The sequence below is a fragment of the Helianthus annuus genome, chromosome 3 (assembly GCF_002127325.2).
Source record: "Helianthus annuus cultivar XRQ/B chromosome 3, HanXRQr2.0-SUNRISE, whole genome shotgun sequence".
Taxonomy (NCBI): domain Eukaryota; kingdom Viridiplantae; phylum Streptophyta; class Magnoliopsida; order Asterales; family Asteraceae; genus Helianthus; species Helianthus annuus.
In genome coordinates, this window is record NC_035435.2 from 140,692,979 (window position 1) to 140,765,067 (window position 72,089).

The window sequence follows — 72,089 nt, forward strand, 5'->3', positions numbered from 1 at the left end:
AAATCCTCGAGAAACTGAAAAAAAACAGAACTTTAATCAATCAATCAATCACAGTTTAATACCTGATAAAGGGATAAAACCATCTGAATTTTTGCAGATTAGTACCGAAAAATTCTTTTGCGTGATTAGAGGCTTACACTTATTAAAATTTACCAAAAAGTAGACTTTTAATCTAATTTGCAACATAATGCACATGTGCATATGATTTAATACAATATCATTTACAATCAACATAATGCACATGTGCATATAATTTAATACAACATCATTTACAGTAAGTATAATGCACATGTGCATATCATTTAATACAATATCATTTATAAAGTATATACATCATTTACAGTCAACATAATACCTTTAGTCACAAATCGAATGAATTCCAACTCTTGATGTTCTGTATTTGTAGGTGTATTGTGACTGTCAACTGTATTATCATCAGATGGACCAACAATATCACCAACAATGTCCGAATCAGATGTATGAGGAGGATTATTAGAGAATGTATGAGGAGGAACATCAGATGTAAATGGTGATGTAGAGGATGTCGTAAACAGAGGATTATCAGAGAATGTATGAGGAGGAACATCAGATGTAGAGGATGCCGTAAACACCGTTTCCGGCTGCCGCCGCTGTGACATCCGCCGTAAACACCGTGCCAACTGCAACCACTGTGAAATACATGAACACCGACTACCATATGCGGTGAAAACCACCGTGCACGACTCTCCGCCACCGTGAAACCGCCGTGAATACCTCTCAGCCGAGTGTGGAGACCATAAACTGGTGAACTACTTAAACCCTAGAAAAGGAGACAACAGTGACAAGGAAAAAGAAGGAACGCTGGAAAAAAAAGGACCGCGTGTTTTTATATAAACATAATATAATTACAAAAATGCCATGTGTTCACACTGGTTCTCGCGGTTCTCGCAATAAAGGGTGGTTCCTAACGGATCTTTACCCTATATATATATATATATATATATATATATATATAGGACAAAGATCCGTTAGGAACCACCCCTTATTGCGAGAACCGCGAGAACCAATGTGAACACATGGCAAATTTGTAATTAAGTGACCTTTAATAAAAAAACACGCTCTCCTCTTATTTCAGCCCCTGTTCACCATCGTCATTCACAATCTAGGGTTTCGCTGGAGATTTTGCTTAATCGGCGACGGAGATCTACGGCGGTGAGTTTCACGGCGGTGATCTTACAGGGGATTCGATTGGGATACTGATTACGGCGTTGGGATACTGATTTCGGCTACACATGGCTTCGTCTGACTCATCTCGTGTTGGAGTTGAACCTACGGCATCTGAAGGTTTTAGTTTTCGAAACCAATTCAGATGTTTATGCTATGATTTCAATTTATGATTTGCCCTTGATCCGAATCTCATTTTGAAAGATTATTTGGTTGTTCTGGAATCGAAACAAGTTGCAATGACATGACGATGGCTGCTGTAAGTAATTCAATTTTACATATAGCATACTCCAACAGGTTTTATTCTATTCGAATCCCAAATAAGTTAGGCATTATTGTTTGGTGTTTGGTGGTAGTTGCAGGTCAGAAGTGATGGTGATTTTTTAGCCAAGTGGTATCTTCTCAGGTAAAAGGTTTATATATAAATCTTTAATTTGTCAATAGATGGTATAGTTTGTAATTTATGTTTACATTCACTTTTGTTTTTACTTGTAGGTGTTATTTAAGTATGCATTAAGTTGGTATTTTGTTAAAGTTATATGTTAATTGGTCAATTTTAAGGCTTGTTAAATCTATTATTGTTATTAACAATCTAGGGTTTCGCTGGAGATTTTGCTTAATCGGCGACAGAGATCTACGACGGTGATCTTACATGGGATTTGATTGGATACTGATTACGGTGTTGGGATACTGATTTCGGCTACACGTGGCTTCGTCTGAATCATCTCGTGTTGGAGTTGAACCTACGGCATCTGAAGGTTTTAGTTTTCGAAACCAATTCAGATGTTTATGCTATGATTTCAATTTATGATTTGCCCTTGATTCGAATCTCGTTTTGAAAGATTATTTGGTTGTTCTGGAATCGAAACAAGTTGCAATGACATGACGATGGCTGCTGTAAGTAATTCAATTTTACATATAGCATACTCCAACAGGTTTTATTCTATTCGAATCCCAAATAAATTAGGCATTATTGTTTGGTGTTTGGTGGTAGTTGCAGGTCAGAAGTGATGGTGATTTTTTAGCCAAGTGGTATCTTGTCAGGTAAAAGGTTTATATATAAATCTTTAATTTGTCAATAGATGGTATAGTTTGTAATTTATGTTTACATTCACTTTAGTTTTTACTTGTAGTTGTTATTTAAGTATGCATTAAGTTGGTATTTTGTTAAAGTTATATGTTAATTGGTCAATTTTAAGGCTTGCTAAATCTATTATTGTTATAAGTATTAAACTGAAACATAAGCTATCTTACAAGTCAGTTTCAATATCAAAATAGGACTTCAAAAAATAAAAACCTTAGAGCTGGTCACAAAAGGAGAGGTATTACAGTGATGTTGGTATTGGGAATTATCTATGATGGGTTTTCATCTTACCTATATAATTCATTATATTATCTTTATGTAATAGAAATTGATGAGCTAAATCGTTGTCTTGAAAAGCTTGTTTTAGATTGAGAGAATTGTATATGCACATGTGCATGTTGATTGTAAATGATATTGTATTAACTTATATGCACATGTGCATTATGTTGAAAATTATACCATGTCGTTGATGTATGGATTTTGTTTATGTATGGATTCTGAACAGGTGCCTTATGGATGACTATCCAATTATATACAGAATGGCATTAAACAAAGGGTCTTGGGTGGCTGAAAACTACAAAAAAATGGAAGAACAAGCCGACAACCGGGGAGGCATGGGTGGAGTTTATGCATCTTATGGCGTGCTGAGAAACACCAGAGTGAAGACGGGTCAAGATGGGTGGGGTTGGCACTGATGTTGATGTTGAATTCCCCACTCTAAATAGAACGTTTAATCACTAGGAGGACATTGTGATGATGTACAACACTTATTATACAACAACTGGATTTTCCACACGCAACTACTTATATATTGATTATCACTTGTTTTTCTTTACATTCATTGTTTATACTTATTGTTTATCTACTTAACAGTGTAATATTCATTGTTTTATTCATGTCCATTTAACATAAATTACCAATATGTCCACTGTTTCAACACATGCACATGCGCATTACCCAACGCATGCATTTTTAACATTGAAACCGTAGCATCTAAACTTGTCGATTCACTGTTTCTAATGTCATTATGTTTTAAGTGCATGTACTCCATTTTCAATCCACCTATTATACATTGCAACGTATACATTATGCATATGTGCATTACCACCATATACTATGTCAAACACCATTAAACATTACTACCTTTACGTTATGCACATGTGCATTGCCAACATAATTTATGCCACACATTATATCACATCAATATGTGCCTGGGCATTTCCAACATATATTATACCATACACCATACAACATTGTAAACTACATATCCTATACCAAACACCATCATGAATTACCACTATGCATCATAATATATAAATATGCACATGTGCATAGGCAACACAATCATTTACGTTACAATATTACACACCTGTGTATTTCTAACATATACTATATCAACCACCATATAACATTTGAAAACGTTGTAAATTGAATATAATCATTCGGTAACACATCATATATCACCACTGTTCATACTAATTTACCTTATGCACATGTGCATTTCCAACATATACTATACCATATTACATCAAATTATGTAATTAACGATCACATAGTTGTCATCGTCCAATAAACAAATATAAATTATCGTTAAAAGAAAATAACCAACATATAAACCATCATACAAAAAACAACCATGATTTTCAATATAACATCGTTCTATCCAACTTTCTTTCATTAATGTTTTCTACTGTCTTGTCGCCCTTATCATCCATCACATAAGATCCATCACATCGTGCATTCGTCTACTTGTCATATTCCTTGTATTTCTTTATCCTGCCATAACTGCACGTGACATCAAAGAACAACGTTCAACAGAAAGTAACAATTGGCTGCACATGTGCATATATCACCAACTGCATCATCGACTGATAACCAACCTTTTTTGCTTTTCACTTAACACTTTTGTATTCACCTTCCTTATCATCTGGCAGTTTTGTTGCTCCTTTGTCATTCGATCTCAACAAAAGTGTTATTTTCTTCGCTTTTTTCCATTTTTTTTCCTACAATAATAATTGAAACATAATATAATCAAACATGCAATTTCAATTAGTATGTGCATTAAACAACCTTTTTCATCACTGTAACGATATGAATTTGTGCATCTATATGCACATGTGCATCACATATTCTTATAATGATGCTTAAAATCAATCCATATGTAAAGTTTAATGTTATGTGCTCAAATTCAATATGCAAATATGCATTAATTTAAACAACAACATCAACAAAATCTAATTACACGGAATCATATACACATATATTAAAAAAAGCTGCTCATGTTTGCTATGCACATGTGAATCACATGAAACAATAACACCATCATATCCTAATTACACAAAATCACAATAACACCATCATATCCTAATTACACAAAACCACGTATCTTACACAAAACTTCTCAAGTTCACTATGCACATGTGCATTACCTAAAACAACAACACCAGCATTTTCTAATTACCCACAATCATATACACGTATCCTAAACAAATCTGCTCAAACTCACTATGCACATGAATGATATTATTAGCTTTATTTGGTTCACATATACATACTAGGTCGGCTATGGCACTGTATAAGATCTGTGCGATAACATAACAAGCACAGTTAACAGATCAACGAGTTGAATCACATTCATATAAATCATTGATGGAAATCAGAATTACTTCAAAATTACTGATAAAAAACAGATACCTAAATAACAATATATATATACATATATATATATATATATATATATCTACTGGTAATAATCAGATCCTTACCGAGTGTTACTGATAAAAAACAGATACTTAAAGCGTTGCACTTTGCCCTATTTTTAATCCAAAGAAACCCAAGCGTGTTAACTTCCTCCTTCAGACGTGTCATATTCGTTTGCTTCCTATTAAAAACATGTGCATATCTATATATCACATAACACTACCTTATTAACATAATCTAACATTAAGTACAAATGTGCATAACTATACATCACACCAAATACAACTAAATACCTTATCTAATGTCACCTACATCAACATTAACTACCTTATTCACATGTTATTGCACACTATGCACATGTGCATATTGACTTATTATTACAATCTATGCACATGTGCATAACCACATATTACACAAGAATTACCTTAATAGCCAATTCTGTTAAACCTGTGATGTCAAAATATGCACATGTGCATAGCTATATATCACACAATACAAAACGAAGCTTGAATCGACAAATAATCTATCATATAAAAGTACAAACGACAAATTATCTATCATATAACAATATAAACGAATTGTATAAACTTGCAAACGGTGTCTCGATTAATATGGCCATATCTATATTACCAATCCGTCAATGATTTCGTTGGCGGCGGCGATTTCGACGGCGATTAATTCCGGCGATACCGTCTTAGGGACACACTCATTGAATCATCTATTCTTATAATCACTGGACAAATTTTGGGAACTAACCTCAATTATATGACGAAATATGAAATAACTGCTGGTAAAATCTCAAATCTGAGATAAAATCTCAATCCAGATGCTTCGATATGGTGATATGGTGAACTGATGATGGTGAAGTGATGATGTATTCGAGACGATGATGAAATCGATTGTAATCGACGAATTGTTGATAGATTCAGGTTGATAATCGTTGAGAGACCTGGATATACTCAGAATTTTGGAGAGTGGACATGGAAGTTTGTATTAAATGTAGTTTAATTTTGGCTTGAAGTCCGATATAGTAAAGCAGGTAAGCGTGTTTTTTTAAAAGTTATTTGGTATTTATAAAATTGCCACTTGTTCACATTGGTTCTCGCGGTTCTCGCAATAAGGGTGGTTCTCGCATGAACCTTACCCTATATATATATATATATATATATATATATATATATATATAGGGGCAGGTTCTATGCAGAACACTAAATATTGCGAGAACACACAGAACAAAATGAATTACTCATTTTTTCAATCCTAAAAACCTCAAAAGTAAATGAAAATATTACAAATGTAAGATTTATTGTTTCTCACACTAGAATTTAAAATAAAATATGGAAAATTTTTAGTTTTTACATAACCTACACATAGGTAGGTTATGTGTAGGTTAAATTACCTACATGTATGTAGGCTATGTGTAGGTAAAAATATATGGTTTTTTATGTATATGTAATACATATATGAATGTAAGAAACATAAAATTAAAAAAAAATATCAACGTTAAATTCCAAAATTTAGTGATTTAGAGTTGTTCTTTTTATTCTCGCAGTATTTAGTGTTCTGTAATGATCCTCGTCCTATATATATATATATATATATATATATATATATATATATATATATATCACAAAATTAGTGACAACTTTTCCGAATTAACTTTATACCATGAACATTTGATATCATCTATTCTATGAATGCCAGTCTAGACAAGACGTCCCGATTACCGATACTTAACCCTTCCAGTTACTACATGCTCGTCACAAAAACTCAATTTGACGAGAATGAAAATTCAAATTAATAACAAAGCCTAAAAAAAATAATAAAAAAAATCCAAGAGTAAATGAAAATCCATCGAAAATTAACATGATGAAAAATCATAGAAATATGAATAGGGATTTGAATACATAAGAGATTTGAAATTTGTATAACATTGTGTGTGCAAGTGTGACATTAAATTAAATCATATTTTAGCATGGGAGACATATAATAGTATGTAAGCATATAACATTTAGCATGGATAACAACTAAAGGTGTTCTCATGAATATGTGTGTGACATAAATAATTTAAAAGATATAAAATTAAATATATAAACTAGGGCAAAAATACATATAGTTTTAGGTCCCAACGTTATAGTCTAGTAACCTGAATCCATATAGCCATTGAGTCTAATACCAATCTTCATGACAGATTATCAATCGAGGCACGATGATTGTCCAAAGCTTATCACACTATTAAATATTTCATAATTAATCATGTCACTTTATTTAAATTGTCACACCAAACATATAAGTTCAAACATAAAACATAAGTAAAAAAGAAAGTACAAATAAAATACCATTTATTTATTTTAAGGCAATTCTATGTGACTTCTATCCTTGTATCATCAAACTTCATTTTCTGTACCTATGTAAACTATTTTGGTCAACAAAAATGATTTATTTAGAAAATAACATGCAATTCATGTGATAATGGAATAATCACAAATGATGAAAACCAATAATAAATAAAATAAACCAATGCATGTGTGAGTCTCAAGCTCGAAGAGCGAGATTATCTCTAGCCCTAAGTAGCGAGACTGAATGAAGGTGATACTAACATCCTATGGCCATGGGGAAAGGTCAGCCAGTGAATCCACAATATGTTTGCTTGCTTGCTTGAATTGAATAACACAAATACTAACCAAATAAACACATAAATAAATAGCACATAATCTACACAATGAATTTGCATGCTTGATAATTTAAGAAAATGAATATGATATTTGCGGGACACGTTGATACACCCCAAAATGTTTAAAAGTAAAAAGGAGAATGATTTACTCATTGTTTGCGAAGATAAGCACAAATACAACCTAGCACAAGTTGTAGCGTCTTGGAATAAATTCTAAAGATTATCCTAACAACATAATATAATATACAAGTATAAATAGAGCGAATAAACGATTACAATGAATACAATGAAATATGGATTTCTAGGACTAAGACAATTAGGATTGTTAGATTGAATTTAGTGTTTTTGATTTACGAAAATATTAGTATAGTTCATAACATAATTAATAATGATAAAGTATACTTATTATTGTTGTATAAGGTCGAATTTGAGAAAAAAGTTAAAGAGTTATTTAATTATTATCTATAACTAGGTTTTTTTAACCTGACGCGCGTTGCGGCGCCGTTTATTGTAAATTTAAGCATGGCATCTTGCCGTTTAACACTGAAACCAACGCGCACCGTTTATAGTAAATTTAAACATGGCATCTTGCCGTTCAACACTGAAACCGGTTTGGTTAGGTTCGGATCTTCCAAATAACCTTTATACTATGTGACTTTCATGGATTTGATAACAACCAGGGCAAATAAATGAATACTAATAAAGACTAATAGCCTCTAGATGCTTAAAAACTGAGGCTAGCTAAGCTTCATGTGGCATCACAGGATAGCATAGCTATGATTACTCACAAAATGTTATCTAAAACATAATTTCCTTTAAACTCATGTTTCATATTGATTACTTTTAAGTTTTAACCAAATCACAGTACCCATTACAAATGCTCGTAATTGACTTCCCTTCTGGTCCGCTCACGTCCATAGAGAAGGATTTTTCACACTGTGCTCACCACATCCTACCACGCCACATCCTACCAACCCGTTTCTCTACAACAACAACCACGGACCTTCATGTGCGCCACGTTAGAGAAGGTGTTATACTTATTTTCCACTCATGTTTAACATTAACCTGCCACTGCCCTTGCTTCCAATACAGTTCACCATAAATGGCTACCATTTCAAACAAAGATGACCGTAATAACTCTACAAAAATGCGATCGGGCAACCATGATCAACCGTAAGATAAAGAATAACTATACAAATATGATAGCCTGATCGAACTACCTCTCGGCCTCGAGCCACAGACTTCATTAAGTAGACAATCAGATTTAAACAGGTTCTCAAAAGTCTACCCAGAAAGTATTAAAAAGAATCATTTGTAAGCACAAAAACAACACACACAGAATCAGTTCACTTGAAGTACCAATTGTTAAGCAAAGGCTAGCAGAAAGCTTCGTCAAAAGAGACTGTAAGCTATCACATCTGGTCCCAATACTGTAATTTTTTCTCTGGAGCATGGATCTTTGGAAGACGCCACTTATCTGTAACACAAACAACAAAACCGTAACACATCGATCATTTCTTATGTAATATTATGTTTTTGTTACTGTTTTCATTTTGTTTTATTATATTTCGTCAATAACATGCTAGAAATCTCAAATAGATGCATGCTAGAAATCCAGTTATGGGTCAGAATTCCAGTTATGGTTCATATAGTGCTTATCATCATAATCATCGTCACCCCTTTCCTAAATATTCAAATGAGCGAGAGCATAAAAAACTGGAAAAAGTGGCAACACGTAGCAATGGAGAATACGTGTGGCTTTAGCATCAGATTTCATCCCTAAATCAAATTTCACATTTTTATAAATAAATAAGTAAATTATAGATGGTGTATCTTCATTTTTCAACACGTAGCAACGTTGTAATTGTGAACTTACATCACTGGTGAGTAATGAAAACCAAGTTTCGTACTGTCTAAAAGTGTGAACCCAGCTTCTTCATATTCTGACTTCTATAGGGGTCTCCCTGAATGCGAGATTAAGGTGGAATTTCAGGCTCCATTTGTACATACTTCACTTTCCACAATAGTCTGAAATATCACAGAAAGCATAAATTATTTGCACAATTTGGTAAAAAGTTTAGAAAAAGGGCATATTAATTGTCAATATTAAAAGTGTTGTGTTTGGTCTAAAAATTATGGTTGGTTATGGTAGCGTTTATACAGTAAGCAATGATGATATCCCATCACATTTCCCCTACTTCCGTGCATAAACACAAAGGCTCGCGCACTCGCGCATTACTAAAAATAATGTTAAAACAAAGACTTGCGCAGAAACACAAAGAGCTACAGTACTAAACATAATGTTAAACACAAGGTGCATTGTTTTTCAAATAGGCCAAACAACAATATCACAAGTCTATCTAGACCTGACATACATTGTTGTATATGTATCTGATAACACAAATGCAGCTCTTGAATTTGTGGGTATGCACTTGAAAACTTGAATGATTTTCATGTGGTTTTGCTCGACACTAAAGAGGTTTATACAGATTTACCCCTTGCCAACGGAGTCCGAGCTCTACTACGTGGATGCAAAAAGCTTAAGAGGTTTGCCCTCTATCTTCTATTAGACTATGGGCCTACGGGCTCGGTTAGGTTTCTATGGGCCCACGGGCTCGGTTAGTCTAATATCTTCGACTCGGAGGAGTGACTGGTGTGTGTTTGACATATAACGGTCAAAACAGTCAAAATATAAGATGGATGCTGCTTGGTTATCTTGTAGAATCTGAGAGTACACCATAAACTTATATCATCGTTGTCATAGGAAATATTGTAGGGTACACCTCATTAACCTTATCATAAAACATATACTTCCACAAAAGAGCTCAAAAGTAAAAAAGTTAAGCTTTTAAGCAGGTGGCTTGTTCGTTTTGATGAATATGGAGCAAACTCCAATTAGTTCTTGGAGTTTATCTTCAGCAAAATAATATGTAACATTATCAATTTTCTTTTACATACCTAGTTTGAATATATTAATTTCTATTCTGCATCAGTTTTACAAATCCTACACATTCGCAACAACTTTCGAAGAATTATATGAATACATTAAAGTTGCTCCACCCAAATAGGAGTCGAAGAAGAACATTCAAATCTGAAAACATTAACCTAAAAAATATAATGTTTGTGAAGCTGATTACTGAGACAGGGGTGTTTAAAGTTTACCAGAAAGCAACGGGGAAAGGATTCACGGTGTTTGCACCTCCGGTTGGAGCGTTTAAGGCCGCCGATGTACGGATCTAATTCGGTAAATCTCCTGCTTCAGCACCCTCATTTTCACCGGCTTTTGTGCAGGCATCGGATGTTTTATCTCTTAAACCTACAGCGCCACCTTCACCGTTGCTTTCTCCTTCGACTTCAGCTCCTACTGGCGATCTCCGTCAGATGGCCCTACTTCTTTGACGGTGAAACCCTTGCCCTAACAGTCGCCTCTCTCTACTCTATTTCTCTCCTCTCCAGACGTATCTCTCTACCCTATCCGTGACCGGTTTCCACCACGTCCCTACCACCACCACCGTTGTAAACCACAACCATGACCCGATCTGACTATAAAGGGTACATGCATACCTGGTTCAGGTCACCAGGTTCTCACCGGACCTCGTCGGAACCCTAGAAATCCCAGGTCTCTCACCGCCAGAGAACCTGGCACCGGGTTCTCACCCATTCCGACGGTTTAACCACCGTCTCTGCCGCCGGAGACGTGGAAGCACCCCACCCTGCTTCTCTGTCTACTGTGTCGCATATCTTCTCTGATCTCTCTCTGTCTAGCAGAACCCCTCTCTCTCTTCCAGGACTCTCTCCATCAGTGAGTGATTGATACAGTTAGGAGGCTGGAAATTAGGGGAAGCAACACGTGTGTAAGAAGCAACGTGACACATACATCAAATGACACCAGCGAACCACCCATCCTTCATATATGGCTGAATGAACATGTGGTCTTTGGCACTGTTCATTCAGCTTCCCTATTATCATATATTAATATTAATTAATAATAATAATAATAATAATATTAATAATATTAATATTAATACCTTATTAAAAGAACTGAGTTTTCTACTCTTTTCGTAATTTTCCATAGGTACAAATCTTGAAGTACCATGTACAAATGAAGCAAGCCATATTAGAGGGGGAAACTTGGACATTGTCCAAAGTTTTAAGACACTTTAAGGGCAATTTAGATATTTGATCCTTGGAATTCATGAAGGAATTAAATAAAAGTTTTAATAATTGAAGTGTTCTTAAATACAATTAAATTGATAAAATAAATATTCAAAATGGAAAACCTTTTCAACTTTCCAATCAAGACAAAATTCGAAGAACTTCATAGGCACACTTCATTTCGTAACCGGCATGTATTAATCACACAATCAATGACTTGAGTTAATATTTGTTGGTTAGCAACTGACAATCATTTTGATGTTATAAAGGAGATGGGTGTCACTAAATTGATTTTTTGAGGGTGAAATTGTTAATAGCATCACTAAATTGATTTTTTGAGGTTGAAATTGTTAATAGCACCAATAAAGTGAACCAATCAAAACATTTTATTAGGCATCACATGGATCATAATCCTACGATTTTCAATTGCTCTCATCCATTTCAATCAATGGATCAAATCATGCCTCCAAAAACACAACCTTTATACCCACATATATACAGACACAATTTTAAAATCAAAATCTTTTTTAGGGAGAGAAAAATGTGAAGGAGGAGCAAAACATCACCAGAAAGTTTTCCGGAACGGCTTCCACGATATCAAGAAACCGGCGATGTGGCGTAAAGCGTGTCAATGGCCTTATCTACGAAGAGACACAAGATTTTTGAAGATCTTTCTTGATGATTTTATGCGTGATGCCATCAAATACACCGAAGATACTCGCCCGAAAACTATTACGACAATGGACGTCATTTATGCTTTGAAGTGCCAAGGATGTACAATTACACTATTTTGATTTGGTTTGATTGTATGTGTTTAAATTGTTATTTTAGGAAATGGCTTTATAGAAATCATGTTTTTATCTCATTCTTTGTAGCTTCCCATGAACATGTAATTTTATTTCATTATGCTTGTAGAGTTTATACATTTTTTGTTTGTATAGTTTTTTGTTTTATTTGCCTTTATATTAGATCTTGGATGTTTTATAAATAAAATAAAACTAAAAAACATTTGTTCAAATAATGTATATATTTTACGGACCGGTTCATAATCGAAAATCCATCGCCAATAACCTTTTTATATTATATTTTTTAAAAATATAAAGATAACCCAAGTGATGAAGTGAACCAATCAAAGCAGTGCCAAATTTTTTTGATATTCTAGTAGTGGATTAAATGGTGGTAAATGCATATTGACACGTGTTAGAGACTTCTATCATTGATTTTTTGGTGGTCTGTTTAGAGATTTAATGGTGGACTAATTTGGTTTCTATCATTGATTTTTTGGTGAACTGATTTGGTTTCTATTATTGATTTTTTTGTGGTGTGTTTAGCGATTTAATGGTGCTCTTATCGAACAGCACCAACAAATCCCATTATTTGATGATATATTTGTTGGCACCAAAAAACTGTTTTTGTACTGTGAATATTTTTTGATAATAGCATATGTCATACCGTATGGTCCCAGCACTTTATCACCCCCACAATTCATAACTGCCTCTTTAATTTCTTGTTTAGAGGATGGACTCACCGAGGTTTCGGCTTGAACATGTGTTAACCTTTTAAAACCGTCCCCTTGTATGAGAGGTCTCTTTAGTACCGGCTCTATAAACCGCTCCTGAAAAAGCTCCTAAAAGCCTCTTTGACCGCTCTTGGTTCTATGACCCACACACCACCCTCCATAACTCAATCATGTTTTTAATTACGTGGCTCTTCATAACTTTATGAAACACAGCTATATGTATTAGAATTTAAATCAAACAAGAGAAACTAAGCTATTCTAACAAAATTAGAAGTCCAGATATCTTTTCTCCTCTCTCTGAACCGTCGCCGGAGTGCTCGATGGAGATAGCTTTGTCAGAATAGCGTGATAGGTCCCGGTCCCTTCTCCTGGGAAGCTCCGGTTTGTACCTTTCCTTCTATCTTGATTCGGCGATTCTCCCATTCGCAACCAGGTCGGTTTATTTTCTTTGTTCTTGGCTCGCGTCTCCTCTACCCTCATTTCACGCAGTGGTTCCTGGACTTCTTCGGGGCTTAGTGGGTCTGATATTGATCGCGGCTATCTGAGTATAGTTTAGCTAGATCGATTCAAATTCCATTAACACCTTTAGGGTCGGGGCGCTACTGATTCGTTTGTTTTGTTTGGAGGGGCTAGGGGGGATAGCGTATACATATCGGTTCTTTCCATAAGTGTATTCGAAATGGATCTTCGCAGACAATATTACAACGGCTGGGGTCATAAAGTTAGACAGGAAGAAGAATGGCGTGTGGCTAAGTACAAAGGCAAAAGATTAATTAATGAAGACAAAAATCGTAGCAGGTTTCAAGTGAAGGAAACTACTTTCTTTGTCGGAAATCTACCGGATGACTGCTCCAGTTATCTACTATGGGATGTATTCAATGGTTTTGGAAAAATGTCAGATGCGTATGTACCAAAGAAACGAGACAAAAAGGGCAACAGATTTGGCTTTATAAGATTTGAAGATGTTCGAGATGCCCAGTTTATGGCAGGTGAGCTTGGAACTGTCAAAATTGACCTAAGAAGATTATTTGTCAAGCCGGCAAAATTTGTCAAGGAAGAAGATAATCATCATAGGTATCCCCAACATAATAAACCAGTGTTCAACGATAGAAAGTACAGGAATGAAGAAGTAAAAGGTGTCAATGACAAGGAACCAATCCATGCTAAAGATAGTAGAACCTATGTGGAGGTAATCACTGGCATTAAACATGCCACGGCGCCAGAGGAACCAATTAACATAACAACGGTCGAAAGCGAAGCTTCAAAAAGATGGAGGGTGTCGTCATTAGTGGCTGAATTACGGAACCCATACGACTTGAAACGCCACCAGCAGATACTGGAGGAAGATGGTTTGTTTGGCTTCACGTCAAAATACATAGGTGGCATGAGACTATTACTAACGTTCGAAACGCAATCGGCGGCAAAAAACTTTTAGATAATCAAAAAGAAAATTGGGAAAAATGGTTTAAAGATCTCTTCTTTTGGGATGGAAGACATTTACCATATCAACGACTGGCAAGAGTTTATATTAGGGGGGTACCGCTTCAATTTTAGGGTCCAAATATTTTTGATAAAATAGGAAACTTGATTGGGTCAGTGGTAATCCCTTCCGATGCTGACGACGAAGATTTGGATCTATCGGTTAATTCGGTGTGAATCATTACCAGCAAAGTTGGCCGCATAAATAGCATTCTAACTATCGCCTGGCATGGTCGTCCACATGATATTCTAATTACGGAAGATATTTGCGATGGTTCCCTGTTCACTCCGGTTACACCCACGTACCAGAATAACTCAAAAACTCAGGCGGAATCCGGACAGTCATGCTCCAGCAATTATTCTCCGGTAGTTGAAAAGGGTAGTCCAAAAGTCGGAGTTCTTGGGAACAAAAGCAACAATAATAGGGATACTGGAATGTCTTCAGCACAGTCACCAAAGTCGGCTGGTGATATTAATACTCCTTTTTCGAAATCCAATGCATGTAGACATAATGACAATAACACTAAAAGGGCCGTATCATCAAATTCGGTGGGTTCGGAAATGGGCCCGTATGATACCCCTCCACCTCTTCCACATGGTGGGCCTACTTGTCTGGCAGAGACTGAGGAAGGTCTTGGGCTTAACAAGCTTTTTGATGCTGGGCCTATATTGGAGACTCCCCCGCCTGAAAATTCAGATAATAATCATGCAGCCCGGCCCAAGTCTACAAATGAGGAGAATTCAGAGTCTCCAGATCCTTTCAACCTAAGAGCACTACTACAACAGGTTAAGGGGAAAGAGACTCTTGACCTAAATATTCCCCCATACGACATAGCAGAATCATCGAAACAAATCTCTGCAAATTCAAATCGAGCTGGTCCTGGCAAGAAATCCAAATTCAGATTTCCCTCTATGAGAATGAAAGACTCACTCTGGACCCCACGCAATGGAGATTGTCCGAAAAGTAAAGGGAGAAACACTGGATCTAAAGTCGATGATGGTGTATCAAAGGAAAAGGGATCGGTTTCACAACAGGAGGACCTGGAGGTGGAAAAGGAAGTAAGTCTCACAAAAGATGTTGGAGAATATCTGGGTTTTGACATGAATGGCAAAGAAAATGACATCAGGAAGCAAGTGATAGGTGAAAGGGTGTCGATTAATTCCCAATGAATTATCTTTCCGTGAATATTAGGGGAGCTGGTAACCCCATGAAGGCGATGCATATTAAAGAGTTGATCAAGCACAACAGGGTCAATTTCGTTGCAATACAAGAAACCCAGCTTACAGACTTGGAAAAGCTACAGGTGAACTCTTTTTGGGGTAATCCCTATTTTGATTCAGAAGCAGTAGATGCTACTGGGAGATCGGGGGGTTTATTGAATATTTGGGATCCATCTATTTTCATTAAAAAATCATCGGTCGCAAACAGACATTTTTTGGCTACTATGGGTGAATTAACAAACGGGGGTGGGAGTATCAATGTTGTGAATATATATGCCCCCCATGATAATAATAGCAAAAAAGACCTGTGGTTGAATCTGCTTAATCTTTTAAGCTCACACATCGGATCCTGGATTCTTTTGGGCGACTTCAATTGTGTTAGGGAACCTAGAGAAATGAGGAATTCCAGGTTCAATCCTCAAGCGGCAGAAAGCTTCAATCAGTTTATCCGGTCAGCAGGTCTATCCGAATACAATATGCTTGGTTGTTCATATACACACATGTCGGATGACGGCAGAAGTCTTAGTAAAATTGACAGAGTCCTGGTCTGCCATTCTTTCCTGTCAAATTGGGCCTCTGCAACTCTAACTGGGTTGCCCAGATACCGTTCTGATCATCGTCCCCTGCTTCTAAAATGCTAAGCTGAAATATTTGGCACTCCTCCATTCCGTTTTTTCAACTCATGGCTAAATGAAGATAGCCTACGAGACATTGTGCTAAACTCGTATCTTGAATTTCAACAACCAAACCCTTCGGACAAAATGTTGAGTTTACGGTTGAAAGCAGTTAAAACGGCAATCAAACCATGGTGTAAGGAGTTAAAGGCTCGGGATCAAAGATTAATTTGTGAGCTCACAAAGAAAATAGAAAATCTCGACCTGAAAGCCGAATCTATGTCTCTTTCGGATGAGGAAGTTCAAAGTAGAGAAGTATGGGTTAATAAATTGGCGGAACTGGAAGTAAATAATTTGGAGGATCTAAGGCAAAGAGCAAAGGTCAAATGGTTAATCGAGGGAGACGAGAACTCCTCATTCTTTCATGGTATTATCAAAAGTCATCAGAAACACAATAGGATCAACGGTCTTGTTTTCAATGATGTATGGATTTCGCAGCCGGATTCTTTAAAGTTGGAGATAAAAAATTATTTTGAGAAATTATTCAAAGAAGATAACCACTGCAGACCCAAGTTCGCAAACAATAGATTCAAAGCTTTGTCTCTGGATCAATCGGCTCTGCTGGTAAAATGGTTTTCTAGAGAAGAAATTAAAGAGGCAGTGTGGGATTGTGGGGGTGACAAGGCACCAGGACCAGATGGCTTCACTTTCAGCTTTATCAGACAGTTTTGGGAAAGTATGGAAGCTGACTTTGTCAAACTTTTAGATTATTTCTATGTCCTTGGGAAGCTCAATAGGGGGTGTAACTCGAGTTTCATCACTTTAGTGCCTAAAGTGTCCAACCTTCAATTCATAAATGAATTTCGGCCTATCAACCTCATTGGTTGTATCTCGAAATTGGTCTCAAAAATCTTGGCTAAGAGATTGAAGAAAGTAATGGGCTCTCTGGTTAGCAACACCCAAACGGCCTATATCGAGGGTCGTAGCATCTTGGAGGGTCATCTTATTATCAATGAACTGGTCTCATGGAGCAAAAAAGTGAAAAAGAAGCTAATGTTATTCAAAGTGGATTTTGAAAAGGCGTTCGATTCTATAAGTTGGGACTTCCTAGAGTCTATTCTCTCGCAAATGGGGTTTCCAGCCTTATGGCGTAAATGGATCTTTGGCATCTTATCGTCTTCAAGATCCTCAATTTTGGTAAACGGCTCTCCATCACAAGAATTCAATGTCGAACTCGTCAAGGGGATCCTCTATCTCCTTTATTATTCATTCTAGCTATGGAAGCTCTTTATGTTGCAACAATCACGGCTAGGGAAAACGGATGATTCAAGGGGGTTAACATGCCAAATGAGGGCCCAACCATTTCACACCTACTCTATGCGGACGATGTTTTATTTGTGGGGGAATGGTCTGATACAAACCTTCATAATCTCTCAAGATTATTAAGATGCTTCCATTTGTCTTCAGGATTAAAGGTAAACTTCTTCAAAAGTCATCTATTTGGGTTGGGTGTATCAAACGAGGCTATTATGCAAAAGGCGGCAATCCTACAATGCAAAACGGGTGCATTCCCCTTCATTTATCTCGGTCTTTCGGTTGGTGCAAACATGAATCGTGTGAAGTTTTGGAAGCCTATAATTGAAAGATTTGAGGAAAAGCTTACATTATGGAAGGCTCGAACGTTATCATTCGGCGGTAGGGTGACACTAATCCAAGCGGTGTTAGGTAATGATCTTCCTACCTACTACCTCTCACTTTTTTGTGCCCCAATTCAAGTTGTTAAACATTTGGAAAGAATTCGTCGTAAATTCCTGTGGGCCAGGTGCATGGATAAAAACAAAGTCAGCTGGGTCCCGTGGTTTAAAGTGGCAGCTCCAAAAAATAAGGGTGGGTTGGGTATAGGTAGTATTGCATCAATGAACAAGGCTATCATGATCAAATGGTGTGTGCATTATAAAAACGAACCATCCTCCTTTTGGGCAAGGGTGATCACGGCTCTTCATAGTGGGGCTCAAATTAAATCCTCAATCCCACTAAAAAACTCTATTGGTGGTGTTTGGAAAGCAATAGTTAATATGGGTCGGTTAAATGCAAATTAGCCAATTGTTGTATGCGATAGAATGCTTCCGAATATGGGAAAAGGAGACAAAATCCCGTTTTGGTTGGATTTATGGGCTGGAAATAGAACTTTAAGCGATACTTTTCCGAATCTTTATAATCATGAAAGTGACAAAAGATGCTATGTCTCGGATCGTTATAGAACAAACCAAGGAGGTATCCAGTGGTTCTGGGGAAGTAGAAACAATCTGTCATCTAATGCATTGTTAAAAGAATGGGATGAATGTTTGGCAGTCATAAACGAGGTCACAATTAGTCAAAGATCAGATGCGTGGCTATGGAGGATGGGTGAGAAACAAGTGGAATTTCAGGCAAGATTGGTAAGGGCGGAACTTGATGAAATCAGTTTAATAAACGAAACAACAGTGCTGATCTGGCTGCATTGGATTCCCAAAAAGGTTAACTGCTTCCTTTGGAGAGTCGTTTTGGACCGGATCGCTACGAAAGAGGCACTTCAGATTCTGCGAATTCATCTTCCCTCGGTTAACTGTGTCCTATGCAATGAAGAGATTGAATCGGTTAACCACCTTCTCGTTACATGCGGCTTGGCTCAACAAATCTGGGCTGTAATCTTTCAATGGATGAAGATTCCTCTTCCTAGATATATCCTAAGTGTGGTGCAATTATTGGAGTTCACGGACTCGTATCAAGGGATAAAGAAATACAAAAGGGCGGTGTATACGGCGGTAGCAACAACCTGCTGGATCATTTGGAAAACGAGAAATGATGTCATTTTCAAAAGCAAACCTCCAGTCCTTGCGAAGATAATTGGAGACATCAAAGTAGTTTCGTTCTCATGGGTTTGTAATCGTTCAGAACTCAAGGATTTTCCATGGGAAAAATGGAGAAGTTTTCGTATGAGAGAGTAATTGTATTGTACCTTCGTTACTTTTTTATCTTCCTGTAATTTGTACTTGCTTGAGCATCTTGCTTAAGTCTTTTTAATACATCGCCTTCTTTTCAAAAAAAAAATGTATTAGAATTTAGTGTGTATATAATTTGACCATAATGCTTTTCCTCTAAATTCCACATGTTTATATGTGTCGTCTCTAAAAGCTTTTCTATGTTCAAAGGCCACTCACCAATAACCGATACATATACATATACATATACATATACATATACATATACATATACATATACATATACATATACATATATGTAGTGTTAGGATCAAATAACAAAATTAATTAAGCTGGTTCATTTTGTTAAGCTGGTTCATTTTGAAGTGTAGGAAATAGTAGAGTAATTATGCTAGTCATTATTATTACGCTACATTTCATTTTGTTGTATCCAAGTAAATTTAAATAGCATAATAAATATTACGCAACTTTAAAATTGTGACGTAATAATAATTACTCTAGTTTGTATACTTGTATCGAAAATTAAAATCTGTTTCTATCGGATCACATCTATTCATCCTTCCATCCATCCATACATAGTACATGCTTAGGGGGAGGGGGTGGTCCGTTATGGACTCCCCATAACGAGTGATAGTATCACTAACACCACCGCCTCCACTTTGGTAACGAGTAATAGGAATAACTCGTTATATATATAACGCGTTGAATATTGAGGAATGAATGTGTATGACTTGCTAGTGCGTGACATAATTAGGAGATTTAAAAACGGTGTCACCTCACCTTGGCTATGCCCCTCACACACAAAAAAAAAAAAAACAAGCTTTAAAAATGGCCCTTCTCTTTTGCCTCACATATTTCGTTTTTATACTTTTTTAGCAAAAAAGTAATCAAGTCCGTTTATTCTCATATCAGCTTAACACCCATCCACTCTCATCACATGAGCTCAAAAACACCTAAAAAACAACTATATTTGAACGAGGCTTCCACTAATATGAAAGAAGATGACCCTACTACAACCCATCCTATAATCAAAATCATAAATCCAATATTAATTTAAACTATAGAATCAATAAGGGGGGAGGGAGTGGTCACTAGTGATAGATTTCTATCACTCCCAATATCCAATCAAATCATGCCATGTCATCATCCAATATTCTATCACTAGTGTTAGAAATGTAGTGGGGGTGGTCATCACTAGTGATGGGATTTCAATGTACAAGTATTAATACATAATGTACAATTTATTATATATAGCATGGGTCCTGTATCTTATCTCTTTGATGTTTGTATGGGTATGCATTCGTAAATTGATAATACAAATAGTCATGAACTAGATATTATACATTTGGAAGTACATACTATGCAGATAGACTATGCATGTATATATATAAATGCAAAGGGTGACCCTTCAATTATTCTAACAAGTGGACTCCAATTATCAGGATAAGGTAAATTAATAGAAATACTCATGAACTAGATGACTATATGTGTACATATATGCAAAGGGACAAGGGTGGCCCTTCAATATTATTCATGCAAGCGGACTGCAATTATCAAGAAGCTTGATTGATGTTGATAGGGAAGAGCCTGACCTTCAAACCATATTTCATCTGTAGTAAGATGGAATCACTTGCACGAACATTGTGACCCTCCACCAACCCCACATGGTAATGGTGAATGATTGCAGTCGCCACCATTTTCATCTGAACAAAAGCCATTTCTTTACCCAAACAAGTCCTTGGCCCTGCATGAAATGCGGTGAACTTGTACGACGGCTCATGCTTTATCCCTCCTCCGCTTGAAAACCATCTTTCTGGCTTAAACTCCATGCAATCTTCCCCCCATATCCCTTCCATTCTCCCCATCGAATAAAACGATAGAATTATCCTTGCGTGCTCATCAACGGCATGACCACTTGGTAGTACGTCCGCTGCTGCTGGAGATTTGTGCTCAAATGCAACTGGCGGGTATAGCCTTAATGCTTCGCATATACCTCCGTGAAGATAGATCAATTCTCCCAACTCTTTTATACTCAAACTTTCCCATTTTCTTCCACCCAAATGTTTCTTGATCTCGTCTCGGATATTCTTCTCTACTATCGGGTTTTGGGCAAGTAGATAAAAGAACCAAGAAAGAGCGGTGCTTGTAGTGTCTCTCCCCGCGATCATTAGATTGAGTATGGTGTCTTTTATGAACTTTCTTGAGTCCCCGGATGTCCCTCTTTGTCCATCAAAACCTCTAATCAATGATGTTAACAACCCTGACTTATCTTCCTCCTTGTTTTCGTCTTTTAGATCCAAACACTTGTATATAAATTCATCAAAAACCTTCCAAGCATCACTTAACTTCTTCTCCTTCCCTATCCCAAATCTCCTCTGCAACTTCCAAACTTCTTCAGGCAATATATGTCTCCAAAGAAGAGCTTCTTCAGCATCCGTAAAAGCCTTCTCGCATGGAACAAAGGGTAAATCAATACACAAACTTTCAGGGTCATAATCCAAAAGCAATACACAAATAGCATCAAAAGTGAACCGCTGAAATATTTCTTGCAAATCTGTCTCCTGATGATGCGAGGACACAAAGTTAAGGAGAGGAAGAAGTCCTTTTTCAAGTTTGTTCTTGATGTTTGTTTCCAAGAGTGTGTGAAATTCAGGATGTTTGAGTAGAGACATGGTTGTTTTCCTATGAATTTCCCATAACTCATGATCCGAGTTGAATATACCATCTCCAAGGAGATCAAACATTTTACGAAATTCGGGGCCTTTAGGATAGTTGTGGAAGTTCTTACTCAACATGTGGTGAATGTTGGCAGGGTCCGAGGTGACAAGCATGTCTATATTGGCAAACCAAGGACCTTTGAACATGAAAGTACCATCACTAACTGTGAGGATATGAGTGGCGTAATCATGAATACGGTGGATATTTAGGAGGAGATGGGGCGTCATGCCAATAAGCGGCCAATTAGTAATAGGGAGGCGCCTTCGACGGTGAAGAAACACCACAGCTGAAACAAAAAGGACGATCAAAATGAGAAGCATATTGGAGTAGTGAATGGAAGCCATGGGATTTTCTGATCGAGTCATAACACAAGAAACGTTTTAATGACAAGATATAGAAGATAGTGGACGATTGAACCCGGTAAATGATGTGACAAAAGTGTAGAACCCATAAAACAATACATCCAGTGCTTTTTAAAAAATAATTTACTTTTTGTTATAAAACAAGAGAGGAAAGAGAGAGGAGGAAACGTAACTAAAGGTTAAATCAGCTAGCATATACATATAATAAATTTATACTAAAGGTTAAATCATCTAGCATATACATATAATAAAGAGTTAAATGTCATTTTAGTCTATTTGGTTTGAGTTATTTTTTTAGTTTAGTTCAAAGGTTTCATTTTTCGCCTGTTCACTGTTGCCATTTTAGTCCACTGGGTTAACTTCCATTTTTCTGTTAACGAGAAGGACAATTCGGTCATTTTATATGTCCGAATTGCCCTTCTAGTTGAAAGAATTACATATAAAATGCCCGAATTGCTATTCTCGTTAACAGAAGAAATGAATGAAGTTAACCCAGTGGACTAAAATGACAACGGTGAAACTTTTTTGGAACCACAGACAAAAAATGAAACTTTTAGACTATACTAACAAAATGGCTCAAACAACATGGACTAAAATGGCATTTAACTCTATAATAAATTTAGAGAAAATAGCCAAAATAGCATTTGACTGATCAAAATATCAAAATAGCCATTTGACACCCTAAAAAATGTGATTTCACGAATTCCCACGCGGCTCAAGTTAAAAACCAAGAACTTTCCTCAGCAACCACTCACCTTTTACCACATGGCAAAAAAATCTTGAACTGGCTTACAAGCCGTTTCAACACATTGTTTTCACGAATTCCCATGTGGCTCAAGTTAAATAATAATTATATAAAATTAACAATGCTGTTATAAAATACAATTTAACAAGTATTTAAGTTTCAGTATACATCTTTCTCCTGTGTGAAATATATAATGACGCCATAATTACGTAATTATTAAACTAATAACGTAAAGTACTTGTTTTTTTTAAATGTATACGTACTATTTAATTGCATGTATCAGGTATGATGATCCTAAATTGTTTTGGTATATTTAAATGAAATTCATTTAACACATTGATTATAAATAATTATACATATTAATATCAAGTGATGATGAAGAGTAACGTTTTATTAATAAATATTAATATCTAAGTGGTGATGAAAAATATTATTTTAGTATTGTTTGAATATTATTATTTTATATATATCTCTATCTATTAATAATTATTATTAATATTAATATTAATAATTAATAATTAATATTATCTATATGAAAACAAAGAGGCCATGAACAGTAGTTTTTATTTTTTTATTATTGTTTTTTTTTCTAGGTATTTATTACTATATTGATTTATTTGTTTAATTGATTTAAATATATATTTTTATATAACTTTTAAGATACAATCAAAGTACCCGTTATCAAAATAAAAATCATAAAAATGAATTTATACTGGTACCGATGTTGTTCAGTACGGTATGGTAGCGATAAAATATTAATTCATCGAAAGTAAAATCACATGATATTAACTCATCGAAAGCAAAACCCCTAAAAATAAATATTGATACGGATACAGATGTTATTCAATCGGTTTTAATTGAATTTGGTACGATAGCGACACAATATCCGTTTAAAAAAAATATATCGTAATGTTGAAATAAAAAGAGGGGAACAATTGTTTTTGATTTTTTTCAATATTGTTTTTTCTAAGGTTTTATTATGTTATTTGTTTATTATTTTAATTGATTTAAGTATATTTTGTTATCTCATATAACTTTAAAGATACGATCAAAGTATTCATTATCAAAGAGGAAACAATAAAACGGAATGTATACCAGTACCGATGATGTTCGGTACAATATGGTAGCGATACAGTATCAGTTTATTGAAAACAAAAAAAAACTAAAAAAAATATTAGTACCGATACAAATGTTTTCAATTAGTTTCGATTGGACTTGGTACGATAGTGGCAGAATATCCGTTTTCAAAAAAATATCGTAATGGTGAAATAGAATAAACATAAAATGCAAGCGAACTGAACCGATATCAACTGAACAACATATATAGGTACCATATCAATATGTGTATTTTTTTTGGTTTTGATCGATGTAGTGCTTTCTCTTTCAAGTTTCAATTACTCATATCGAGTGCAGATACTGTAACGAACCAAATTGATACCGACTTAATCCCCGCCGTGAAGCGCAGGAGAACATCACTAGTTAATTAATATTAATATTAATAATTAATATTAATAATTAATATTAATATTAATATTAATATTAATATTAATATTAATATATTAATAATACAATGAAATGAACAGTGATACACGGCTGCTGGCATGTGATCATTGGACCTTTTTTTTTTGGCCAGCCGGTGAAATCGTGTCTTCTCCCCATCAAACCATATATGTTCCCTTTTGCATTCCACCACCATGATTCACTTTCATTATGAAAAGAAAGCATGAAACTGAGGGTTAGACACTTGATTTGAAGATGAAGCCAGACTTAGAGAATGTGATTAGAGAGAGAGAGAAATGGTTGCTTTCGCCGGCCGCCGAGCCTTCACGCCGGTGATCAGATACTTTCTCCGGTAACTTAGCATTCATGTTTTGCTCGAGTTTTAATTAATTCGTTGAACTATTTGACATTTGGGGCTAAAAATTGAGGTTTTTTACTCTGATCTAGGGTTACAAGAACCCGTCAGAAATGGAAGCAAAAAAAATGGCAATGGCAGGTCAAAGATTGGAGATTACGAGTTTATTGAGCAGCTTGGTAGAGGAGCTTTCCTCCAATTTCTCGGTATTGTTTGTTTCAGGTCCCAAATCTTGCCGTCGCTTCACCTTTATCTATAGACTGTTCAGTTTTCTTCAGATTTTTGTTTGTGTTTGTAGTGATTGAATTTACGAAAATTACACAGCGTTTGTCAACGGTGGGTGTATGCTTCTCGGTCTTCTTCAGTTCAAGTGAGGAAAAAACAATCCCTTTGATTTGATTTTGCTATTTTCAATCACTTTTTGATGGATTTTTATTTCTTTGCTCGAAATTTCATGACGGATTTCAAGATCTGTTATTTTGTGAAGATTAATGAGAACAGTATCCTGACAGACACCATAATTGCAAACTATAATGGGTAAAGTTGTTTCTGAGCAGTTTGAGTGTTGAACATTAATAATGGGGTAGAAACTTTGATTTATGAATGATGTTATTTTGGTTGTGCATGGATGGGTTGACCATATTTAGCCTGAATACACAATTTTTCTTTTTCATGAAGGCCTTTGTGATCACAAACTGGTGCTACCTGTTCAAGTATATTTTTCAACATTGATGATTCATAGTAGGAAAAACATAAAACTTATATGGAAACTTCAAAAATCTTGAATTTAGATAGAATAGTAAGAGGAAAAAACAAGACGTGTTTTAATCTTAAGTATTGAGTTATAGTCAGTTAATATCACTTGTAGAGTTGCATAGCGAAGGTGATTGTTGATGGTGGTTCCGGCGAAGAGCAAAGGTGGTTGTTGCTGGTAGTTCAGGTGGTGAACAGTAACGGTAGTGGTATGTATGCCGACTGATGATGTTGTGAATCTTGTGATGGTGATTTATGGTGGTTGTCGGCTGCGAAGACCCTTTTCAGCCACCGGTCAGAGGTGTTAGCTTGGTAATTGTGGTTGGTAAGGTTGTGGTGGTAGTACAAAGGGACTATAATGGTGATGGTTGATAGTGGTGGTGGCTGCCGTGATGATTGTCGGTGGTGGAGACCCTCTCCGGCCGCCGATCAAGTGGTGGTTAGTGGTTGGAGGTGGTCTAGACTCAATCCTTCTTACTACGTCTCTTCAGGTGTACATTCTTTGATTTCTCTTATTCCACACTTCTAATTAGAAAAGGAATAAAGGTTAGCTTAGCGAGATTAGGGTCTAGATTACAAGTAATTTTCTGTTCGATATAAAATTACAATGAAAGCCTATGAATTTAATGTGCAATATTCATCGAATTCACTATGAATGCATACTTAAAATTATTACTATTGGGCTTTTCAACTAATCATGTGTACCTTTCAAGGTGAAATCAAAACATGCACAACTACACAATCTATATGTGATCCATGGTGCTGTTGATTCATGTTCTTTGCTATGAATTTTTTTTCTAAATATGAGAAAATTTCCATGTTATAATTTATAACACACACTAGAAACTGTTTGTCTGAAAAAATTTGGTGATAATTATTGAATCATATACTTACTTTTCACATGTTCTATAACTTTTGTGTATTTGCAGATACTCCATGGGACATGGGAGTGAATGTGATCGCATTTGCATGCTCTGTGCTATAGGGATGTGATATATGGTTCATCAATTGGCCACCGGAAATCATTTCGTTGGACGCCACTATCTCCGCTATTATTTTGATTCCACTATCTTCGCTACTACTTCATTTTCACCGTGGATCTAGTAAGTTCTTTGAATCCTAAAGTATCACTCATCAAATTTATTTATATAATTTATTTTTTCACATGCTAACTCGTACACATAATTGCAAATTCACAGCATGATTTATTTGTTACCATGGTATTTGAAAATTGACAACATACATGTGGTGTTAGGTTGGATTTTGGTGGACTATTAGTATACATTTGGGCATATTGGTTTTTAAGCTTGGTTTTTCTTTTGTTGAGTATCAATATACATTTTTTAGTGACGTTGTAGTTAAAAAAAATTTTGTTGGACGGGATATGAGTGTTCTAATCAAATAAAGGAGACACTATTCAGTCGGAGATGTATCTCACAGTTTTTGTCTTCTACATCTTTATGCTAATCGGGGCAGAACATGGGTGAGAAATTAATGAAGAAGATTTGGTCTAATGAAAGAAAATTTGGTCTGCGTTACATTAGATATATTGTGTTTACTGATGTGTATAGGTTACATTTGGTTCTTGGTTCTATGTGGTGTTTTTGATGTATTATAACTTTCTAGGCCAGTTTGTTGGTGTTTTTTTCGCCGATAAATCAATTAAAACCTCACATTTTATACTAGCATTAGGATGACTTGGATCCTCGCCGTAACGCGCGAGCGGTAAACCAACTAGTTAAGATAAAATGGTCATGAACTATAAATGTGCAATAAATTTTGTTTTAAAGACATATCTTTTATTTTAATTATATTTCTTTATATTAGATTTAATAATACTCTTCTAACAAATTACATTTGTAATTTCTCACATACCGTAATGATACGTTACCGCTATTGTGTCATATCCAGTCAATACCAATTGAACAATGTTAATATCAGTGTAAATTTTATTAAAAACTTAACGGAGCTGTATTTAGATTAGAGTTTTTATGAGTATCATAAACAAGTACCATGACGAATTGAACTGAACTGATTCCGACCGAACAATTCCAATTTATATCGTTATCAATATTATTGGAACCAATATACGTTTTTACGGTTTTAGATCGAAGTATTCTTTTGGACATATCACGAGTTTCTTTATTGGATTTTCTCTTCCGGTCTGAACCACTATCGATTGAGTTTTCGCCGCGTAGTGCGGGCGAATAAGACTAGTTAGTATAAATATGAAACATGTTACGCATGGGTTTGTACCAAAAATAATAATTAGAACACGTCATTGTTTTTGTTTTTTTTTTCAAGGGACAAAAAAATAATAGCCTGTACCAAAAATAATTAAAAGCGTGAGACAAAAGTTGTTAGATAACCTCTCTCCAAAAGACAAAAATAATAGTTGTACGGTTTCAGATTTTTTTTGGCACGTGATAAAATGTGAGTGATTGCTAAGGAAAGTTATTGGTTTTTAACTTGAGCCGTATGGGAATTTGTGAAATCCCATCTTATGGGATGTCAAACGACTATTTTTTATATTTTGACCAGTCAAAGGCTATTTTTTTTGTACGACAACCACACTTTATAGTTTATATATATATATATATACATATATATATATATATATATAAAGAGCCAACAAGAGGCTGAAAACAACACAAGAAACCGACGGAAGCAAAGACAAAAACACATACATCAGCTCTAATATATCAAAAACCTTCCATTTTTCCCACTCTGGCGCCTTAAGGTTCGATCGGTTACAAACCCAAGGGAAAGCATCCTCTTTAATCTGTTCCACGGACTTGTTAACTGGAATGAAGATGTCTTCAAACGCTTTCTTGTTTCTATCACTCCAAATTCTCCAAACTGTCGCGATAGCTATCGTGTAAACGATCCTTTTCCAAACTTTCCCACCCGGGCTGTTTTTAATATAGGAAATGAGATTGTTAAGGTTAGTAGCATCAGCATGGAACCCGATTCGGACCCAAGCCAAAATGTTCCACCATATGCACTTCGACCACATGCAGTTAACAAAGATATGGTCTGGGTCCTCGTCGACAATCCCACATCGAGGGCAAAGGTTGTCCGTGAACGGAATACCCCTGTGAATCAGACCCACTTTCGAGGCAACCTTGCCGATTATAGCCCTCCACAACAGGTAATTTGCTTTCAGAGTAGCCCAGTTATTCCAGCCGTAAATAAAACTGTCGTTTCCCTCCTCCGCACCAACCTTTTCGATGTCCAAGCGAACCTATTTGACTGAAAAAGACCCATTCGGATCACTTTGCCATTTCCAAGCAACCCCCTCCGCCTCTAGGTTCTCCTTAATGTTTATACCAATTTTTGACAGAGCCATTTCCACCGACCCAACGTCCTTCCAAATCCCCGGATGCGTCGTTTTCAACGGGATGAAAAGAGGCGAATTGTTTGTCCCGTTCCCGTTATGAATAGCCGCCACCACCTCAACCCAAAGTTGGTGTGGTTTCGCTTTGAACCTCTACCACCACTTAGCTAACATAGCGAAATTGAATCCTTGAATGCTCCCTAAGCCCATACCACCGGCTCTTTTAGATTTCAGCAATAGCTCCCACTGAACTCAACGAAGTTTATGTCCCATATTCGATTTCCCCATGGGGTAAACGAAGGTGTGTGTGTATTCAAAATTATGACGAAGGATTCGGATTGGAATTTAAAGTACAAAAAGTATGTATTCGTAAAGTATATCTTGTCTAAGTACTCGTTTCGACACCAAGTTTGTGTGTGATTTAATGGGTCCTAGTTTGCCCATTAGAATCGAAAACGAGAAGTTTAGAACATTAGATAAAGTAACCTAAGTTCATGACACATGATCATAAACCGATTAGCATCATAAATTCGGCTATATGTATATTTTATATAATAATCCTAAAGCTAAGTCCATCAAGAGTATCATAGATGTCATATAAGTCAAGCATGGAGGTAAGATTAACCTCATTGTATGAATTCGCCAATGCACAAATCATCACAAGGATGATTCAGATGGTCATGAATGAAAAGGAAAAGTACAACTATCTAATATATCATCAAGTAGCCAAGTAAGATCAACCCGGGTGTGCCGTCTCAACATGGAAAGAATGAACTAAGTGTTGGAGGCTAGACAGGGTTGTGTTACTTTAGGACTAGTAAGCCACTTGGAATAGCAAGATAAAACATCAAGTGAGGTGTGGAGCAATTTAGGTAGCCAAGGCTTCTAAGGTTCACACTTTCATCACAACACAATTCTTGCCATATGAACTATGGTAGGCTTGGATGACTTCAACACTTGTGGGTTATCTTAAACCCTATCAAAACAGAAAGGTTAGAGGGTATTTGCACCTCTAAACTTGTAAGAATCAAGCTCCAACAAGTCCCTTCACCATAGGTGGGTTTAGGAAGATGTTGAGCATGAGATTCATGAAGAAAAAGTAAAGTTCATAAAAGTTTTCCATATAATCTTCCAAAATAGAAAGTTTGGACCTCAAAATGGTGATGTTCCATTTTAGTTTATGTTGGTGCATATATCTGTCGACTTCGTCTTGTATCGAGTCTTATAATGTATTAGATAGATCAAGGCACGTAGTACGAGAAAACTGTTAAATATGGGTTAGGAGGTCATTTAGCAAGAAATGACAGATTGTCATTTCGCACGAAACCAACAGGTTATTTCGCACGAAATAGTGATTTCGTGTGAATGTGATTTCGCATGTGCATGTTCGTGCGAAATAGGCTTGCCTATAAATACCCTTCGTGCCATTTCATTTGTAACTTTCCGGTTTCAGTACCGAACTGCTGCCGAAGTGTCTACTCACTGTAAAACTTTGTCAAATCAATCAAAAGACAGTTTAAAGTGAATATCTAGCTGAATTACCTCAATACGTTTGTTTCCGCCTCTCGTATTGAGCAAAAACTCTTCTGATCGACTCATTTCGGGTCTGAAAACGATCCTACAAGTAGTATCAGAGCTCAGGAGGAAGAGTTCTTACCAATTCAGCTGCAAATTCTGATTTCTACACCTGCTTTTCAAAATTAACCATGAAAACTTGGTCAAAATGTCTTGAATTTCTCACATTATACGCGCAATAGTGTTTTAACAAACCCTTGAAAGTTTCAGACTTAAAATCGGACAAAAACCTGATCAATTTTGACAAAATCAGCTCGAGATGATGACATCAGCAGCATTTCGCACGAAATGAGTGTTTCATTTCGTACGAAATAGCATTTTAAGGTTCATTTCGCACGAAATCAAGTTTGATTTCGCACGAAATCAAGTTTCATTTCGTACGAAATCAGTTCATCATTTCACACGAAATCAATTGTTCTTTTCATTTGAAAGTGTGTTATTTCGCACGAAAACAGTCATTTCGCATCAAATAGGCTATTTCGTTTGAACAAGGTCATTTCGTTTGAAGTGTATTTCGCATCAGTGTTTCGTTTGAAAGTTGTCTATTTCGTTTGAAAGATCAGTTTGTAAAATTTTGAAACCGAATCATGGAAGAGGAATTTTATAACGCCTTTGCTACTCCGATCAGTATTGCTCAGAACACAATGTTGGAAAATGAAACGGGCACCATGCAAAACCCGCCTAAACTCATGAATATTAAAGAGTATAAAGGATGGGAAGAACGATTTGAGAATTGGGTTCAAGCAAATTACTTGGATGCTTGGGAATGTGTTGAAACGAAATATGTTAGACCTATGAATGATGATGAGGAGATTATTGCAATTAAAGATCTAAGTGCAGAGGAGAAAAAGAAATACAAAGATGAAAAAATGATGACTAGTTTGTTACATCAAGCAGTTAAGGAAGATATATTGGTTTTATTGCAACACAATGGAAGTGCATATCCAATTTGGAAAGCTTTAAAATCAAAGTTTGTTGGAAGTAAAGAAATGATCAAGAACAAAAAATCACTTTTGAAAAAGGAATTTGATCTATTTCGTGGTTTGAGAACTGAGAGCACCAAGCAGATCATTGAAAGATACTGCAATTTGTCAGTCAACATGAAAAGGGTGAGCATCACAAAGGATAATGAAGAATTGATTGAAAAGCTGGTTGATGCGTTGCCACATGAAACTTGGGGCACGTATCTGATGATGTTGAGAAATAAGATTAGATTTTAGCAATCTAACACTGAGTAAGTTCATTGAGAAACTTGAAGCTCAAGAAATGGAACAACGAAAGATCTCAAGAATGAAAGACTTTGATGGTGAACAAGATATCGGTCTTTATTACAAAGCAGGTATCAATGATAAGACCAACATGTCACCGAAAATTGAAACTGCATTCAATGCTAAGAGTTCATCTGGAGGGTCATCTAAAGGATCAAACAGCAAAACGAGTTTTTCTTCATATCCATCATTTGATCCAAACTTGTCAACAACAAAGAATGGCAAAGTTATACAATGCAACATTGCCCTAAACCTTGAAAATGATTAGAATTACTCAGAAGAAGTTGCAAAGAGTCATATGTCTCTGTTGGTGACTGTAGTTGAATCATACGGGAGTTTAATCGCAGGAAGGATCCGGAATCCAAGGCTAACAAAAGAGGATTACGGTCAGATTGATGCTGAGGAAATGGAGTTGATGGATATAAAGTGGTGTTTGGCGAGTGTGTTGAGGAGAGTCGAAAAGTTTAAACAAATTACGGGAAGAGATGATTTCCGTGATGCAAATGTTTCTACTTTAGGTTTTGATAAATCTAAAGTTACTTGTTTTCGTTGCAGGGAAAAAGGACACTTCAGGAGAGAGTGCACGAATGGTGAAACAAGTGGAGCTCAAAATCCTTTCAACAACAATGACTACTATCGGAAAGCAGTTTATCATTCAAGTTGCTCAACAACAACAAGAACCACAAACTGCTCATGCTAAGAAGGCAATCGAGGAATCATCAAAGAGAGCTTGTATGGTGAATCAAGATGATAAAAATTCAACAAAAGGATCCAGCTGGGATAGATATATTTCAGCTGACAGCAAAGCATTTCTGATAGATCAAGATGATGAAAGATTACCAAAAGGTTTTAGCTGGGAAAATTTTAGCTGGGATACGTATTGTCCGGATAAAGAGATTTTAAAAGCCAAAGCTTTTGTTGCTCGAGTTGCTGAAGACAGCAATAATGATAATGATTATTATGCAAGAAGAATGGAAGAGCATTTAAGAATGATGGAGGAGAGTGACAGTGATGATGGAAAGATTCGAAAGAAAAAGAAGAAAGTTAAAAAACCAGTCAGCAGTGATGGTGAAGAAGTTCCGGTGATCAAGAGAAAGGTAAAAGAAGTTCCAGTTTTCAAACTTGAAGCAGAAGCAGATGTACAAAAGATTCCTATGAAATGTGAAAACTGTGAAGCAGTGAAGAAGCAAAACAGTACTTTGATTCATAATATGAACATATTGAAAGAATCGTATGATGTTCTGAATTAGGCAATGAATCAGTATAATCAATCAAGCAGTGAACAAGCAACAACTATGAAGACACTTCAAGGAGCTTTCATGACAAAGCAGAAAGTTTTCAACAATTATATTGAGAAGTGTGCTGTGCTAGAACAAAAACTGGAAACCTAAAGGATTGAAACAGAAAGAGTAAACAGATTGTTAAAAAGTTACTCATGTACTTCTTATGTTATTGACAGGATCTATCCAACAGTTGAAGGCATGAAGGCATTTGAAGAAGAAACATCTGAAGAAAAGACTTCTGAAACAAAAGAGAAACTGAAGTGAAAAATTCTGGTAAGAAACAAAGTGTCAGTTACAACAAGTGTCCACCCCCGCTTGAAAATGGATATTCGCCACGAAATCCAAATTCAGAAAGAGTCGAAAAAGCAACCAACTTAAAGTGGGAATCTGAACCATCAGAAAATTTGTCAGAAAATTTGCCAGAAAACATTGATATCACTTTCACATCGTCTGACACTGATCAACAATCTCAATTGATGAAGAAAGTGGTGGATCATGTGTTAGATAACGATGAAACCGAGGAGTCAAAGTCGGAGTCAAAATCAGAGTCAAAGTCTGAACCCGACACGTCAAGTTCAAAAGTCAAACATGGCAAAATAGTTTACAATAAAGAATTCTTGTTATCAAAATCTAATTTGGATGATGAAATGTTTAAAGTGGCATATACTTTGAATGATTCTGACAAATTATATTCTGATGAAGAATTTCCAATAAGAGGTGTCAAAACTGAAATGATCAAAAAGGTTTTCAAATTAACAAAAATTAATATTTCTGAAATAAAAGATGTAAATCTTAATGAAAAACCTAAAAAATACACCTCAAGAGTTCAACAAAGAGAAAACAAGAAAAAGGGTTACAGTTCTGGTTCAGGTTATCGAAAGAAACCAAACCATAACGGTAATTTCAAAAAGAAAGGTTTAGGTTTTATTCCACCAGAAAATTATAAAAATGAGAAAACTTATAAACCAAAAACTGTATTTGTTTCTGGAGCAAGCTCGGAAGAAGAGGAGAAAAGCTCATTCTGGAAGCAATCAAACAGAGAATTCCTTGCAAAGAAGCAAGATGAAATGAAGAATGAAGTTGTTCAGAAAAAGAGACAAGAACTTGTTTTCAATGCAAAACAATTAGTCATATTGCTAGGAATTGTCATATGGCAATTCAATCAAAACAGGGAGTGTCTCTCAAAATGAAAGAAAAGATGGTTGAAAATGAACCACCAACCAAACCTTTTATAGTTTTCAAAAACTCAAAAAATTTGAGGTTGGTGAATGTTCAAAAAGGTTTTACAAGAGAAAATCAAATCTTGACAATCAGAAATGGGTTGTTAAGAGGTCTGATGATAGTTTTAGCAATGATTTTGATTCATTAAAATCATAGGAGCTATCTTCTGGCGATGAGTCTGATTCCACAAAGTCAGAGGAGCCACATGTTGAATCAAAAGGTGAAAAATCAGTTCGTCCAATGGATGATGCAAATTTTCCACCATTAAGGGCTGAGAATTTTAAACAAAAAGTTGGCAAAGTTGAGATTTCAAATCAATTCTTTTCTGAAAAGAAAGAATTTGATGTTGAAAAAGCCTTTAACCCCAAAGTGAAACATATTTTTGGAAAAATGATTAATGGGAAGGCAAAAGGGGTAAAGGAATTTTATGAGAAGAAGATGAAAGGTATGAAACCGAGTGTTGATAACTCGGAATCTCCCAAGGTCTGTCAGGCTTGGGAGAATCTCTTTAACTAAAAAACCTGACTTGCCGGAACTCCCAGGTTGGTAATTGGGGAGTAGGAATCGGCATCTTTCTTGAGAAATTCACAACTGTGAAATTTCGCTTTATAAGTGGTAGTGTTTCTTGATTTTGTCATATCTTATCTTACAAGTGGTATGATTGGTTTGTGAACCTACAAGTGGTAGAAAATTGGGTTTTCAATTACAAGTGGTTAATCAGGGACATTAAATTGTACTTGATTTCCTACAAGTGGTTGTGAAGAAAAACAAAGTGATGAAGTAATCCCCAACCTACAAGTGGTAAAATCAACAAAACTTATTTTCCGGAAAAACCATTTTGATTAAAACAAACTTAAGTGTTTTGAAATCATAAAGGGAAAATAGTTTGTTGTAAGGGGGAGTTCTAATTGTTTATGTTGAATGAATGGCGAATTGAAGCAATTCACATCAGTTTGTCATTTTATTGTACAGTTTGCTTTCAAATTTTTTAAAAATCAAAATTGAAACATGTTTTGATTTTAGGGGGAGTAAAAATTTAGAAATTTCGAAAATTTGAAAAATCCAAAAACATGATAAAATCCAAAAAGCCAAAAACATAGAAAAATGAAAAAAGTTTTGTTGTGAAAAAGAGGAAATGATAGTACATCAGTGGACTATCACAACACGCTAAAGAATTGTAAAGTAAAAAATGTGATAAACGATCTCACTGCGGATGTGTCAGTTGGTTTTTACACATTTAATAGATTGTTTTCGAGATATAAACCTAAATTCAAATACTTACTTATATCGTGGGGAACATCTCTCGGATATATGGGTAACCCCCGAAATCTTGTTTGATAGATTTTCTATTTCTGAAATACTAGGTCTTTGTGCGTGGTGATATCTGGGGTATTATACCAGGACTTCTGATTTTGCGGGAGCAATAGCCTAGTCCTCGTATAATACTTTACATAAGCTTTATACTTAATGCCAACCCTCAGTACAAAAAATGATGAAACATTGAAAAATGCTAATCATGTGCTATTGAAGAAAAGATCCCCAAACGGGACACACCTAAAGTCGAGCCGTCATCTCTTTGTACGAACGGAAGTTCTAGCCTGAGCTCTCATGGTCTCGCATCTACCCATTTATAGATATCATTAGTGTACATTCACCTGTAAGACTGAATATAGAAGTCTGGATACGGGAGTATATTCTAAGGTGGGACACGCGAATAAGTTTAAGTGCTTAATACACTAATCTCGTATCTCGAAACAGTTGAAATTTGTGTGAAAATTTAAGTGGATTAATATACTGACAATCTAATTGAATTGTTTAGAACTTAAAATGTTTAAGCTTAACGGTGTTAGTGATTTGTCTCATAAACTGAAATGATCCTCTTACACAAACTCACAAAAATATTGTCTGTAAATATTTGTTTACTGTATTTCATTACAATCAAAAATCCAAAAAGATTTTTAGTGTGTTTTAGCATAAATTTGTGGAAATCCAAAAAGATTTTCGACAACTGATGATGAAAAACTGATTTTCAAAATTCCAAGTGCTAAACATGATGAACAATTCATGAGGGGGAGTCTGTGTAAAATGAGAAAATACTTTGAATGTTATTTCTACAAGTGGTTCATCAGAGATTAACATTGTAAAATCATTTATGAATTGATTAATACCTGCAAGTGGTGAATAAATTTGTCAAATTTTAAATTTGTGAAATTTATTTTGAGGTAGAGAATGTGCAGGTAAGCCAGGTTTCGATCCTGAACATCTGAAAGCCAGACTACGATTCCAAGTACAATTTAAGGGGGAGTCTGCTAGCATAAGAGGAGTTTGAAGAGCCAGGATCTGATCATAGATCTGTGGGATTGCGCAAACTGCTGATACTGATGAACTTAAGGAATCAAGAGATCTGATCAAGAGAATTAGAGTGAAGAAAGAGCCAGGTTGATATCCTGGAAATGAAGAAAAGAAAGAAGATTGAGGATGCTTTACATTGTCAGATACTTTGGAAGAGTTCGAGATGACTGAAGATTGAAGACTCGATACTGAAGACTTCGTCAACATCTAAGGGGGAGTCTGTTGGTGCATATGTCTGTCGACTTCGTCTTGTATCGAGTCTTATAATGTATTAGATAGATCAAGGCACGTAGTACGAGAAAACTGTTAAATATGGGTTAGGAGGTGTTGATTTCGTGCGAAATAGCGATTTCGTGTGAATGTGATTTCCGGTTTCAGTACCGAACTGCTGCCGAAGTGTCTACTCGCTGTAAAACTTTGTCAAATCAATCAAAAGACAGTTTAATGTGAATATCTAGCTGAATTACCTCAATACGTTTGTTTCCGCCTCTCGTATTGAGCAAAAACTCTTCTGATCGACTCATTTTGGGTCTGAAAACGATCCTACAGTTTACCATGGTAAACCTGTGAAAACACTCCTAGAGGTATTCCAAGCTTTGTAGAAGAAGAAGTGATGGAGAAAGATGAAAAAATTGAGTTTGAACTCACTTTTAGCACTTAGAAGATTCTTGTTAGGATCTGAGTTTCTTTTGATTGTGTTCGTTTGATTAGAATGAAGATGAAACAGAGTAAATTGCAGCGGAAATAAATCAAACAAATTTCAACACACAATCAATGGAAGAAATAGTTTTCAGCAAACATGTTTATCTCATAATCAAATGATTGTATTTATTACAATAATCAATCACAATGCATGCATGCACTAATCTCCCCCTCAGCCTGAGCTCACTTGATTGTTCGCACAAAATGACTTGTGCAAAAGAGCTAATAACATAGTACAGGGTACTGTTCTATTTATAGTACAGAACAAACCACTAAGCATCTTTGGCTGACGTCACCATGAAAGTGACATCTAACCTCCTAACAACCTACAGCCACTGATCAATACAAACACTGATACTAAACTACTGATTTACATAAAACAAATACAAAGCATAACTAAACCACTGATTCTCCATTCCACCGTTGTAGCTTCAGCAGTGCTTTAGGTCTTCAGCAGTACTTGAGTTGCATCAATAGATTGGGCATCAGTGCTTTATCTTCAACAGTTTTTAGGGATCAGCAGTTGTTGTGAAGAGCAGTACTTAGAGGTCATTAGATGTTAGGGCCACTTTCAAGGGGAAAGATCTGATGCAAACAACTGCTTATGATGAATCCACTGATCTGAACCAGTTGTGGCTTTATCAACTGTTCCTTTGTAGGGTTCAATCCCAAAAATCTCCCCGTGGAACAGATGATGCCAAAACTCTTCATTATTCTGGATTTTTATTGTCTCATCAATAATTCTCTGACTTGACCTTTGAATTGTAATTCAAAGTTCATGGAATCTTCATGATTTTCATCCCTGCACAGTGTAAGCTCAAGGAGATCTTGTAAATCTTCTACACTTAGGCCAAGTACATTTTCCGTTGATATATGCTTCACCTCACCACTGGATTTGAGCAGAGTCAATACGTGGGTCTTTTGATCAGACTTCCACTTTAGTATTTTTGAATCCAGTGGGTTTCTTGGGAGAGTCTTTATTTTTGATGAGTTTGGTGAAGGAGGCCTACTTATGACTCCTTTGACAGAATCTTGTGATTTTGCTGAGTCTTGATTTTCTGCAATCATTCTTTGAAGAGCTTCTTTCATAATGAAATCTTCCTGAGCCTTCACTTCCTTTTCATCCATCTGTTTTTGCTTCTTTCTTTGATTTTTGGCAATGATAGAAGTATCAGAAGATGTGAACAAGGTCTTCAGAGAAAGGGCCTGCTGCTGTAGATCATTAGTTTTCTTGTCTTTGTATTCAAGCTTCTTTGGAAGGCTAGGATCTATCTCTCTCCTTTTTCTCAGCCTTTCATAAGCCTCATCAGTGTATTGCCTTGTCCATTTTGCTATGTCTTTGGCTGTACCAACCTTTGCTGCAACCAACTCTTGCTTCTTTCTTTTATACTCCAAGGTAAGATCAGCAATTGTCTTTTTGTATTTCCTCCAATTTGGTGCTGATCTTTACATTCCTGGATCATTCTTGATTCTTTCAATTCTATTTGCTTCATGTTTCAGAGTAATGAGTGGCCAGTCTTTGAACTGCTCAACCTTGGCAGGATAGAATTTTCCCCTCATGATCAAAGCAAGAAGGTCTTTTCTCATTTCCTGTTGTAGATTAGCTTCTGGTGGCAGGTTGGACATTTCTTTACTCAAATATCTTGCATAATCTTTCAATTGTTTGACTTTGGTAAGCAGATACTGCATATGATTTGAGATGACATTGTCACTTTCCCCTTTGCATTTAAGTCTAGCTCTCATTTCAGCTTGCCTGGCTTTGAGTTTTAGGTATTCATCCATGTTTACTGGATCTCTAAAACCAACCAGAGAGGGGAATTTTCTTTTTGAAGGATCATCCACTGTGTAGAACTGCTTTATTTCATTCTTTACTGCATGCAATTCTAGTGGATAACTAGCTGCTACTGGTATCACATCAGCAGGGTCATATCCTTCAAGTACTTTTGGATCTTTGATTGGGTTGGCTAAGGTTGGTGGAATGAATGGTTGAGGTTTGGTGAAATTGTAAGGTGCAGATGAAACAGGATCAGGTGCTGGTATGTCATCATCATGCACCTGAAATTTTCTTTTTCTTGTATACACCTTTTTGGGAGAAGGTGATTTTGTTTGTAGGTTTGGAACAAAAGGAATTATGGCTTGAGAAGGGTTATTTGAAGTGATGGGTGATTGACTAACAGTTATTGAAACAACTGGTGTTTCAACCACTATTGTCACTACAACTGTTGATGTATCAACTGTTGTCTTCTGCTTTATGGCAGGTGGTGGTTTTTGTGATGGTGGTTTTGTTTGTGGTGTAGCAGTGGATTGAGTGTTGGTTGATGAAGTGGTGATGACAGTGGTTGGGATAACATTTGTTGAAACCACTGAAGTACCAACAAATGTTGATACAACAGGTGTCTTAACATCTGTTGGTTTGGTGGTTTGATGTGAGGAACTTTTGGGGATTTGAGGAGTATGTTTGGTGGTTTTGGAAGGTGTGGTTTTGGGTTGACTAACCTTTCTGGTAGGCTTTCTTCTTTTGGTTGTAGAAGTACCCTGCTCTTCCTTTTCCATCATAACTTTCTTCTCTTGCTCAAATCTTTTTGACCCTTTTATTTCCACTAACTCTTTTTTGTTTGCTTTTAGATCAGCAAATGCATTTAGAGTCACATCAACCTTTTTACAACCATCTGGCCTTGGAATTTCTACCACAAGTTTAGACATTAGATCTGGTGGCATATATAGACCTTCTTTTCCCTTTTTACCTTTCTCCCCTTTTTGGCATCATCAGGGTTTTCAACAAAGATGATTGAAGGAGGAGCAGTGCTAGTGGTTTGGAGCAGATGAGCTTTAATGGCTTTGATATCTGCTTGAGTATCTTTGTACCTAGCTTCCATGACATTTCTGATCATTTGAAGTTGAACTTCATGTTGTTGATCCGCATATTGTCTCTGTTTGTGAAGCAGAGGTTGAAACAGATGCCAAAGCTCATTGGGGGAAGGAGCAGATGATGCAGCAGTGGGTGTAGCCTTTTGAGATTGTAACAACTGTTGCAACATGTTTTTGATATCTGCAACAGATGTTTCAATTTTATCAACCCTCTCCGTCAATTCTTTATATTTTAAACCATCACCCAAGTGAATGGGATCATTTGATTTCCCACTAGCAGTGGTTGTATCAGTAGTTGACTTAGGAAAAGTTTCCCAAAAATCATCCACTGATGCCCCTTTTTCTTGGTACTGGGGACTTCTTTCCTCAGCAGAGGTTACCATAGTAAACACACCAGTGAGTATTGGAAAAGCACTAGTGGTCACCTTGGTTCCCAAAGAGGAAATTACCTTCAAGGGAGTCTTACTAATGAAACTACTGGCCAGGTATAAATCAGTGGATTCAATACCTATAGTAGCTACTCCACTTGAACTACTGACAGGAATTACATGTAATTCCTGCAGTGTAACCTCCTCAGCTGTTGGTGGGTTAGCAAAGATAGAGGAACCAGACTCAGTCACTTGTTGATGTATGTTCTCAGTGATAGGTGGTTGAGAAGAACTGATTTGTGTCTGATCCATATCAAGTGCATCCAACAGAGGTATAATTGATGGTGGGAGTTGTGCAGTGAGGATGGGGGTTGAAAGAGAATTTGCCTTGGGAGCAGGGCTGTGGAAGATGGAATCAAGTGATTCCAGAGCTTCATAATTTGGTGTCCCTGTGGATATAACCTGATCCTTTTGAGAGGATGCAGGAGGAGTTTGAGGCTTGGGTTGAGATCTTTCTACCAACTGCTGTGAGGAAGTAGCAGTAGTGGTTTCAGGTGACTTTCGTGTTATCACAGGTATTACCTCTGGGATCTCATCTTCCAGAGGAACCTTTTTGGAGGGTTTGGGGGGCTTTGTGGATTTTTTCTTGATGGGCTTTTTGGTGATTTTTGGTGTGGGTTTCACAGCAGGGGTTGTGCTACTGTGATCACCAGGAGCAGTGGGCTCAACAGTAGGAGCCTGAGGAGCAGAGGTTGTCTCAGCTAAATTCTGCTCAGGTTCCTCTGTTTGTGTTTTCAAATCTTTTGACTCTGAAATCCTTGTAAAGGTTTTAGAGGACAAAATGTTTATTTGACATGGAGCACCTTGGATGAGCACTATCCTCGGGTATTCTCTTTTTAAAATAATAACTCAAAAATCTAGGAAATAACAAAAATGCTTTCTTTTTGGCTTTTATATTGTTAACACTTTTAACTATGTCATTGAAAATTTTTCGAGAGTAATTAAAATAAGCTTTTGCCATGATAGCATATCCCAGATATTGAATGTCTAATGGGATTTCATTGAAAGCTGTGGTTTTATTTGAAACACACATGAGTAGGGTATGAAATAAAAATTTCATGGGAGGTGGGAAATTCCCTTTTTTCAAAGTTGCTTTATCCATTTGTCCCTCATACCCCCTTCGGTCAGATCAGTCTGATACTCATGTTTAGGGAAAAAAGTACTACCTGTGTGGTCATTCATCTCCAAAACCTTAGAGATTGTTTGTGGAGTGATGGATACAAGAATTTTGCCTACTTCAGATGTAATACCCCAGGGCTTTTTGACCTGAATTTGAACATTTGCATTTTTCCAGAATTCTCGTAGGGTTTCTTGATAAATTGGTGCGTTGCAAGTTAAAAAAGTTTTGTACTTTGAAGAAGAAAGGGCATCAATGATGGAGTGAAACACTGAGTTTTGATCTGTTTTCTCAATAGTACACAAATTATTATGAGGATTTTTGAGATTGAGAGTCATAGTGATTTGTAGGTAGTTGCAAGAGAAGAAGATAAGTAATTTGAAGGAAGTTGATGGTAACTGCTTTTGAAAGGAATTTTGAATTCGATTCGACAGTTAAAGCCCTGTTTGGGGTTTTGATCAGGGTTTTATAAGGTCAAAAAGTGAATGCTGATGTGGCAGCGGTTACAAAGATCTGACGGCTAAGTATTGTCCACGTGAAAACCTCTGATGAATAATGGATGACAGTTGTTTAGGAAACCACTGATGGATCAATATCAGTGGTTTACAGTGGTGAAAATGAAAACAGTGGCTGACTTTTGGCTATCAGTGGATAGCTTATCAGTGGATTAAAACACTGAGGTTTAACAACAGTGAGTAACAAGGAAAATAAGAGAACAGAGGTTGACTTTCAACAGTGGAAATAATTCAACATAACAGATGTTTGAACCAAAACAGTGGTTATGGCAGACTTTTAAGGATTAATGAAAATTTTTATTTTTAACTATTTTTAAGGATGAATTTTTGATTTTCTGAAAACATTTTAATGCTTTTTATTCATAGAACAACATGATTTTGCCTGTTATTCCATGTTAAGCATGCCAATCCTTGAGATCAAGCTTTCAAAGGTAGATGTGTCTAAAGCCTTTGTTAGCACATCTGTCAGCTGATCTTTGGTATGAACATGATGCAGAGAAATCAAACCTTTTTTCATAGCAATCCCTCACAAAGTGATGTCTGATGTCAATGTGTTTGGTGGTTGAATGTGAAACTGGTTTTTTGATGATATTTTCTCCTGCCTGACTGTCCAACATGAGAGGTGTCTTTAAGGCAGTGATACCAAAATCCAACAGTTGATTTTGAAGCCATAACAGTTGGGCTGTACAGCTTGCAGCAGCTATATACTATACCTCAGCAGTGGATGTTGAAACAGCTGCTTGCTTTTTGCTTTGCCAAGATACTAAGCAATCACCTAGAAATTGGCACCCTCCTGATCCCCGGGGAGGACGACTAATCGAGGATTTGGTATGCAGTATTTACAGACAAAAGTATTCGGGTTTTTTTTTTTTTTTGAAGATAAGGACAGAAGAAGATAGGTAGCTTTCCCTGGCTTGCTGGCTAGCGAGTTAGTATGCCTGTTGTGTTGCATTACACCCAGCAAAGTCACTGTCTGTGAAACCTGAAAACTTAATATTCCCGTTAGCAGGATACCAGATACCAAGTGTGGGATCACTTTTTATGTATCTGAGTATCCTTTTCACAACTATTAGGTTAGACTTTCTAGGGGCTGATTGGGATCTTGCACAAACACATGTTGCAAACATGATGTCTGGCCTAGATGCAGTTAGATACAATAAAGACCCAATCATGCTTCTATATAATTTTTGATCCACCAAATCATCCTTCTCATTAGTCATGACTAGCTTGGTGGTTGCCATGGGTGTACTACATGGTTTACAATCATTAATCTCAAATTTATTTAAAAGTTCTTTAGCTTATTTGCTTTAATGAATGAATGTACCATTTTGTAGTTGGTTCACTTGGAGAGCAAGGAAACACTGTAGTTCACCCATTGCAGTCATCTCAAACTCAGCTGTCATGAGTTGTCTGAACTCTTCACACATTTTAGAACATGTGCTTCCAAGAATGATGTCATCCACATAAATCTGGACAATCATCAAGTCTTTCCCTCTCCATTTTAAAAACAATGTCTTGTCAATTTTACCTCTTGTGAAACCAATAGAGAGAGAAAGGCGGAAAGAGTTTCATACCAGGCTCTAGGTGCTTGTTTCAAGCCATACAAAGCTTTATTTAGCTTGTAGACATGATCTGGATTAAATGGATCCTCAAAACCAGGAGGTTGACAAACATATACCTCTTCTTGAATCTTACCATAGAGGAATGCACATTTGATATCCATTTGAAACACCTTTATGTTGTGGTTGACAGCAAAGGCCAAGAACAGTCTGATAGCTTGCAATCTTGCTACAGGGGAAAAAGTTTCATCATAGTCAATGCCCTCTTCTTGTTTGAAACCTTGAACCACTAGCCTTGCTTTATTCTTGACAACAATGCCCCTTTCATCAGTTTTATTTTTGAAGACCCACTTTGTGCCAATAGGATTCACACCCTCTAGCAGTGGTACAAGCTCCCATACTTGTTGTCTTTTAAACTGTTGGAGCTCCTCTTGCATGGCTTCCACCCAACTGTTGTCTTTCAGTGCCTCTTGGTACTTGACAGGTTGATGAAGTGATAGAAAACCAGCAAAAAGACAGATGTATCGGATTGACTTCTTGTGAGCACCCCTTCACTGATGTTGCCAATGATTTGGTCTGGTGGATGAGACTTCAAGAAGATAAGATCTCCTTTGTATGGAACAATGACATTTAAGAGTGAGGGCTGCAGATGTGAATTATCTGAGCTAACAACTGTTGGTGACTTTGATGATCCAACAGTGTCTTGAAATGGAGGTGGAGGAATAAGAGGAATTGATGTGGAAACATGTTGATTTTTATCCACAGTTTGAGGATTTTTATCAACAGTGTTTGATGATGTGGAAGCAGTGGTTAAAGGGCTACTTTGGTCAATAACTGTTGATGTAGCAATGTGGTTGAGCTTTGACAGCTGTTTTGAACATCTGCTGCTCTGGCAATGGATTTGAATTTTCTTTTTGTGGAATGATCACTTCATATCCATTGTCTGATGGAGGTGGTTGAGATGGACCTGCACTGTGAGTCTTGACAGAAACATTTTCAAAGGTGAATTTATCAAGATCAAATGACTCAGCAGGATTTGCAGGGATTTTCATTGAAGAAAGTTCATTGAACTTAACATTCAAAGTCTCTTCTACTGTCTTAGTCCTAGTGTTAAACACTTTGTAGGCCTTAGCAATGGTTGAGTATCCCAAATGATATCCACTGTCTACTTTGGCTGCAAATTTTGAAATTGAGTCTTTTAGGTTCAAAATGAAACATGGGCAACCAAATACTTTGAAGTATGAGATCAGTGGTTTGATTTTATACAGAATTTCATAGGCAGTCTTTTGATGCTTGGGGTTGATTAAAACTCTGTTCTGGACATAGCAGGCAGTGTTTACAGCCTCTGCCCAGAAAGTTAATGGCAAACCTGAATCAGCAAGCATGGTTCTGGAAGCCTCAATCAGTGTCCTGTTCTTTCTCTCAACAACCCCATTTTGCTCTGGTGTCCTTGGAATGCTGTACTGCCTTACAATTCCTTTTGACACACAAAACTCATCCAACTCCCTATTTCTGAATTCTGTGCCATTGTCACTCCTAAAGACTTTTACTGGCAAGTCCAACTGCTTTTCAACCTGTTTGACAAAGTCTTGCAGAATGCCTGTAGTCTCATCTTTAGAATGTAAGAAATAAGTCCATGTAAACCTAGAAAAGTCATCTACAATTACCAAACAATATCTTTTCTTATTAAGACTCATGACTTTTACTGGGCCAAACAGATCCATGTGCAGCATTTGCAAGCACTTGGTTGTTTTGGACTCTTCAATGGACTTAAATGAGCTTTTTTGTTGTTTTCCTTTTAAACAGGAAACACATTGCTCAGGACAGGTGAACAGTTTTTGAGGAAGACCTCTTACAAGACCCTGTTTTGACAAAGCAGTGATTGTCTTGAGATTTGTGTGCCCAAATCTCCTGTGCCATAGTTCTGTCTCTTTGTTAGAGGCAGCTGAGAACAGACAGGCATCAGTCCCGGGGCTCTCTTTTGACAAATTAACTACATAAACATTGCCACTCCTTTGAGCAACAAGTTGGGTTTTTCTATTTTTTATTATTTCTTCAATCTTTTTAACCATTTCTGGCCCAACAATCATACAACACTCCTTAGTAAAGAATGAGCCATAACCTCTATCACTCATTTGTGAGACACTAAGGAGGTTGAATTTTATATTGTCAATCAGGTTAACATTTTCAAACTTAACATTTCCAGACTGTACTGTACCAGAACCCATCACCTTCTGTAAGTCCCGTGAACCGGATCTTTCAATGATATCAAACAACCAATTGATTGTGCGGAATCCAATCAATTGGTGATTCAAGAATCAAAACGAAAAACTGAAAATACGAAGAACACGATACCGAATCACTTTCAAACTTGCACACGATTCTATTACTATCAACTAGCAAAACCGTCTGGTACAAGTTCCTACACCACAATCAAATCGCCTCTCTCTGACTCTAGAACTTTTCGTAATAATGAGGCTCCAGATCTTCAAAACCCTAAAACAAGTTAATAACTTGTTTATATACTAACTCAAGCCCACTTCCCTACATGGGCTCCCCTTGGGCCTGCTTGGCCCACATGGCCTAAAGCTTGGCCCAAGTGACCTATAAAGGTCCACAACCTAATATAAACTAACCCGGTAAATCCCAGTTCGTAACCATAGCCTGTTGTATTAATTTGATGCGTCAGTCTCACACTTTAGGGCCTAACAATCTCCCCCTAGACTGATGCCATCAAATTGTCTTCATAACTTGAATTCAGCAACGTCTTCAATGAAATCTATGGTCGTCACTATGCTGTAGATGTTGTGGAAGTTCTTGACTTCTGAACTCTCAGCACTAGGTCTCTTTCTTCAGCTCTTGTGGTTAGCTTCATATCAGGATCACGATCAGCTTTTCTTGAAGTTTTGTTGAAAAGAATGTGAGAGGAGGATTCTCAGCAGCTCTTTTCTTCTTCAATCTTAGTCTTTCAAGCAGGTTCATGGTACTTCTTCAAATGTACTTTCACTGTCAGATGGCGTTTCGTATCCGGTTCTTCTGACTCAGGTACATCTTGTTGTTGTGATGCTTCATGCTTTGTCAGCAGCTAACAGCATCTCAATCTTCAGCAACCCCTGTTCTTGATTGAAATCAAGTTCTGCACAAGCTCATAAACTCATAAGCAAACATTTCTTATTGCAACAGAGGAACGTACCATATGAACACTAGGTACATCCAAGTATTTGTACTCGGATTTCACAATTTAAATTCTTTCAACTTTTGCTGATCAGTCAAATCTTCAAGAACGGTTACATTTTTTAATTTTAAGAAAACAAATACACACTCTATTTTTGGATTTTTGGTTTTATAGAAAAGCAAGACACTATTTTTGTATTTTTGAAGTTTTCTATTTTTTTTATTTTTTTAATTTTTAAGAACTAAAAACAAATAAAAACTCAAAATATAAACAACTACCATAATATACAATTACAATTGCAATGGGATCAAAATTCGTTCTCAGACAGACTAAGGAACACTTTTCAGTACGAGTCTAATCAAACTGGTCTATGCGATTGCCAATATGTTTGTCCACTTAAACTTTAACGCTCAACCTTCAATTTTTCAACTTCGTGATATGCTTAAGATAATATTATACTATTATACCCGTGTGTCCCATTCCAAGGCATACCCCCGCGATCAAGGTAAGCACAACGATTCATCGTAGCAGGTGAGTATACTGATGTCATCCTTTAAGATATCCTGACTGTGTCTAGGTCTGCATATAATCTGTTTTTATCATGTTTTGATTTCTTAACAATGAACACCCAAATAAATACTAATCAAATCCCGAAAATATAAACAGCACACTCTATCATGCAAATATCTTCCCTACCACATATTTCACAAGTCTAATCAAGATTTCTAAAATCTTAACTGGGAGTAGGTTGAGAAGAGAACAGAATAGATCTTTTGCAGAGATGGTATAATATACAGATCAAATGAGTTTTTCTCAATTTGATATAGGTTTCTTGGGTTTCTTTTGGGCACTAGAGGGCCTCTTTCGGGTGTATTAGATCTATAGCGCGACAACGTACAGCTAGGTCAGCATGTATCTGGATGCAACAGAAGCTGTCGTTGCCTAGCACCTCCAGGTCAGCATGTATCTGGATGCAGCAGAGGAGGTACACGACTTTTTCAGAGAAGATTTCAGAATCAGATCAAAATTGTGTGTATCGGGACAACATACAGACATTCAAATAGAAATGAGCTAATTCCAAGTGACTTTCTTTCCTGGGGTCATGTACAATTTTAGTTATGAACAGAAGAACAGCCAAGATATCCCTGGATGATTCAACAATATAAAGACCCGAAACCTCAGATGTTTCCTATCTATCAACGCAAGATTTAAGACCATAAAATCATACGCCGTTGGTATGTTACCCACATGATACATAGTTCGTTATGTTTATATCACTTAGTATCTTTTATCATTTTGAGCGTCAAGCCTATCGACATATCGCAGTAGATCCTAGTCTTTTCAGCTATGGCACATTACATGTGTTAGTCAAACCCTTTAACACGAACATTTATTTCACTTCCCATATCATGCAATATATCTTTTTGGCTTTTTCATTTTTCTAATCTTTTTGTATTTTTCTCATTTTCTCCCCCTAAAACAATGCATATATACAGCAAACTCTTTTTGTATTTTTCTTTTCTGACATTTCTCCCCCTAAACTCTATATCTATCTATATGTTCCTCTCCCCCCCTGAATTTGTGCATAAATCTTGTATTTTTGCGCAAATTTACCATTTACTAGAGAAAGGACACTTTATGTACAAAGTTATAAACAAAGAAAAAGAGAGAAAAATATTTTTGCTTAACCGTTCTGTCATCAGATTTAAGACTAATCAAATTCAAATCAAAGTACTGAATTTAAACGGTACCTTTTGCTTATCTTATCTTACTTGTCTTATCTCCTCCAAAGGAAACATATCATCTGTAAAAAATTTTTTTGAACTTTTTGCAACAGTGAAATGTTACCCGTTTTATCTCTGGAACAACCGCTATCAACATTCCAGAGATTGTCAACAGCTCCTCCTTAGTTGTTCCTGAAAAGTAAGGAGATTAGTAAGACATGGGTACCCAGGCCATCGTGGTCCTGGGTTTACCTGAAGCATCAAAGTAAGACACTTCTTTTAAACACAAGTCCCCTTTCGTTTCAAGGATTGGAGACATTGCTGCTTTGGATTTGGGTTTCCAAATCTGTTTCGGTTTAACAAACGTCTTTGTTGCATTCGGTTGAGCAACTTTAGCTGATTCAGGTTTGTTAGTTTTTGAAACACGTTTTTTTTCCTGAAAAGCTTTGCGTTTGTTTTTGGCAGCGTTCCAATCCCCATCAGAAGGTTTAACCTTAGGATTCACATTCTTCATTGCCTTAGGTGAAAATACCTTCATTGGCTTAGAATGGTAGTTATCCTTTGATGTAACCCTCTGATTTTGCATATAATAGGGTACATAGGGACGATTTGTGCAGTTTCGAGCAATGTGACCAGCAATGTCGCAATTGAAGCACGTTTGTCTCTTCACGTAGAACGCATTCTGATCAGCTGGATTTGCTCTTGCAGACCCTGAAGGACGAACCGGTCCTTTCTGTGCTTGATTTCCTTGCACATTTCTTGCAAACGATGATGAATTGGGATGTATGTACTTGTCGTTTGCAGGGCCTTCTGTGGTGGAGATTGCTTTTGATTCTTCTTGCTTTGCTTAGACTGCAAGTCTTGTTCAGAAATCTCACCAGTCTTTCCGAAAGCTTTGTTAGCACAGTCAAATGCATATTTTTCACATTTGCCATTACTGACTGGCTTAACAAAGGAATTTTTCACATCACGGGCCTTTTGAGGACTATTGCTGCCCGTTGAGGACTGTGGAGAGCCTGATCGTCTTTGATGTTTAGGCTTCTTATTTCCGGATCCTTTACCTGCTCGCTTCGGCTCCTGTTGCTTGATCTGCACCTTTTCATCACTAACAGAAGGTTCAGATTGTTCAGCTTGCGCACTTTGAGCCTTGTTCATGTTAATCTTCACTTCTTCCTTCATGTCGTCAGCTTTGACAGAATCAGAGAATTCTGGTTTATCAGATGAAACACCAGAAACTTTAGTAGAAACTTCAGCTGAATCATTAAACGAATTATCAGCACAAGACGGTTCTGCACATGACACCCTTGAGCTGAATTCACTAGAATCAACTGATTCCAATTTCTCAGAATCATCTGCTTCAGGTGATTCGCATTTGGAATCTGATGGTTCAGCTAGCTCATTCGTTTCTTTTGCTGTTTCAGTCTCTGTTACACAAGCATCAACGTTTTCGCCCAAACTGACATTCATCATAGAGTGTAAAAATGAGCCAAAAATGTCACACACATGAGAATTTGATGCTTGTTCATCTCCAACGACACCTTCAACTTTAACTTCATCTGCGGGGGAAGACAAAGCATTAGGATCAAAAGTACCATTTGAAACAAAATTTACCGAAGGAGTCGCTCCTTTATCCACAGGTCTGCAGTTGATTGATGACTTATCAGTTTTAGGACCGTAAGCCATCTTGTCCTCATTCATCAATTCCTCCTCAGTCATGGGTAAATATGAGTAGTTGTCATTATATGGAGGAGGAACTTGATTGAAACCCAAACCACACCCCTTCTTTCTCTTGTATGCAAGTTGCTGATCACATAGATTTTTGACTAATTGGCTGGAAGAATCAAATTTCTTAATATCGAGTTCATTAATTTGATATCTATCTCTGATATCTTCCAGTTCTTTAGTCACAGTGCATAATTTCTCCTGAACATAAAAGAGTTGAGTTGCTTTTACACTTACATCATCTTTGAGTTTGATAATGTCTTTTCGCTGAGCTTCAATTTTTTCTTTATAAAGTTTCTCATTTTTTGATAAAGTAAAGTTTTTATTTTTTATATCTTGATAATCTTGTATCAACTCAGCGTTGTGTAACCGGTAATATTCTACTCTCCCCCTACATTCAGGAGTGCAAAAGACAGAAAGTAGTTCTTCTTTAGTAATTTCTTGAGCAGCGGGTTTGTGAAACATAAATGCCATAATTTCAGTGGGTGGCTGTTACTTTTGTAATTTCCCAAAAACACAAACCAAACGAGAACCCGTGTACTCGCTAACTCAAACCCTTTGCACAAGAATGAAACCGCTTTCTGAACTGCACCTCAAAACCTGTCAAAACTGTTATCCCAATTTTTTTTATTTATAAAATAAGCCGTTTTTTTAATTATAAAGTAATAATAATAATAATAATAATTATTATCATTATTATTATTATTAATGATTAAGTAATTAATGATAGTGGAATGATGACCTAATGATTATTATTATTAATAAAAACCTAAATTTCAATCACGTAACACGATCACAAATTGATCTGTTATATTCTCCTTCTTCTTCGTTGAACTGAACAAACACACGGTGAACCAGTGTGTTGCAAGATTGACGGAACTTAGATGATGATTGACGTGATCGTTCAGGAGATGGTGATGACGGAGAGATGAGCAGCACGATGAAGGTAGATGATGATGAACGATGGATGGAGGTGGTCAGAAGTCACGTCGGAGAGATGAAGTAGGTCGTTGTTGGAGATGATCAACTCGTGCAACAGTGACCGGAACGATGAAGATGATGATGATGTCCGATGAAGATGGCTGATTGCAACTCGAAATCGAAACCGAAGCGACTCGAAAACGTGATTGCGACTCGGAACCAGATGATAATTGATGACTCGAGACCTGGCTGTGAGTCGAAACCTGGTCACTGACTCGAGACGTTGGTTGCGACTGAAATGATGTGAGTCGAGACCAGCACACGGAACTTGATGATGAAGTTGAGTCGAGACCTCAGATGTTATGAAGATGGGAGTCGAGACCGTGAAAAGGTGACTCGAGACCTGTGAAGAAAATGGGACTCGAGACCGTTGTAGCTATTATGTAGGACTCGAGACCACAGAAACTGTTGTGACTCAGAGAGTGACTCGAGCCTGCAAAAATGAATGACTCGAGACCTTGGATATGATGAGGAGATTAATAAAATATATGGAAAGTCAACAACCAATCTCCGAGATCTGTGGTATTAACTTTTAAATGAAGATATTTTTCAAAACTTAAAAGATTATGTTTAATCCTGTAACAACTTTTTCGAAAATTAAACACCAAAATATTATGATTTTTTCAATAAAAACCGAAGAACACTTCGAAGAACACGAAGAACGCGAAGAACACCAACCCAAAAATAACGAAAAACTTGAATCTTTGATATCAAACCGAGCCTAGAAATAGGTTCTAAAGGCTCTGATACCACTTGTAAGTCCCGTGAACCGGATCTTTCAATGATATCAAACAACCAATTGATTGTGCGGAATCCAATCAATTGGTGATTCAAGAATCAAAACGAAAAACTGAAAATACGAAGAACACGATACCGAATCACTTTCAAACTTGCACACGATTCTATTACTATCAACTAGCAAAACCGTCTGGTACAAGTTCCTACACCACAATCAAATCGCCTCTCTCTGACTCTAGAACTTTTCGTAACAATGAGGCTCCAGATCTTCAAAACCCTAAAACAAGTTAATAACTTGTTTATATACTAACTCAAGCCCACTTCCCTACATGGGCCCCCCTTGGGCCTGCTTGGCCCACATGGCCTAAAGCTTGGCCCAAGTGACCTATAAAGGTCCACAACCTAATATAAACTAACCCGGTAAATCCCAGTTCGTAACCATAGCCCATTGTATTAATTTGATGCGTCAGTCTCACACTTTAGGGCCTAACACCTTCCCTTTACTATTATTCCCAAAAGATATATCACCCCTTCCATGAGTTTTGAATTCTTTGAGTAGGGCTCTACATCCAGTCATGTGCCTGTAGCCTCCACTATCTACATACCAAAGACTATCTAAGCATGCAGAAGCTCCCTGCACATCAAGTAAATAATTAGTTCAAGAGCCAATAAGGCTTTGGATGGGGTCTCAACAGTGTCTATGTTAAGTTCAGGTGGATGGACAGTGGTTAGCTCAGGAGTTTGGACAACTTTGGAACTGTTTTTCTCTAACCACTGTTGGGGGTCCTGTCCCATCAACTGTTGTTACCCAAAGGGATGCATGTTCACTCTTGGTTTAGAAGGCCTTTTGTAAGCCTCATAAACATGTGGGACCCTTGGGTATGGTGGTTGACCTTTACCTCTTTGGTATTAGTTAACAGGGGGTGCATCAGTCACCTGAACCTCTCTTTTGACAGAGGTTTGGTTTAGCTGTTTTGTAATAGCTGTTTGGACTGGCACAAACAGTGGTTGTTTCTTGACTTGTGTTTTGATGAACTCATTAGTGTTTTTGAAGTGTACTCTTCCTTTTTGACCTCAAAGGATTTCAGGTACACACACTTCTGAGTAGAATAGTTTGATTTACCACAGATGGTGCAACTCTTTGAAGGCACAATGGTACTTGTTTTGTTAAGGTCATAAGCTTTTAAATGAAAACAATCTTTGGTCAAATGATTTTTCTTTTCACAAAAGTCACAAAACAAGTTTTTAATCTTTTCTCTTCTTTTCTTCTTTTCAGACTCCTTTGCAACAGAGTTTTGAACGACTGTTGGGATGTCCTTCAGAGGAATTACCTTGGCCTTAGGAGCTTTGACACCATCCACAGTTGTGAAGTCCATGGGTTTGAAATTTTCAAGGATGTCACACTCATCAGACCATGTGGGTTTGAATTGGTATTTCTCAATCTCCTCAAAAGTTGAGGACCCCACAGATCTTTCCAGAGTGATTTTGTTGCCATGTTTATCAATTATTTTAACTTCTTGACCATCCTTGTTTGTGGGTATGATTTCAACAGAGTTAGATTGATTTGCAGCAGTGTTTTCAACTTGGTCATTTTTCCTAAACCCTATGCCAAATTTTACATTGCTTTCAATCTGTTTTTAAGCATAATTTCATAACCTTTGCAAGACTCCACCCATTTTTCACAAGTGATTTGGGTGGATTCCAACTCCTTTTTACAGGTTTGATATTTTTCTATCATGGTCTGGAGTTGGTCCTTGGTTATGCTATGCTCTTGTTTGAGGCTGCAAATCTCATTTTCTTTTTCAGCCAATTTGATTTTCAATTCTTTTAAAGATTTTTCAAATTGTACTTCACCATTTAACAATCTATCTCTAAGGTTTTCATTCGCCTCCTTAATGTTTGCAAATGCTATGATGCACTTGTCTGAACAAAGGTTTTTAAGAACCTGGGGTGATACCTTAGTTGCAGCCATCATGGCACAATCACAGACATGTTCACTTTCTTCTGGCTTCTTTTCTTCCTTTTCTTCTTCAGCAGACCATGGGTCGGACAGTGGTTCCAACAGGGGTTCTGATTTCTCTTCCAACAGTTGTTCACCAACAACAGCAGTAACCACTGCTTCAGCAATTGTTTCCACTGTTTCAGCACTGGATGTTCCTTCTTCAGTTTCCAGCCCTTCTGGAATTGACTCTAATGCTGCAAAACATAATTCATTACTAGAAATAGCATCATCAGCATATAGAGCAAAGTTTTCATCTCCTAATTCCTCAGGCAAGCTATTCCAATCAACAAAGCCTTGTGTGAAAAAGCTTTGCTGATCTGCTTGAACAGCTGTTTATGCAGCTTGTTGAGGTGCAACTGGTTGCACCTGAACCTGAGGGACTGGGGCTTGGATATACTGTATCTGAGGAACAGTGGTTTGGACATAGTACACATGAACAGGGGTTGCAGGGTGTGCACAGTGAGCAGTGTTGACATGGGCAGCAAGGGCATATTGGGAATACTGCACAGTGGTTTGGTTATTTTGTGGTCTAGGGCTAGGGTGTGTGATGATTGGTCCACTGTTTTGACTCCTACACTCTCTAGCAAAATGACCTAACCCCTATTGCACTTGTAGCATTTGATCTTTGATTTATCCAACCCTACTTTTAAATTCCCATGTAACCCTGGAAATTTTCTCCCTGTTCTTTTGTAAAACTTGCTGGTTCTAACACTCAGCAGTGCAAGTTGGTGCAAAATATCCATCTCTTCCAGATCAGTTGGATCAAAATGCTGGAAATCATTGAGTTTAAAGCACAGATTGTTAGAATTCTGGTTTTCTCCATTTGCTGTAAAAGCATAATTGGATGAGTGAGAATCAGAGTTAAAAGCTCCACCAGCTGCTATGTCAATGAAATGATCATAACTCTGATCCTTACTACTACCAGATTCTTCCTGGCCCAAAAGAGTTGTGTTGCCAAATGAGTAATCATCTGCAACCTTCCTAGTCTCTTATAACTTCTTTTTCTGGTTCAACTCCCTTTCATAGGTCAGGAGTCTACCATGAAGTTGGGTCAGGGTCAGATCTTTGAACCCAACTGAATTTCTGGTTACAAAAGCAATTGTGTCCCATTGTTCAGGAAGTGACCTAAGAAACCTACTGTTTTGGGTTGCTTTAGCAAATTCAACCTTAACAAGTTTTAGTTCACTTATGAGATAGCTAAAACATTCAAACTGTTATGTTAGTGATTCACCCTAAGTGTGATAAAAGGTTTCATACTGTTGGTTCAAAATTTCCCTGTTATTTTCAATTACTTCTTCAGTCCCACCAAATCGTTCCTTAAGTGCATCCCACAATTCCTTGACACTGTTACAGTGTAACAGCCCAGCATAAATTTCATTTGGGAGTGCAGATGCAACGATGCTAAATGCCTTGGCATCCAGTTCAATTTTCTGAAAATCCTGATCAGTATAGTTTTCAATTTTCTTAGGTTCAAAAACTTTTGGATCCTCGGCACCATTGGAACATGTGGTCCAAAGACAACCGACTTCCAACATCCGGTATTCTGTTGAGCTAGGATGTGACCCATCCTTCACTCCCAGATGTTGTATTCAGATCTGACCAACATAGGTGGTTTGAAAAGAGAACCAGTGTTATTAGTGTTATCTTGTGATTGTGTAGCCATTTTGGTTGTTTCACAGGTACTGAATAATCAACTTTTGTAGTGATTAACCCTTACTCTGTTTTTCAACTAAATACGAACAATCGAAAGTATCAACGAAATTGAGCTGAACTTTTACGTCAAAATGATTGTTAGATCAAGTTTGACTGTCCTTGCTCTAATACCAATTATTAGGATCTGAATTTCTTTTGATTGTGTTCGTTTGATTTGAATGAAAGGTGAAACAGAGTAAATTGCAGCGGAAATAAATGAAACAAACTTTCAACACACAATCAATGGAAGAAATAGTTTTCAGCAAACATGTTTATCTCATAATTGAATGATTGTATTTATTACAATATTCAATCACAATGCATGCATGCACTAATCTCCCCTTCAGCCTGAGCTCACTTGATTGTTCGTACAAAATGACTTGTGCAAAAGAGCTAATAGAACAGTACAGGGTACTGTTCTATTTATAGTACAGAACAAACCACTGAGCATCTTTGGCTGACGTCACCATGAAAGTGACATCTAACCTCCTAACAACCTACAACCACTGATCAATACAAACACTGATACTAAACTACTGATTTACTTAAAACAAATACAAAGGATAACTAAACCACTGATTCTCCATTCCACTGTTGTAGCTTCAGCAGTGCTTTAGGTCTTCAGCAGTACTTGAGTTGCATCAGTAGATTGGGCATCAGTGCTTCATCTTCAACAGTCTGTAGGGATCAGCAGTTGTTGTGAAGAGCAGTACTTAGAGGTCATCAGATGTTAGGGCCACTTTCAAGGGGAAAGATCTAATGCAAACAACTGCTTATGATGAATCCCCTGATCTAAACCAGTTTTGGCTTTATCAGCTGTTCCTTTGTAGGGTTCAATCCCAACAATTCTGCCTTATTCTAGCAATTTCAGCAAATTTGAGAGTGTTTTGAGAGTTTAGATGAGTTTGGAAAGTGAAAATGAGTGTTAGGAAGCTTGTTTATATAGTGGGTAGTTAGGGTTTAGTGTTTAATGAGGTTTAAAGGTAATTGGGGAAGAAAAAGATGGGAAGAATTGGCCAACCCCCAGCAAGAAAACAACTTGCTGCTGATTAAGCAGCTTGGCAGCACACGAAGGGAAGAAGGGTAGGCCGTCGCGTAGCGCGGCGCTACTTATTTCCGGATTTTTTGTTTACACTTTAGCCCCTAAACTTTGTTATTATTATTATTATTATTATTATTATTATTATTATTATTATTATTATTATTTCCAGCCACAACTTCCATTTTTAGCATGTTTCTAAGTATGTAAAGTGTACGTAACCATAAATCGAGTATCGTGAATGCATGTATAAGTATTTGCACGTATGAAGAGTATTAAAACACGCATTTACGACCGATTGTATGTAAAACAAGTATGAGTTTGTGTGAGAGAGTATGTATTGAGTTTGTACGTATATGAGACGAGTGTATGACAAGCATGTACAATCAATGTATAATTTATGTAAAATGATCAAGTTTTATTACGATCAAAGCCTCAAATTACAATGACTGGAAATGAAATACGATTACAAAGAAAATAAAAGTTTCCAAAAATAGAATACAAGACAAACTTTCTAAATAAGGAAAGTTCCAAAAAGCGAGGCGTTACAAATTGTTTGAATCTCGTTATAAAAAGACCTTATAAATAACAACATTGATTAGGTTGTAAATAAGCTACCTTAGTTAACAAATTGAGTGTGTGTTGAACCTACATACCGCTTTACACATGTCATTTTTATTGTTTTTTATGTGAATTCCATTGTACGTCGCCATAAATCATTATATGTAGCTTATTCAAGCTTACAGATCCTGTTTGACATCTCCTGATAAGCTCTTTTTTTACTCTGTCAATTTCGACAATGGGTTAAATAACGCTCAATTTATCAATTCTAGTAAGTTTCCCAATAGTGACGCATCTCAGAGAAAACATTTATTTTAAAGCATTTAACTTACAAAACTAGATCAAACAAAGAAAAATATATATTAATTTTCAAACTATTTTAGGATGCACACTTAGACATGTATAATATTCGAGGGTGCGAGATACATATGTTACTTGCGACCACATGCTGTAAGTAAAGGATAGGACCAATTTGTCCTATTGTTTGTTAGCTAGTCTTATCTATTTGTTAGATGGTATATCATTGTTTATCTCATAGTTTGTTATTGGTCTTGTATTTAAAAAACCCTTCTAATGAATATATGTTTGCATTGGCAATGATATCATTGTTTACATGGCATTAGAGCGAGTCTTCTATAAACACAAAAACTAAAACCCTAAACCGGCAATGGCCAAGAAGATAGGTGGTGAAGGGAATGGTAAAGCCATCGGCACTAACTCTCCTTATTATATACACACTTCCGACTACTCGAGAGAAATGCAGGTAAATCACATGCTCACCAACAACAGCTACGGTGATAGGACTCAAGAAAGGAAAAATAGTTTGAATCTCGTACCAAAAAGGACATCATACATAAGGAAATCGACTAGGTTGTTAACGAGCTACCTTTGTAAATGAATTGAGAATGTGTCGTCTAAGATAGTCGGCATCTAGGATTATCCCCTTCAACTTTTAGCCGCATGCTAATTAAGCTATGCTTTTTTCATCAAACGGGTATTTAGCCTACACTTTTTTATCCAATGACTACTTGACATATGCTTTACACATGTCCTTTTTATTGTTTTTATGTGGACTCCATTGTACTTTAACATAAATTTCTGTGTAGGCTATTTAAGCTGATGGATTCTGTTCGGCATCTCCTGGTTGGCTCTCTTTTATCTTTGTCTATTTTGGTAATGGGGTTAAATAACGGTGTATATTGTTTAAAGTTAACAAGTAACTTATTTATTCTTGTAATTTTTCCAATAGTAATACACCTCAAAGAAAACTTTAATTACTTGACTTTAGAAACTTTGATATACAATTAACTAAAAGCATTCAATTTACAAAATTAGGATAGACAGATTATATATATATCCAAACTATTTCGAGACATCATTCTATACATAGCACATGTATAATATCTGAGGATGTGAGATGACTATGTGATTAGCGACCCCATGCGATAAGTAAAGAATAAGATTGATTTGACCTATTGTTTGTTAGCTAGTCTTATCTATTTGTTAGTTGGTATCTCATTGTTTATCTCATGATTTTTCATTGGTCTTGTAATTAGAAAAACCTTTTGATAAATGATATCTACATTTTTATGGTATGAGAACGTGACTTCTTAAAACCCTAACCCGGCAATGGCCGAATAAGAAGAACAAGAACGACCAAAGAAGACTAGTGGTAAGGGGAACCATAAAGCCATCGACGCTAACTCTCCTTAATATATACACGCTTCCGACTACCTGAGAGAAATGCAAGTAAATCTCCCGCTCACCGACAACAACTACAATGACAGGATTCAATAAAAGATAAGTCCTTTGAATCTCGTTCCAAAAAGGACTTCATAAATAACAAACACTACAAAAAAGTCCATTTAGTATCACACATTTTTAGTGGCACACATTTTTAGTGCCACTAAGTTAGGTTTTAGTCCTCATAAATAACAAACACTACAAAAAAGTCCATTTAGTATCACACATTTTTTGTGGCACACATTTTTAGTGCTATTAAGTTAGGTTTTAGTGGCACTTTGTGTATGCCATATTTGCTTAGTAGACACTTTTATTGGTTGTGAGGGAAGGAGGGACTGTTGCATCTTCATAGTCATGACTCTTTATTTATTGCCAGAAGAATCTTCAAGATCGTCATACAAATTCTCTTATGCGGCTGTATGGTTATGTTATATATGCTAAGTCCATTTCCCTATCAATTTTATTGAGGATGCCAACAAAGTTTTTAGACATTGTTTTGTAAGTTTTTCGTTGACGTTGATTATTGTTGTAATATTCTTGTTTTTTGTTCCTTCATGGCTATAGGAACAACTTCAAGCTCTCATGGATACCCTTAGTTCAACAGAGCCTCATTTCATCCGCTGTGTGAAGCCAAATCAGTTAATCAACCCTCAAAAGTTTGAAAATTAGAGTGTGCTACATCAGTTATCTTGTAGGGTCAGTGTCATCTTATTCTTTTTCAGTTTGTATTATGTATTGTCGTTTTACACTACTTGATCATGCTAAGTGAAAAGGAATACTTCTATCTTATTCTGCTTTCTGTAATATTTTGTTCCATTATTTGGGTGACCTACCAGCTACTACGAAACATACAAATAGTATGTGTATGTTTTATTTTAGTTTTTTTCTTTGTTTTTAGCAGCTTAATTATGATGTTTTTTGAAGGGTGTTTTGGAGGTTGTACAAATAATTCTTGCGGTTTATCCTACTTGAAAAATTTATCATGAGTTAGTAGATCGATCTAGAATCATTTCCATGGAAGTTATGGGTGGAAGCGATGTTTAAGGTGGACTTGCTGAGTGATTATATTTAATATTTATTGAAGCTGATTTTGATAAGTTAGATGTCTAGTTTGTTGATTCTCTAACACAAATTGGCGTCCGGGTTGACTTGCTAAGGCGTTTATTTTGAAATGAGTGAACGCGGGCTTGATTCTGTAAGCTTGCTCTTTCTGACGTTATTTTTTTTTGTTATATTGAAGTCTATGGTTTACTTGCTAATTGTAGAGACGTAGCTTTTTTATAACCAAGTCTGTTTTATTTGCTAACTGGTAATCTTCACTTTTTTATGAATTCAGAGTTCAAAAGCTGCATCCCACATAATTTTAAGAGCATCATTTGGTGTAAGAATTATCAAGGTATTAACATTGATGCACTAGAGGCAGCATGGATGTAAAAAGTTTAATTGATCAGTATGTTAACTACGTTTCGCATTGTTTGTTTGAAAGTTTAACTGTTAACCACCCAAATTACAGTTTTCCGCTTTATTATTTTGTTGTAATAAAAACATCAATCAAAACATACAAATGGGCTACGGATGAAACGCAGGGTACATTTACTAGTTGGTGACATTTGAGTGTCCATATATTGAATGTGTACATGCTGCTAAAGTATATAAAAAAGTGACACTTGTAAGTGATTTATGCCACTTGTACTTATGTATTATATTTCATTTGTCACATATACTAAATTGACCATTTAGTAAGGTACATGTGTGTGTTATAAGGGTGCAAATGAGTCGAGCCTGAGCTTGACTAGGCTTTAGCTCGAGCTTGATTTGAGTCTTGTTTCTAAACCTTGAGCTCTAGTTTTTCTAGCTCGAGATTGGGTTGTTTTTTCATAAAACATAACTAGTATTATTAATATTTAAAAATATATTTAATACTGAAGACTGTCGAAAGGGTTAATCAAAAACCTAATTAAACTACGTAGATAGCGTAAGTAGGGTATCGTATCCACGAGGAATTTGTGGTCAGTGTACAAGAATCTAATTAAAAACTAAACTATCTAACCGGGGGTTTGTTTGTTTGATTTTAAAGAAAACACAATTTGTCACGAAAAGTATTATCAGAATGAGAAGAAGTAACTGCCACCCGGAATCCCGAATACCCGTTTTAACACAAAAACTCATTAACTGATTCAAAACACCACATAGACATGGCCTTGGAGTTAATGACTTTGATTAATTATTAGAGATAGTTTTTAAGACTCACCATACAACCTAATAACCCGTTAAATTATATCAATTACCCACCAATCTATTAACCTGCTAACGATGCAAGTATATCACAAATACGCTTAATAAATGATAAATAATTCAAACACAATCGACGTTTCACAAATCAACACAAGTGGTCAAGTTTTACCAGTTTACCAGAATCAGAAACAAGTAGTTGTGTCAAAACAAAGCAAACGCTCATCCGAGTGGAAGTCACCGAGTGTTTAGCCGCTCATGGTTGTCATCACAACTTCAGTTGTCATCCCAAATTGATTAGACATGCACGAATAGCTTCAAAGATGAGAGAATAGTGATAAAATGGCCCTTTGTTTCGTCTGGACGGATGGAATATGAATTGGTTAACCTAAATTGCGTTTTGGGCTAATATGTAACACCCCCAAAATCCCTCTAGCGGAAATCCCGTGAGGCGTGTTACGCATCAGAGTTCGAGCCACCAATCACACTGAACCAATAGTAAATACTTAAATATAATATCAAATCCCAAAGTATTGTGTAGCGGAAGCATTTAATAAATCGTTTAGCAAGTGTTTCATAATACTTAAAACCAAAGTTTCCAATGTAAATAAATTCAAGAGCCTCGATCCATGACCACTCCAGCACTCCCAGATAGCAAGTCCATGTTCCAAGTGTTAATGACCTACAAGCATGCAACAAGTGTGTCAGACTACGCTGGTGAGTTCAAGGTGTTGTTACGCGTTGTATTACCAGATATATGTTAATACGATTCAATGATATGTTACGATGTTGCTCAAGTTAGATTACCCTAGGGACTACGCCCTTACGTAACCGAGGAGTGTGCCTCTAAGCAACCCACTATGTTGTTCGGTTAGTTACCCTAGGGGAACCGCCCTTACGTAACCGAGGAGTGTGCCTCTAAACAACCATAGTGAAACCCAGATAATTAGTACCTAATAGCGCTATCAACTAATTACCCCCATTGCCCTCTAGGCAATAACCAAAACCGATTAAGTTGTTTACCCAATGTTTCCCGTCCAATGTTTACCAGTTGTCCCAAACCACCGGGACGCATGCTTGAGAAAATGCAATGAACTCACCTGGGATTGCTCGGTATGATACACACAGTTCAATTAAGTTAAAAAGCGATCAACCACGTCCTACCAAAGTTATCATACCAATCAGATTCGTATTCAAGTATTGCACTCAGGTTCTACACGTATTATAACAGGTTGTACAAGTATTCATCATCGTATAGGTATCAGCGTAAACAGTTACGTAACAAGCATAGTCCAAGTGTTCAGCCCAATCAGTTGGGCTCGTAATTGTGTGCAGGCCCAATAACAAAGTGTGCGTGTAATAAGGGCCTCGAGTCGAGACCGGAGGTCTCGAGTCGCAACGAAGGAAGTTTCGAGTCATATTGGTGTTGAGATTTCGAGTCGTAACCAAAGGAGGTTACGAGTCGCAACGGGACTCGCAACTGGGGTTTCGGCTTGTCATGGTCCGGTTTCGAGTCGCATCCTGACTCGCAACCGTGGTCTCGGCTCGTGCGGTTTGTGTGGTCTCGAGTCGCAACGGGACTCGCAATCACGGTTTCGACTCGCAACCGTGTTAAGTCTAACAAATTTGTAATCACTTTCCTGATTTCATGCACCTGATTTCCGTGATATCAGCTAACATATTCGGCAGTTTCACAATCAGATCAAACACAATTTCAAACAGTTTCATTCGTATTCATATCATTATCAAGAACAGTTAATTCATCATCAACTAATCATACTATCGGTTCATCAAACTAGCCGATTCTACACTAGCATGCAACCTAGTCATGTGTATAACCAATCTGTGAGCATGTTATATAACAAATTCATTAGGTTATATGATCAATATTCAATTCTATTCACAAGAACATAACCATCTAGTATAATCATCATGTAAAAATCATGAACCAAGCAATAGTGATATACTAACCAAGAGTGTGAAGTGATTAACTAGATTGCGATATGAGCCGAGATCCTAAGAACTTCGATGTTGATGTGTTGCCGTTGGGTTCCAAGGGAAAACGAGAGGGAGAGAGTTCTTTAGGGTTTGTGTGTGTTTGTGTTGTTGTAACAATGAGAGAACAAAACCCCCCATAGTGTTTACATGTTTAAGAAAGGTGGGCCGACCCCTACTTGGGCCGTCCCCAAGGTCTCGAGTCCAACCGCATGGACCGAATGGGTTGTGTAGGCAAGTGGGTTGGAGTTTGGTCCGTTTATATCCGATGCACAATGTCACAAAATCATAATCACATAACATTCAAGTTCACACAATCAGTTCAAATATTCACATAAGGTTCAAGCGAGTTATAGTAGGTTAGGTTCAAAATACGAGTTGTCACAGTATCCCCAACTAAAAGGAAATTTCGTCCCGAAATTTGGTACGCACTCACTAACGTAAGCTATATAAGTTAAAGCTAGGTAGGTTACATCGTTCGCTGGTTTTCCTGGGGTGTCACATCCTCCCCAACTTGAATGGGAATTTCGTCCCGAAATTCGCTAGTTGCACCAACACTAGGTTCGCTAGGTTTTGACTGGTCTTCGGGAAACAAATGTGGATACTTAAGTTTCATCTGGTCCTCGCGTTCCCATGTGAACTCTGGACCACGTCTTGAGTTCAACGAACTCTCACAATCGGTATACGGCTGTGTTTACGAACTTTAACTTCCCGGTCCATAATCTCAATTGGTTCTTCGACAAACTGCAATTTGTCGTCTATCTTCAACTCTTGAAATGGTACTACTAGTGTTTCATCAACCAAACACTTCTTTAGCTGCGATACGTGAAATACATCATGGACATTACCCAACTCAGCCGGTAATTCCAACCTGTAAGCCACCTTTCCAATCCGTTCCACAATTTTGAAGGGTCCTACATAACGAGGGTTTAGTTTGCCGCGTTTTCCAAAACGCACCACACCCTTCCAGGGTGAAACCTTTAACATAACACGGTCATTAACTTCAAATTCCAGTGGTTTACTACGCTTGTCAGCGTAGCTTTTCTGACGATCACGGGCTGCGGCCATACGATTTCTGATCTGCACGATGCTTTCTGATGCTTCAAGGACAAACTCAGGTCCTGTGATCTGGCTGTCACCCACCTCATGCCAACAGAGAGGTGAGCGACATTTCCGTCCGTACAGTGCTTCGAACGGAGCTGCCTTAATGCTTGAATGGTAGCTGTTGTTGTAGGAGAATTCTATCAACGGTAGGTGCTTCTCCCATCCCTTTCCAAAGTCGAGTACGCACGCTCGAAGCATATCTTCAAGTGTTTGGATGGTGCGCTCGCTTTGACCATCCGTCTGCGGGTGATAAGCGGTACTCATGTCGAGTTGGGAACCAAATGATTTATGCATTGACTGCCATAACTCTGAAGTGAAACGCGGATCACGGTCTGAAATGATAGAAGTTGGCACTCCATGCCTAGAAACCACTTCCTTAAGATACACTGCTGCCAACTGAGAAAATTTGTCTGTTTCCTTGATTGCTAGGAAGTGTGCTGATTTCGTGAGGCGATCAACAATCACCCAAATAGTGTCGTTCCCAGCCTGAGTTCTTGGTAGTCCTGTTACAAAATCCATAGCGATCTGCTCCCACTTCCATGTGGGTATTTCTGGTTGCTGCAGTAGACCTGAGGGCTTTTGATGTTCTGCTTTGACTTTAGCACAAGTCAAACATTTGCTGACGTAGGTTGCTATATGAGCCTTCATGCTAGGCCACCAGTACGTAGTTTTTAAGTCATGGTACATCTTATCTGATCCAGGATGTACAGAGTAACGTGATTTATGTGCCTCTTCCATTACAAGTTCCCGTAAGTTGCCAAAGAATGGGACCCAAATGCGTCCAGTTACATAGTAAGCGCCGTCTCCCTTCTGTTCTAGTCGTTGTCTCGAGCCACGTAAAGCTTCAGCTCGAATGTTCTCTGGTTTCAACGCTTCCAATTGAGCGTCTCGTATCTGGGAAGGGAGGTTGGACTGAATCGTGAGTTGCAATGCTCGCACACGCCTAGGTGCATTATCCTTTCTGCTGAGGGCGTCGGCTACAACGTTCGCCTTGCCCGGATGATACTTGATGGAACATTCATAATCGTTCAATAATTCCACCCATCGTCGTTGTCGCATATTCAACTCTTTCTGGTCGAAGATGTGCTGGAGACTCCTATGGTCGGTGTAGATGGTGCATTTGGTACCGTACAGATAGTGCCTCCAAATCTTCAACGCAAACACCACCGCTCCTAACTCCAAGTCGTGTGTCGTGTAGTTCTTCTCGTGCACCTTCAGCTGACGAGAAGCATAAGCTATTACCTTCTCGCGTTGCATCAACACGCAACCGAGACCCTGAATTGACGCGTCACAATATACCACAAAATCTTCGGTGCCCTCTGGTAAAGACAAGATCGGTGCACTGCAAAGTTTCTGTTTTAACAATTGGAAGGCCTCTTCCTGCTTCGTTCCCCAAGAGTACGCCGTGTTCTTCTGTGTTAGTGAAGTGAGAGGTTGCGCGATTTTTGAGAAGTCTTTAATAAACCTTCGATAGTATCCAGCAAGACCAAGAAATTGACGTACCTCAGACGGAGTCTTTGGTGCTGCCCAATTCTTAACTGCATCCACCTTCGCAGGATCCACATGTATCCCTTTCTCGTTAACAACATGCCCAAGGAAGTGTACTTCTCGAATCCAAAAGTCACACTTAGAAAATTTCGCATACAATTGTTCCCTTCTCAAAAGTTCCAAGATGAGACGTAGGTGGCGCTCGTGATCTTCCTTGTTCTTGGAATAGACTAAGATGTCGTCAATAAATACTATAACAAACTCGTCGAGATATGGTTTGGATACGCGGTTCATGAGATCCATAAAAACTGCTGGTGCATTGGTCAATCCAAACGGCATGACCAAAAACTCATAGTGTCCGTAGCGCGTTCGAAAGGCTGTCTTGGGAACATCCTCTTCCCTAACCCTTACCTGGTGATAACCCGACCTTAAGTCGATCTTTGAATAGAAACTCGACCCTTGCAACTGGTCGAACAAGTCGTCGATACGTGGTAACGGATAGCGGTTCTTAATGGTCACCTTGTTGAGCTCTCGATAGTCGATACACATACGGAATGACCCGTCCTTCTTCTTTACGAACAAAACTGGGGCTCCCCAAGGCGAAGAACTGGGTCGAATAAAGCCCCTGTCCAACAACTCCTGCAGTTGATTAGACAGTTCCTGTAACTCTCCTGGTGCTAACCGGTAAGGAGCTCGAGCAATTGGGGCCGCTCCCGGTGCAAGATCAATCTGAAATTCTACTTGACGGTGAGGAGGTAACCCTGGTAGCTCCTCTGGGAATACATCCGCGAATTCTCGCACCACTGGTAGATCCTCGATCTTACTTTCTTCAGACTGAGCGTTGGTAACTAGCGCTAACAGTGCAGGATACCCCTTTTGTAGATACTGTTGTGCACGCATGGCCGTGATAATCCCGGCCATCGTCCCACTACGATGCCCTTGAACTAACAGTGACTCTCCATCAGGGAGAGGAATACGCACAATCTTCTCCTTACATAGAATTTCTGCTTGGTGCTTAGACAACCAATCCATGCCTACCACTATGTCAAAACTACCGAGCGTAACGGGAAGGAGGTCAATATCAAACACCTGACCCACGAGATCTAGTTTGCTTCCGAAAAGGACATTTGAGGCTTCTATCGTCTTACCATCTGCTAGTTCTACTACTTGTTTAACCTCTAAGGGTGTTGGGGTTATCCCTAATCGTTGACTAAACTCTAGGGACACGTAACTCCAGTCGGCACCCGAATCAAATAATACAGAAGCAATACGATCATTAACAGGAAACGTACCAGTTACAACGTTGCCGTCATTCCTGGCATCCCCTGCTCCAAGCTGAAACACTCTGCCCCGAGCACCATTACCCCCGTTGTTGCCGTTGTTGTTATTATTGTTCCCAGCATTGTTGTTATTCGGGCGGTTGTTGTCGTTAGCGTTCTGGTTTAACTGAGGGCAATCCCGCTTAAAGTGACCCTCGTCACCACACTGAAAGCACCCCTTCCTGAAACCCTGGTTCTGCTGGGGTGGTTGTCCCTGTTGTCTCTGATTCTGCTGGTTCTGTTGCTGCTGGTGTTTGGGTTGTGAGGTTCTACAATCCCTGGCCTCATGGCCTGGCTTACCACACTTGTTACACGTCCGTCCACACGGCCCCCAATGATGATAGCCACATTTGTTACACCGTGGCTTTCTCCCTGCATATGAACCCTGGCTGTGGCCACTTCCCTGGCCTTGATTGACAGAAGACGACTGGCTGACGTTGCGGTTGCTGTTGTCTGGCCTTTTCTGAGTCTGGCCAGCACTGGATGCTTTGTCATAATCACCCCACTTCCGCTTGTTATCATTAGCGGACGCAGTGGCAGTGGGTGTAGCAGCAGCGGCGGCCGAAATACGCGGAGGTAACGAATCGTTTTCCACCTCTTGGTCAACAATCTTATGAGTCAGACGAACAATCTGTGTCAAATCATTGAGATGGGCTGCAGTGACCAAGCTCTTCACACGCGGAGGCAACCCTTTGATGAATAACTCAATCCTCCGAGACATAGGCCGGGACAAGTTCGGGCACATGTCGGCCAGTTCATACGATCGCTTCACATACGCTTCGACTTCAGATCCAACCATCTTCAAGTCGTAGTATTCATTTTCCAACTTCTGGACCTCGTCCCGAGGACAATACTCTTCCCTGATCAGTTCTTTAAAATCTTCCCAAGTTGTGGCATTCGCTGCCTCTATGCCCAACAACTGTACCTGGGCGTTCCACCACGTTAGGGCACCATCAGCCAAGGTACCCGCAGCATATTTCACCCTGTCCCCAGCGGGACAGTTACAGATAGCGAACACAGACTCTGCCTTCTCGAACCATCTTAGAAGTCCCACAGCCCCTTCAGTCCCGGTGAAGGTCTGTGGCTTGCAGTCCATAAACATTTTGAACGTACACGCAGGCTGGTTAGGTTGAGGTTGCGCTTGTTGACCTAAATAACGGGAGGAAACACATTATAGGAATGAAAAGACGTGTACGTGGTATAAGAGTAAAGAGTACTTGGTACATTCCGTACCAGCTTGATAGGCTGCCAAAGCCTCAGCCACACGGGTATTGATTAGGTTATTCAACTCAGCCTGAGTCATATTGATGTTGCCACGTCCGTGTCCTCGTCCACTCATGTTTCTATAGTTGGGAATAAACCGATTTAGAAATCGAAATGGAACAGGAGTCAAGTATCATACTGATATTCGCGTACTACTAAGTTCACACATAGTAAGGCAGAACCCTTCTCACGCTCGATAAGCCTCACTGGGACTTGCATGCATCCCGCGTTATTATTAAGTGTGCACCCATAATAATAAGTCGATTTGCATGTTCATCTCAGAGCCTCTTAGCTTGCGCTCGAAGTTTCCCCCGTTCAAATAACACAACAGACGGTATTACAGGTCTATGATCTACATGAGTCGAAGGGTAGTGTCACACTATCAAGTCACTATGGTATTATACGTCTCAGTCCATATACGTTGTGAGTGTGTGACTGCTAAGCTAGTAATGTATAAAGTGAAAGAGACGAACCTTGCAATCTGGAGCTGAGTGTCATGATCGAGTTTCGAAGTTGTTCGGTTATAGTCTGGTTTTACAAAACGTTTTAAAACCTAGTTCACTATAACCAGTGGCTCTGATACCAAACTGTAACACCCCCAAAATCCCTCTAGCGGAAATCCCGTGAGGCGTGTTACGCATCAGAGTTCGAGCCACCAATCACACTGAACCAATAGTAAATACTTAAATATAATATCAAATCCCAAAGTATTGTGTAGCGGAAGCATTTAATAAATCGTTTAGCGAGTGTTTCATAATACTTAAAACCAAAGTTTCCAATGTAAATAAATTCAAGAGCCTCGATCCATGACCACTCCAGCACTCCCAGATAGCAAGTCCATGTTCCAAGTGTTAATGACCTACAAGCATGCAACAAGTGTGTCAGACTACGCAGGTGAGTTCATTGCATTTTCTCAAGCATGCGTCCCGGTGGTTTGGGACAACTGGTAAACATTGGACGGGAAACATTGGGTAAACAACTTAATCGGTTTTGGTTATTGCCTGGAGGGCAATGGGGGTAATTAGTTGATAGCGCTATTAGGTACTAATTATCTGGGTTTCACTATGGTTGTTTAGAGGCACACTCCTCGGTTACGTAAGGGCGGTTCCCCTAGGGTAACTAACCGAACAACATAGTGGGTTGCTTAGAGGCACACTCCTCGGTTACGTAAGGGCGTAGTCCCTAGGGTAATCTAACTTGAGCAACATCGTAACATATCATTGAATCGTATTAACATATATCTGGTAATACAACGCGTAACAACACCTTGAACTCACCAGCGTAGTCTGACACACTTGTTGCATGCTTGTAGGTCATTAACACTTGGAACATGGACTTGCTATCTGGGAGTGCTGGAGTGGTCATGGATCGAGGCTCTTGAATTTATTTACATTGGAAACTTTGGTTTTAAGTATTATGAAACACTTGCTAAACGATTTATTAAATGCTTCCGCTACACAATACTTTGGGATTTGATATTATATTTAAGTATTTACTATTGGTTCAGTGTGATTGGTGGCTCGAACTCTGATGCGTAACACGCCTCACGGGATTTCCGCTAGAGGGATTTTGGGGGTGTTACAGTTTGGTATCAGAGCGTCGTGGAGCTTCCGAGATACCCTCCGCGTGTCGCGGGGGTGTCTTATTTGACCGACTTGACTTTGATTGCGCAGGCGGTTCGCGGAGCATGAGTGTGATACTGTCGCATGTCGCTAGGCTTGAACATGCTGACTTTTTCTGTTACACGTCCCGCATTGACCTTCAGATCCGTTTTTCAACTCGTTTTCTCTCATTTACCCACGTTAACACCTGTTAAGCCAAAATTACCAGCACATGAAAAGTATAGAAAAATTACTATTTAACATGTTTAATGCACTAAAAACCAACACAAACTATTATAAAATACATCCTGTTTTGACCCAACATCAAATACATTAACCAATATATATATAGGGTGGGGTTCTAGAGTGAACACTAGTGTATTTATGAACTGAGTGAACAAATCATTGCCATTGATTTACATCATCAAATCGTAAAATACACTAGTGTACTTTCATCATACACTAGTGTATTTTAATCATCAAATCATGGCCATTGATTTACACTTGTATATTGATAATCAAGGGCTATGATTAGTTCACATAGTTCACTACTAAGGGGGTTGTTCATAAATAAACCTAACCCCTATATATATATAGGGTGGGGTTCTAGAGTGAACAGTAGTGTATTTGTGAACTGAGTGACCAGATCCTGACCATTGATTTGCATCATCAAATCGTAAAATACACTAATGTATTTTCATTATCAAAACCTGGTCATTGATTTACACTTATGTATACACTTGTGTATTGATAATCAATGGCTAGGATTAGTTCACCAATCAAGGGGTTTGTTCACTAATGAACCTAACCTTATATATATATATATATATATATATATATATGTGTGTGTGTGTGTGTGTGTGTGTGTGTGTGAAAGATAAAAAGAAAACCCACTTGAGTTGAGAAAACTTAAGAAAACCCTATGTAAGATTTTTGTTTTTTTTTTCTAATAAAACAGGGAATGTAACATAAATGTATTTGAACCTTTTTATTAAAAAAATGTAAAAAGCGCCTACTGGTTAAAAAAATGTTCAAAATTTGAATGTTACATATTTTTTTTGGAAATTTACACTTTTTTATCCAACGACTACTTAGCATATGCTTTACACATTATTGTTTTTATGTGGACTCCATTGTACTTTAACATAAATTTCTGTGTAGGCTATTTAAGTTGATTGATTCTGTTCGGCATCTCCTGGTTGGCTCTCTTTTATCTTTGTCTATTTTGGTAATTGGTTAAATAACGGTGTATATTGTTTAAAGTTAACAAGTAACTTATTTATTCTTGTAATTTTTCTAATAGTAATATATCTCAAAGAAAACTTTAATAACTTGACTTTAGAAACTTTGATATACATTTAATTAAAAGCATTCAATTTACAAAATTAGGACAAAGAGACTATATATATATATATATATATA

The 72,089-nt window shown here is 37.4% G+C and overlaps 2 protein-coding genes and 3 long non-coding RNA genes across 16 annotated transcripts; 3 read left to right on the forward strand and 2 right to left on the reverse strand.

The window, feature by feature from the left end:
- Positions 1 to 8,828: 8,828 nt before the first annotated feature.
- Positions 8,829 to 11,585, reverse strand: LOC110929822. The gene is made up of 3 exons (XR_002587421.2): positions 10,824 to 11,585; positions 9,538 to 9,689; positions 8,829 to 9,138 (listed from the first exon to the last, which is right to left on the reverse strand). It is a non-coding gene; the product is annotated as an uncharacterized LOC110929822 (long non-coding RNA).
- Positions 11,586 to 18,781: 7,196 nt separating this feature from the next.
- LOC110932129 lies at positions 18,782 to 19,636 on the forward strand. Its single transcript, XM_022175486.1, has one exon. The coding sequence runs from the start codon at positions 18,782 to 18,784 to the stop codon at positions 19,634 to 19,636; it is 855 nt and encodes a 284-aa protein (XP_022031178.1).
- Positions 19,637 to 20,979: 1,343 nt separating this feature from the next.
- On the reverse strand, positions 20,980 to 22,756 carry LOC110929821 (alkane hydroxylase MAH1). Its single transcript, XM_022173011.2, has one exon. It carries the CDS (start codon positions 22,711 to 22,713, stop codon positions 21,184 to 21,186), a length of 1,530 nt encoding a protein of 509 aa, XP_022028703.1. The 5' UTR covers positions 22,714 to 22,756; the 3' UTR covers positions 20,980 to 21,183.
- Positions 22,757 to 25,052: 2,296 nt separating this feature from the next.
- Positions 25,053 to 37,519, forward strand: LOC110929820. 10 transcript variants are annotated; one of them, XR_004889492.1, is made up of 5 exons: positions 25,053 to 25,307; positions 25,403 to 25,532; positions 25,609 to 26,554; positions 26,993 to 27,166; positions 36,985 to 37,519. It is a non-coding gene; the product is annotated as an uncharacterized LOC110929820 (long non-coding RNA). The 10 variants fall into 10 exon arrangements; XR_004889493.1 differs by lacking the exon at positions 36,985 to 37,519 and adding an exon at positions 27,263 to 27,495; XR_004889490.1 differs by lacking the exon at positions 36,985 to 37,519 and having other exon boundaries at positions 25,609 to 26,023; positions 26,179 to 26,554; positions 26,993 to 27,495.
- Positions 37,520 to 59,924: 22,405 nt separating this feature from the next.
- Positions 59,925 to 61,348, forward strand: LOC110928040. 3 transcript variants are annotated; one of them, XR_002586094.2, is made up of 4 exons: positions 59,925 to 60,082; positions 60,230 to 60,361; positions 60,590 to 60,860; positions 61,002 to 61,348. It is a non-coding gene; the product is annotated as an uncharacterized LOC110928040 (long non-coding RNA). The 3 variants fall into 3 exon arrangements; XR_002586093.2 differs by lacking the exon at positions 60,590 to 60,860 and having other exon boundaries at positions 59,941 to 60,082; XR_002586092.2 differs by lacking the exons at positions 60,590 to 60,860; positions 61,002 to 61,348 and having other exon boundaries at positions 59,944 to 60,082; positions 60,230 to 60,464.
- The last annotated feature ends 10,741 nt before the right edge of the window (positions 61,349 to 72,089 follow it).

Coding starts and splice junctions, on each gene's coding strand:
- LOC110932129 (XM_022175486.1), top strand. CDS start 18,782: ATGGGAAAAGGAGACAAAATCCCGTTTTGGTTGGATTTATGGGCTGGA.
- LOC110929821 (XM_022173011.2), bottom strand. CDS start 22,713: ATGACTCGATCAGAAAATCCCATGGCTTCCATTCACTACTCCAATATG.